The 72,089-nt window shown below is 40.6% G+C and overlaps 1 long non-coding RNA gene and 4 other non-coding genes across 5 annotated transcripts; all 5 read right to left on the reverse strand.

The window, feature by feature from the left end:
* Positions 1 to 45,894: 45,894 nt before the first annotated feature.
* Positions 45,895 to 50,575, reverse strand: LOC142166257 (uncharacterized). Its single transcript, XR_012696496.1, has 2 exons — positions 49,190 to 50,575; positions 45,895 to 49,110 (listed from the first exon to the last, which is right to left on the reverse strand). It is a non-coding gene; the product is annotated as an uncharacterized LOC142166257 (long non-coding RNA).
* On the reverse strand, positions 49,034 to 49,157 carry LOC142166754 (small nucleolar RNA SNORD14). The gene has a single exon (XR_012697131.1). It is a non-coding gene; the product is annotated as a small nucleolar RNA SNORD14 (small nucleolar RNA).
* On the reverse strand, positions 49,209 to 49,311 carry LOC142166703 (small nucleolar RNA snoR99). Its single transcript, XR_012697103.1, has one exon. It is a non-coding gene; the product is annotated as a small nucleolar RNA snoR99 (small nucleolar RNA).
* On the reverse strand, positions 49,957 to 50,076 carry LOC142166753 (small nucleolar RNA SNORD14). The gene has a single exon (XR_012697130.1). It is a non-coding gene; the product is annotated as a small nucleolar RNA SNORD14 (small nucleolar RNA).
* LOC142166752 (small nucleolar RNA SNORD14) lies at positions 50,245 to 50,368 on the reverse strand. The gene has a single exon (XR_012697129.1). It is a non-coding gene; the product is annotated as a small nucleolar RNA SNORD14 (small nucleolar RNA).
* Positions 50,576 to 72,089: the final 21,514 nt, after the last annotated feature.

The raw sequence follows: 72,089 nt of genomic DNA on the forward strand, positions 1-72,089 counted from the left end.
TGTACAAGTATTCCCTAATTGCTAACTTGTTGTGCTTGTTTGCAGTGTTTGGTCAAAAGGAGACAAGGATGTCATAACCAGCTCAAAAAGGAGTGAAACCTGCACAAGTTCAAAACCCAATCAAAGTAGTGCCACAACGAAAAATCCACCACGGTCGCAGAAGACTCACCGCGACCGCGAACCTATTAATGCAGTCCGTGGTGGCAAGGTTCAGAGAGATACCAGTTGAGGCATTTCAAGTTACCACAGTCCACGATTATTTTATGCGACCGCGGTATCCCTACCGCGACAGCGGTCCTTTTACTGCGATCCGCGGAGGGGGGATTCAGAGAGCCTTGAGTTTGAGCAAAAGCTGAAGACTGCGATCCGCGATTGATTTATCGCGACCACGGTAGCCTCACCGCTGCAGCGGTCCATTTTCCGCGGTCCGCGGTACCTCCTTCAAGGGCATTTTTGTCCAAAAAATTTAGCTATGCATAAATACTTTCTTTTTAGATTTTTAGGTCATCTTATGTTAGTTGAGCACGTGAACGACGACTTTTGTCCATTTTGAGTAATTTTGTAGCTTACTTAGCAATTAATCTTAGTCTTTTATCTTGTAATTACAATTTATGGATCATTCTTCATCTCAATTTATGATTTCTTCTTCATTTATGAGTAGCTAAACCCATTAGCTAGGGTTGTGGCTCAACCCTAGTGTGGGTACTTAATGGGTCTTTTATTTTAGGGCTTTGATGTTTATGGGTGATTGTTATTTGGCCTGATTTATGCTTTCTATGTTGAATTAGTGGTTGCAAACATTAATTTGTGCCTTTTTGACTTAGGCTCTTCTTGAGAAAGAGAGACTAAGTCTAGGAATTTCAGGCCAACAAGGAATTGGGGTGTATTCAAGAGATTGATAGCCCCAATTTAAGGGTTAAATCTAGAGATAGTAATACCCGACTTGAGCCAACATTGCTTGCACAAATTGAACACCCAATCGGGCTTGAGAAAGTCAATTAGGGCAAAGTTACTCTTACTACCGAGAGGTGTAGAGTGAGTAGCTTCATGCATTGGTTATAGCATGATCCCAACTACAACATTATTGCCCTAAGTTTTAGATCCTGTTAGATACTCACCTAGGAGTACTAGTGCCTCTTTACCCATTTAGAAAACCCTACAAACATATCTACTTAGCTTAATTTCGCACATCATTAGTATAAAATTAGAAGTAACAAACAAATAAAAATGATTGAAAGTGTAATCAAGAGCACTACACACTGCTAGATTAGATAGGAATCCAACTCCAAATATATCTAGCTCTATGTTGATTCGATCCCGACCTTCTCGGGTAAAAGCTGCATCGACCTGTCTTGCCACTCTATAGTGGTGTAGGGTTGGATCTGATCACCTTTTGGCATCGTTGCCGGGGAGCTAAACGGTTTTGGCTATCTATCTAACTAGTTTTGTGTTTTATTTTTCTTTCCTTCTGGGTTACTAATTTGTGTGTGTTATAAATTCAGGTACAAGATGACGAACAATGATAATCTTGGAAATGCTATTCCGGGGGAGGAGGTTGATGACAATATTGATGATGAGGTACCTATAGTGCCTCAAACTCAAAGGAGAGGCCGCCTGGCCAATGATTATAGTCCAGACCCTCCCCCGCCTCCTCCAAGAGTCGCTCCTCGGGTGCTTCCAAACAAAGGATATGCTAGTGCAATTGTCCCACCCCGGATCCGGGCGGGAATTTCCAAATTACAAATATGATGTTGACTTTGTTGGGGCAGCGAGGGTATTTCAGAGGTGCTCCGCATCAGAATGCATATAAACATCTCAAGGGCTTTAAGGATACGTATTGGAGAAGCATGCAAACAAATGTGTCAGAGGATGCATTGCGGTTGAGATTATTCCCTTTCTCACTAAGAGGGAAAGCTTTGGACTAGCTCAAGAGGCTTCCCAACCATTCTATCACTACATGGGATGAGTTGGCCGATAAGTTCATAGCCAAGTTTTTCTCACCGGGACATATGGAGGCATTGAGGGATGAAATCTTAGCATTCAAACATGAACCAAATGAGCCCCTTCATGAAATCTGGGATCGATATAGAATTATGGTCAAGGAATGCCCCAACAATGATATGACTGAGGCAATGATTCAACAGACATTTTATCGGGGTATAAACACGACCAATCAGTGTATGGTGAACCAGTTAGCAGGGGTAATTTCATGAAGCTGCCTTATGCTGAGGCTTGTGATATTCTTGATGAGATGGCTGATACTTCTTTAGCTTGGCAAAGTCAAGCTAATATGCCACAGGGTGACCCCACTGTCATTCACTTGCACAAAGAGCTCCATGACCATGGCCAAGCAATAGTAGAGTTGACTACAACAAGTTCAAGCCCTTAGACAAGTTAATGCCAAGGTGTCAACATGTTGGTTAACAAGAGACGACAAACAGGTCAACAAGGTCAAAGTAGTCCGGATCAATATGACCAAGGTAGTGGTGGTTTCAATCAAGATGAGGGCTATGATGAGCAGAATGAAGAAGTGCAGTATGTGAACAATTACCAAGGACAAAGGGGCAATGCTCCTAACCAACAACAACAATGGAGATCCCAAGGAAATAGGGGGAATCAAAACCAACAAGGCAATAGCAACTAGGGGAACAACAATCAAAATTGGGGCAACCAGAACAATCAGGGCAACTGGAATGGCAACAACAACAATTGGGGAGGAAACAACAACCAAGGGGATTGGAACAATGGAAATCAAGGGAATTAGGGGCAAGGCTTTCAAAGGCCTCCGATGTATAAACAACCAAACAACCCACCTCCATTTCCATCCCAAGGTCCTAGCTCGTTAAACAATGAGATGGGAAGGATCGAGATGATGTTTGAACAAATGATGAAAAAGAACGCCGACTCTGATGCCCAGTTGGCATCCCACAATACGTCAATCTGGAATTTGGAGGTTCAACTTGGCCAGATTTCACAATCTTTGAATACTCGCCCAAAGGGTGGGAACAATACCGGGCATGCAATGGCGGTGATTACTAGAAGTGGTCGAGATGGTGATGTGAATACTTACAAGCAAAAGGAAATTGTGAGTGATGAGATTCAAGTGCAAGATGATGATGTTCCTTTAGTTTATGAGCAAGTGAGAGAAGACAATGTGAATGCGGAAGTGAGGATTGATGTTCATGATGATGAGGTGGAGACTCAAGATGATGTGAACCCGTCTAGGGAACACGTAATAGACATACCGAAAACGATAGTGCCCAAGGCTAAGGCTCCCTTGCCAAGGCCTCCTCCACCTTACCCTCAAAGGCTTGCGAAGCAAAAGAATGAGAACCAATTTAAGAAGTTCATAGAGATGATGAAAAGCTTGTCAATCAATGTTCCATTAGTGGAAGCTCTTGAACAAATGTCGGGATATGCCAAGTTCATGAAAGACTTGGTGACTAAAAAGAGGTCCATGGATTGTGAGACCATCAAAATGACTCACCAAGTAAGTGCAATTGTGCACCGATGGCTCCAAAGCTTGAAGATCCCGACGCTTTCACTATTTCATGCACCATTGAGAGTGCAGATTTCGCAAAGGCATTGTGTGACTTGGGAGCGATCATCAATTTGATGCCTTACTCCATTTTAGAAACTTTGGGTATTGATCAACCAAGACCTACTTCAATGAGGTTACAAATGGCGGATAGAACAATGAAGAGGTCGCTAGTTATTATTGATGATGTTCTTGTTCGGGTGGACAAGTTCAGTTTGCCTGCTGACTTTGTGATTTTGGACTGCGAGGTTGATTATGAGGTTCCGATCACATTGGGAAGACTTTAGTTGATGTGGAAGCAGGGGAACTCACCTTCCGGGTGGGTGATGAAAAAGTGGTCTTTCATGTATGCAAGTCAATGAAGCAGCCCAACAGTACTGAAGTGTGCTCTTTCATGGATCTTGTCACGGAAGTGATAGTTGATGATACTAGTGCAATTATCAATGTGGAGGACCCTCTAGAAGCAGTATTGTTGAACCTTGATGTCAATGAGGATGAAGGCCGGGTGGAGTGTGTCAATGCTTTGCATGGAATGTGCTCTTACTCTTATGAGCCTCGAAAGTTCTCTTTGGATCTTGAGAATAGAAAGACTCCACCAACAAAGACCTCAATCGAGGAACCTCCCGTGTCGGAGTTGAAGCCGTTGCCTCCACACCTCAGGTATGAATTCTTAGGCCCTAGTTCAACTTTGCCAGTTATTTTTTCCTCTTGTCTTACTAACATGCAGGTAGATACCACATTGGCGTTGCTCCAAAAATGGAAGAAGGCAATTGAATGGACTCTAGCTGATCCTTTTGCATGCACATGATTATTCTTGAAGATGATGCCAAGCCCTCTGTGGAACATCAAAGGCGGTTGAATGAAGCTATGCAAGAGGCTGTCAAAAAGGAGGTGATCAAGTGGTTGGATGCAGGCAGGGGTTGTGTACCCCATCTCAAATAGTTCTTGGACTTCGTCGGTGCAATGTGTATCGAAGAAGAGTGGTACGACTGTGGTTACCAATGCAAAAATGAGTTGATTCCCACCAGGACTATCATCGGATGGAGGGTGTGCATGGACTAGCAAGCTGAATAAAGTGACCCGCAAGGATCACTTTCCATTGTCTTTTCTTGACCATCTAGACAGACTTGCTGGGCAGGCCTTCTACTATTTCTTGGATGGGTACTCCGGGTACAACCAGATTTCCATTGCTCCGGAAGATCAGGAGAAAACAACCTTCACTTGTCCGTATGGCACCTTTGCCTTTTCTAGGATGCCATTTGGTTTGTGTAATGCATCGGCTACATTCCAGCGGTGTATGATGGCCATATTTACCGACATAGTGGAGGACATTTTGGAGGTGTTCATGGAAGACTTCAGTGTTATGGGTGACTCGTTTGATGAATGTTTGAAAAATCTTGACAAGGTGTTGGCCCGGTGTGAAGAGACCAATCTTGTGCTTAACTGGGAAAAATGCAACTTTATGGTTGAGGAAGGCATTGTCCTCGGCCATAAGATTTCAAAGCATGGTATAGAGGTGGACAACGCTAAAATTGAAGTGATCTCAAAACTTCCTCCTCCTACTTCGGTCAAGGGGTTAGAAGTTTCTACCGAAGATTCATCAAAGATTTTTCTAAGGTAGTGAACCCTTTGTGCAAGTTATTGGAAAAGGATGCCAAGTTCGTGTTTAATGATGAATGCATGAAGTTTTTTGAACTTCTCAAGTTCAAATTGACAACCACTCCCATTATTACTGCACCCAATTGGAGCTTACCTTTTGAGCTCATGTGTGATGCAAGTGATGTTGCGGTTGGAGGGTCTTGGGTCAAAGAGTCAACAAGATGTTTCACTGGTGTATTATGCAAGCAAGACAATGAATGATGCTCAAGTGCATGACACGGTGACGGAAAAAGAGTTGTTGGCTATTGTGTTCGCAATGGAGAAGTTTAGGCCTTATCTCATGGGGGCCAAGGTGATAGTTCATACCGACCATCCCGCACTCCGCTACTTGATGACGAAGAAGGATTCCAAAGCTCGATTGATGAGATGGGTCTTATTGCTTCAAGAGCTTGATTTGGAGATTGTGGACCGAAAATGGTGTGAAAACCAAGTGGCAGACCACTTGTCCCGCTTGGAGGAGGAGGGGAGGCCTTGTGATGGCCTTGAAATTAATGATTCATTCATTGATGAGCAACTTCTCTCTGTATCTGTGAATAGCATGCCTTGGTTTGCGGATGTTGCCAACTTTCTTGTGACCGGTATTATTCCGTGTGAGCTCTCTTCTAACCAAAGGAAGAAGCTCAAATGGGATAGCTTGGACTACTATTGGGATGAGCCGTATTTGTTCAAAATTTGCAATGATGGTGTGATCTGAAGATGTGTTCCAAAAGAGGAGCAACTGAGTATTCTTGATGCTTGTCATTCCGCTCCGTATGGTGGTCATCGTGGTGGGGCAAGGACAACTTCAAAGGTGTTTAGCTGTGCATTCTATTGGCCTATATTGTACAAGGATGCGGGTGATCTTCTGAAGAGATGTGATGAGTGTCAGAGAGCTGGCGCAATTTCAAAGAAGGATGAAATGCCTCTCACCACTATTCTTGAGGTTGACATATTTGATGTGTGGGGCATCGACTTCATGGGACCTTTTGTAAGTTCATGTGGCAACACGTACATTCTTGTGGCCATTGATTATGTTTCAAAGTGGGTTGAGGCCGTGGATTTACCCAACAACGAGATCCGGAGTGTTGTGGCTTTTCACAAGAAGAGTATCTTTACTCGGTTTGGCACTCCTAAAGCAACCATTAGTGATGGAGGGTCTCATTTTTGCAATAAGACATTTGACACTTTGCTTGCAAAGTATGGTGTCAATCACAAAGTTTCGACTCCTTACCATCCTCAAGCTAGTGGACAAGTTGAAGTCTCCAACAGGGAGATTAAGAGCATATTGTCGAAGACAGTCAATGCAAATAGGACAGATTGGTCAAAGAAATTGGATGATGCTCTTTGGGCTTATAGGACTGCTTACAAGACTCTGATTGCTATGTCTCTGTACCGGTTGGTGTTTGGGAAAGCTTGCCATCTACCGGTCGAGTTAGAGCACAAGGGCATGTGGGCTTTGAGGAAGTTAAATCTTGAATGGGATGAGGCAGCAAATCTTCAGGTGGAGCAGCTTAATAAGCTTGATGAGTTCCGGTTTCATGTCTACTCTAGTTCATCCTTGTATAAGGACAAGATGAAGTACCTTCATGACAAGTATGCTCGTGGCAAGGAGTTCAAAGTGGTGATTTGGTTCTCTTCAATTCTCGGTTGCGACTATTTCCGGGAAAGCTTAAATCAAAATGGAGTAGACCTTTTGAGGTGGTGCTTGTGACTTCATTTGGTGCTCTTGATTTGAAAAACAAAAATTGTGAGATATTCAGCGTTAATGGGCACAGAGTCAAGCACTATCTTGGCAAATTTGATGACAGCCACGTGGTGGCGATGATCCATCTCAAGTGGTTAATGGTAACCTGCGTTGTGCCGCTACGTTAAATCAGGCGCTTCTTGGGAGGGAACCCATGTGTTTTTCTTCTTGTTTTTCTTTGATTTTTCTCTTAGTATGGGATTTGTTTTTGGACTAACTGGTTGTGAGAGGTGTATAGGGATGTTTGATGCAGTGTAGGATTACTCTAGAAAAAGTGGCACTCTCTGAAGTTTGGACCGCTGCCGCACTCCATTTTTCGCGGTCAACAGTGGCCTTTTCATGGGGACGAAAATTGTTCGCGGTCAGCGGTGCTAAATGGTCAAAAGTGGAGGCTCTCTGAAGTTTCAACCACTCCCGCGGTGCATTTTTCGTGGTCAGCGGTGGCTTACCGCTGTTGCAAAGGATTTTTCGCGGTCCGTGGTGGTCCCAAAGCAACAACCCTTCTCAGTTTCACAACTTCGGTCCACAGTGCATTTACCGCGACCGCGGTAGGTAAGAATGAATGGGTCCTAGGGCTTGTCTATAAATAGAGCCTCATGGCCCCCTTTTACACTTTTCGCTCTTTACTCTCTCAAACACCATAAACTACTGTTCACTCACATCCTAATTTGCACAACACAAGAACTGAACTTCATTTGTATTGCATCTCCCTTCTAGTAATTCAAATCTATCCTTAGACTTTAATTTTGTTTTTATTTTCTTTTAATTTGATAGTTATTACTTCTTCTTATTCCTTTTTCTTTCAATTTTAACTTAGGGTTCCATAGTATTAATTAGATTAGGTTTTAATTAATCAGAAATGGTGATTAACTACCTAGTGGGTTAATTATGTATTGATTAATGCTAAAATGAATGAAAAATTTGAAACCCTAGGTGCTGAGCCCAAAAATTTGACCTTCGCGGTCCGCGGTGGTTTTTCCGTGGTCTGCGATCATCTATCTTTTGAGAGATTTTTAAGTCTTGATTACCGCGGCCGCGCTCCATTTTCCACAGTTTGCGGTGCGATTTAATCAGAGAGTGGGTAGTTTGAATCCAACCTCTCCGCGGTCGCGGTTGATTTTTCGCGGTCCACGGTGACATTTAATCAGAGAGTGACCGTCTGAGTCCCACCTCTCCGCAGTCTGAAGTTGATATTTTGCGGTCCGCAATGCAGCCTTCGCAGTCGCAGTGCATTTTTCGCGGTCCGCGGTCTGCAGTTTTGTTTTGCACCGTTAACTATTTTTTCTGAACTGCTTTTTCTAGTCTTTGCACTAACAGGTTTCTACTAATTGTACTTGCAGACAATGGTTAAATCTAGAGGAGCTGGTGACAAACAAAAGGGTAGAGCAGAGTCCTCCCGGGGTAGGGGATGAGGCATGATCAAATTGACCCCAACAGTTCGGAAAGCAATTGGGGAAACCAGAAAACTCATCAAAGTTGCAGATATAGTTGCTTCCCATTTTGAGGGAAATGAGTACTTGCCCTCCTAGGAGGCATCCGAGTCTGATTCATTGCCGGAGTATGTACCTGATTTCCCGGAGAGGCATCGTTTGAGAGATTTACCCAGACCTCCAGTCTCTCCTACTACTCATGCTAGTTCATGTTTCTTCTGAGTCTGAGGGCTCAGCTGAAAGCAGTGAGAGTTCAACTTCAACCTCACCTACACCTTCGTCACTTGGGCAGGATGTAGATGATGGGGTACAGGATGAAGAGGGAGGGGGTGTGCCTCAAACTAGGGGTGTGGAGAGAACTAGAAACCCCGAGGTGTGGCAAAAGTAGTTCGTTAATGAGCTGGCTTATCACAAGTTCCGGGAGTGGTGGCCTCTAAGGTCGCTTATTCTTAAGCGCTAGTTCATAGAACGGGATCTCCTGCCGCAACCTCAACGTGAAACAGCAATTCAATGAACGAGTGGGGTGGGATTACTTCACTAGCGGGGTGTCAGAGGCAAACGAGCACTTAGTCAAAGAGATTTATGCCAATGCTTCCCACATCAAAAAGGATACCAAAGTGACTAAAGTGCTCGATGGGAAGACAATCAATGAGTACCTGGGCTTTCCTGAGGAAGAATCATTGTACTTGGAGAAATTGGCACTTGATGAGGCAGCCCGTCCATGGTTAGCATCATATTTGGCTCTCCGGGCACCACCCTAGCATGGTTGACATCAGGAGTTGCAATCTTGAGGAAAACTCTAAATTTTGAGGCGAAGGGGTGGGAGACTTTTGTATGCAGCAGGCTGGACCCCACTACCCATGAAAACTCTATACCGATCTCCCGGGCGATATTGGTGGCATCTATTATGGCGGGGTTCCCGATCAATGTCGGGAATGTCATGTCTAGGGTGATCACTAGGGTGGTCAATAAGGGTGACAGATCATACCCCTTTCCGTACTTCCTTACAATGTATTTGGAAGACCAGGAGGTGGAGAAAAGAAACTTTGACGTGAAGGTAAAACCAAAGATGCCCTTTTCACGGTACAGCCTCAAGGCTGATGACAACCCCAAAGGCAAAGATCCTAAAGGCAAAGCCACTTCTACTGGCCAGTCTGAAGAGCCAGTAGTAGTAGTCACTTCGTCTCAGCCTCCCACAGCCATACTAGAGATTGCCTCCGGACCATCTACTTCCACTCCAGATATTCCATCCTCGTCAGCATACCCATTGACTGCCCACAGATTAAACCAAACACTGTCCAGTATTAATAACTGGATATAGGCAGCAACTTTTAAGTTGTCTGTACTTTCTAGTTTAGTGGCAGCGCAGTCAGTGCCCTCACAGCCAGAGGTGCAAGCTCCGGTAGAAGAGACTCCCAAAGAGCTTCTGGACAACCAGAAGAAGCTCCTTGATAACCAAAAGCGAATAATGGATGCTCTTGCTGAACAAGGGAAAACACTGAAGGAGCTGAGAAAATATACAAAGAAGCTGAAGCATACACGGGCATCGAAGGAGTCGGTCAAAGAATTGAGGGGCGAAGTGGAGAAGATGAAGGCAGCTGATCATTTGGCTTTGGAGCTGCTATTGCATGATCAGCCTCCAGCAACTGAGATAGAGCAGGTCCCGGAGCAGGAGCTTGAGAGAGCTCCAAAGAGGAGAAGGATGATCCCCCAGGTGGACGATGTTGAGATTGAGTTGGCAGAGACGAAGGGTGCTGCTTCTGACCAGCCACAAGCTCCCGGGACAGCTGATCCAGGTGCCCAGCCATAGAATCCCGTGCGACCACATGACCCCATGCAGACAAAGGATCCATAGGGAGTTTTCTTCACTCTCTATCTTTCTTTTTGAGCTTATTTTTGGTTAGTTATCATTGAGAACAATGCTAGCTTTCAATTGAGGGGGTGGCCCTACCTTGATTTTTGATTTGGTAGTTTGATTTGATAGTTGAACTGTAATTATGACAATATTTTCTTTCTTTATGCGTATTTTTCACTTTTGGTATGTATATAACTTTACTTTTTATTTTACTTTCCGTTATTATTCTAGTTTGGTTTGTATATAGAGTTACTCTCATGTATATATTCATCCCTTCTTATGTATATTCATCTAAACCCTCCTTTTTGTACATATTCAGTTTACTTTCCCCATTTTACTTCATAGCTTCTTTTGCAATTTCCTTAATAGTATAGCTTCTTATTTCATTTAATAGCTTCTTTTTCAATGCGTAGCTTCTTATTTTTCAAGTTTCAATGATCAATAAGCCTTTGGTTTTCTTAATGTCACGGTTCTTTTCAAAGGTGTTTTTTGTGTGAACCGGGTGGCTCTTCCCGATGATGGATGGCATGACAACCTTCTTAAGGGTTTGAGTCTGTTTTTGTTTTTGTTTTTGTGTAAATAGTAGTTATTAAGCAATGGTGCCTCAAGCAAGGTTTCACTTGGGCCTAACACATTTACCTTTGACCTTATGGTTAAAAATAAATTGTTGTGTATAGGATGGTAATAGTTGTGACCTCGAGACACTTGTGTTGGCTAAACAATCATCGAGTGGTTTCTCGGAACCATTTGTGTTGCTCAAATCTTAGCTAAGGTTGTTGTGGGCCCCTGACTCAGTTTTTTCAGCAATCCAATAGCTTGTGTGGTGAGGTATTGATTTGCAAGTCCAAGTCCTTTGCCAATGAGTCTAGAACTTGCCCTGAATGTTTGTCTAGGCAAAATCCTAAGTGTAGCTCTGCTTGAAAAGTGATTATAGGCTCTCCTTGATCCCAATTGAAACTTGAAAACATCCATAGCCTACCAATAATGATATTCCTAGTCAACTCCGTTGAGCCTTAGCCCTTTTTCTTTCAATAACCATGATACAAACCTTTACCCGTTCTAAAATGACCCTCTCTTGGCACCCTATCTTTCCTTAGCACAAGGCAAAAACATAAGTTTGGGGGGAGAGATGAGGAATGCAAAAGTGATAAAAGGTACAAAATGAAAAAAAGGAAAGGCAAAGAAGAAGAAAAAGAAAGAAAAGCCAAAGATTCAAAAAGAAAATGAACAATGTAGAAGAAATGAAGGGATTCAACGAAAGCAAAAGATGAAAGGCATGGAAAGATTAGAAAGAAGAAAAAGAATTGAAATGAACAAGAAAGAGTGACAGTGTGTCTCCTTAACCCCTAAAGAAGAATTAAATGACTCAAAGAGTCGAGAAAAGGTGTGCCAAAATGAAGCAAATGAAGTGCTTAAGGAAAGATGACACCTTCTAAAACCAATATATCCTACCCTGAACCAAAAGCCTCCATTACATTCCCACAAAAGCCCTATATGATCTTGAATTGGGTGAGGTAACATTAGTGGTGACTCACATAAGAGGCAAGTTTATGGTACATAGAGCCGGAAGTTATGACCTTCCTTTGAGATAGATGAGTGTGTTTTCTACAATCCTCATTCTGAGTGATACAATCTAAAAGTGAGGTTTGCTTATGGAGAGTTGAGGAGTATGAGTTTGGGTTCCACAGCGACCAATATTACAGAAAGAGTTTCCTTGATGAGTTGAGTCAATTCTCGATGCTTTTGTGTCGCACTATAGCCATGGTGCTAAAAGGTTGTGTAGTGTTGATAATGCATTTGAGTTGAGGGTAATTGTTAGTCCCAATTGATTCTTGATGAGGTTACTTTAGAACAACTGAATTTTCCTTTCTGTTATATTGAGGAGGTGGGAATTACTTTGTTTGCTTGAGGACAAGCAAAAGCTTAAGTTTGGGGGAGTTGATAACTAAGGATTCTAGTCTAGTTTATGCTCCTTTTTGCTTGCGTTTTGGACTAAAATGTGTACAAGTATTCCCTAATTGCTAACTTATTGTGCTTGTTTGCAGTGTTTGGTCAAAAGGAGACAAGGATGTCATAACCAGCTCAAAAAGGAGTGAAACCTGCACAAGTTCAAAATCCAGTCAAAGCAGTGCTACAGCAAAAAATCCACTGCGGCCGCAGAAGACTCACCGCGACCGCGGTCCTTTTATTGCGGTCCGCGGGGGCAAGGTTCAGAGAGATACGAGTTGAGGCATTTCAAGTTACCACGGTCCGCGATGATTTTATGCGACCCCGACCCCTACCGCGACAGCGGTCCTTTTACTGTGATCCGCGTAGGAGAGATTCAGAGAGCCTTGAGTTTGAGCAAAAGCTAAAGACCGCGGTCCGCGGTTGATTTACCGTGACCGCGGTAGCCTCACCGCTGTAGCGGTCCATTTTTTCGCGATCCGCGGTACCTCCGTCAGGGGCATTTTTGTCCGAAAAGTTTAGCTATGTATAAATACTTTCTTTTCAGATTTTTAGGTCACCTTATGTTGGCTGAGCACGTGAACGACGACTTTTGTCCATTTTGAGTAATTTCTATAGCTTACTTAGCAATTAATCTTAGTCTTTTATCTTGTAATTACAATTTATGGATCATTCTTCATCTCAATTTATGATTTCTTCTTTAATTATGAGTAGCTAAACCCATTAAGCTAGGGTTGTGGCTCGACCCTAGTGTGGGTACTTAATGAGTCTTTTATTTTAGGGCTTAGATGTTTATGGGTGATTGTTATTTGGCCTGATTATGCTTCTATGTTGAATTAGTGGTTGCAAACACTAATTTGTGCCTTTTTGACTTAGGCTCTTCTTGAGAAAGAGAGACTAAGTCTAGGAATTTCAGGCCAACAAGGAATTGGGGTGTATTCAAGAGATTGATAGCCTCAATTAAAGGGTTAAACCTAGAGATAGTAATACCCGACTTGAGCCAACATTGCTTGCACAAATTGAACACCTAATTGGGCTTGAGAAAGTCAATTAGGGCAAAGTCACTCTTACTACTGAGAGGTGTAGAGTGAGTAGCTTCGTGCATTGGCTATAGCATGATCCCAACTATAACATTATTGCCCTAAGTTTTAGATCATGTTAGATTCTCACCTAGGAGTAAGTCACTTCCCTAGTGCCTCTTTACTCATTTAGAAAACCCTACAAACATATCTACTTAGCTTAATTTCGCACATCATTAGTATAAAATTAGAAGTACAAACAAACAAAAATGATTGGAAGTGTAATCAAGAGCACTACACACTGCTAGATTAGATAGGAATTCAACTCCAAATATATCTAGCTCCCTGTGGATTCGATCCCGACCTTCTCGGGTAAAAGCTGCATCGACCGCTCTTGCCCTCTGTAGTAGTGTAGGGTTGGATCCGATCATATTTCCACACTCAAGGCAACCTCTCCGCTGACGTGGCTGTGGAAGCTGTTCGGTATGAGTACCCTGAGACCCATGGAACCCTGAAACACCATGCGAAACCTGAAGTGCAAACTAAACTAGCTGGCCCAGAAAACCCCTACTATATCGTACTCTGCCTCTATAATAGGAACCAATAGGTCACCCCGATCTACGAGGCCTCTTAGCCTCCTTGTCCTCTCTCTCCTAACCCCGCATGACCTCTCCCTCGTGGTCCCGCATGCCCTCTAATCAGCGAGCGATCTCTACTGCCTACTGAAATAGAACATTCGACTCTAACTCCCGAGCCATGCTGAATCGAATATCATGACTGAGTCCCCTAATGAACCTGCGAACTCACTCTCTAACTATAGAAACCAAAGTAGGTGCATGTCTGGACAATTCATTGAATATAACGGCATACTATGACACTAACATAGTGCCCTGGCGCAGCTGCTCAAACTCCACGTGTCATGCATCCCAAGGGTCTAGGGAACAAACTCTCTCAAGAATACCTCTGAAAACTGAACCCATGAAAGTGAAGTTGCATCGGTCGGACTACTCAACTCATACGCTCGCCACTACTGATATGTTGCTCTCTTAAGCTGAACCATAGTAAAAGCATCCCCACTTGTCTCCACAATACCTATAGCGTAGATGGCAGCACTCCCCTAGGAACCCATGCGCACCCTTTGAAGCCAAACCGCTAAAAGTAGGAGAGTAATACTTCTTGAACCTCGCAAGTCTAAGCCGTTCTTCCTCATATGTTGCTGCCCTAACCATGGGCTGAACTGGGACAACAGGCTGTGTCGGCATGACACCTGGAACCTAACCAATGTGGACTCGCTGCTCCAGAGTATGGGCGACGGGAGTCTGAGCTCCTACCCCGATCTGTGAAGTAGCTGGTGCAACCGGAATCAACCTCGCCTGAGCCAATGTACCAAACATGCTCAGGAACTGTGCTAAAGTCTCCTAAAGTCCTAGGGTAACAATAGGCATCTCCGGTACCTATCCCCCAACAAGAGCTATTAGCGGCCCCTCAACTGTTGCTCTGACTGATGCTCTAACTATAGCACGTTCACCTCCTCGGCCTCTACTTCTGCCTTTGCCCCGGTCCCAAGCAACACCGGCTCAGGGGCAGCATCGTCGATAACTGCAGCTCGTGTCCTCACCATTTGTGAGACAATAAAATGACAAAAGTTCAAACTCCGAGATCAATAACTCGCACGATAGGAATGAAGGAAGTGAAACTGTCCTAATAGTTTTGTAGCCTCTTAAAGATAAGTACAGACGTCTACATACAGATCTGCAAGACTCTATTAAACTCACTTATGACTCGTAGCACCTGTGAACCTAGGGCTATAATACCAACTTGTCATGACCCCAGTTTCCCTATGTAGGATGTCGTGATGGCACCTAGTCTCTAAGATTAGGTGAGCCTAACATTTACTAAATAAATAGAAGAATTCAACCATCAAATGAAAAATATGAGATAAAAATATTATACAAATTATAATTTCCAAAATTGGTAGTACAAGTCATAAGCTCTACTGAGTTTGCTAGAAGATCTCCAAATACAACTGTTCGGAATCGAATTAAACAATACAAGTAAAATATCAGAAGGTGATTCTGAGGCCTGCGAACGTAACGAAAGGTTTACCTTGAGTCTCCACGGCAGTACTTGACCAGCCAACAAATAATAAACAACAACCGAGGCACCTGGATCTGCACAAAACGTGCAGAAGCGTAGTATGAGTACACCATAGCGGTACCTAGTAAGTATCAAGACTAACATCGGTGGAGTAGTGACGAGGGACAGTCAAGACACCTACCGGACTGAAGAACCTGAACAAGTGTGTAGATGAACTAACAGAGAAAATATAAAGCTAAGAAAGATAAGGAATATAAAACAATACTTGAAATGATACACTAGTAACAACAATATTCAACAAGAAGCAGTCAGGTAATAATGTTGTAGAGTAACAGATCACAGTCTAAGTTCGGTGAAACCAAATAAAGGAAAACCAACAACAACTCAATAAGAACAACTGCTTTCACACCAAATCTGTTCAAGCATTTCCACGAGGTACTGAACCTCATAATCACAGCTCATGGGTCCCAATTCTTGAACCCTAATCACTTGGCATCTTGTACCCACATTACAATTTGTAACCGCACGGACGACTCACATCCCAAGAGAACAACTCTCACACAGAAGGCAAGCAGACAAGAGTACATGTAATATTCAACAATGTCAGGAGTCATCTTCTTAAATATATAGGGTGATTTAACTACGTGTATACTTGTGCAAGTGTGCTACCACAGTTCAAGTCAACCGATAAGAGTAGAGACAATGAATGGCAAATAAGAACGATCACCACGAATGTACAGTGTAAAGAAGAAAGGCAACAATGAAGTTGAAACAACGACTAGCACAACAAGATTTGCTATATAAAACTAAGCAAATAGTGCAACACGTAGGAAGACAATTAATAGTATGCTAAGAAGACCACAATCAAATACAAGTACAAAGAATGGGGAAATGACATCAAGAGCTCTACCAAGGTATCGCCTCGTAGTCTCAAATCATTAAACGCCTCAAACACTTTCCTTATATCACCACATGACTCTTTACATTTAGTTTTGAAAATCATTTTTCTCGAAATAGCATCCCGCATTTTCGCCCATCTTATCACACCACATGGCTTCTAGTAGTTCCCCTGCTAGCCACGCGTTTCAAGCCCACTTTATCTCACCGCATGTGTTTCAACACCTAGACATTATACCACCGCATGCGTATCAATAATAACAGCGACACGGTAGAAACCTCGTGCAAACACAATAACCACGGTAGGCAGAAACCTCGTGCAACAACATAACAAGTATCTCAACAATAACATGTGTGCCAAAGCGTGACAACTCAAATAAATGACTTCCACAATATGTTCCCACATGCCACAACATTTCCTCAAAAACAGTTTCAATATCACAACCACACATAGCCCCTCGGCTCATCAACACTGAGTACAACAGCAACAACGACAATAATATGAGAATAGAGTTTACAAAGCCGATACGAAGAAAATATATCTTCTGTTTGAAAAGTACATAAACAGAGTTTTAAAAGCTAAGGCTCTCATGAACAAGAGGCAGCTTCAACAGGGACACAGGTACACCTTCGAATCCAGCAACCATCAAATGCAAAAACATCAGCATCCGGGATCTGCACGCAATGTGCATGAAGTGCAGTATGAATGCAACCGACTCCATGAGTAACAAACCTAACCTCAGGTTGAAAGTAGTGACGTGCTAGAATATATGTCGGGTCCAACACAAATAACCAATAGTAGTTCATACAACGTAGAGCATATAAATAAGGAAATAATCTTAGAGATAAAAATGTTCAGCTTTTGCACAATTTTTCGAAAATAGTTCCGCTTTTCAAGAATATCAGTGAAAATCAAAATCCTTTATCGAAATCATCGAAAAAATTTGAGATAGTTTGAAACCTGTAATTTTCCTGAAAAATCCTTTCCACAATAAATAAAATTGTTTCTTAATTAACAAGTGTGAAATACCACTCTATGCCCACATACCAACGTGTGAGAAAAAATCATGAATGATGCGAATACCATACAGCATGAGGAAAATGCGTCTCCATGCATGTATGCCATATATGCATGCCAATGCCATGTATCTCATAGATGAATCATGTACTCACACTCTCAGAGTCTCAACCTCACTGTAGCACACTTTTCACTCATCATACTCAACCACTCGGTACTATATATGGCCCATACGGCCCAGGGAAATCCATCCCATATCATATACAACACTGACTATATGTCACCCAGTATCGAGGAAAAAAGGCAATCCAACCCTGTGGAGAAATCCATCTCCAGGTATCAAGTACTTTGGACAAATCCATGTTCAGGGAAATCCATCCCTTAATAACATATAAATGCTCAACCACTCGATACTGTATATTGCCTATGCGGCCTAGGGAAATCCATCTCGGAACATATACATCACTGACTAGAAGTCACCCAATACCGAGGAAAAAGGCAATCCAACCCTGTGGAGAAATCCATCTCCAGTTATCAAATACTTCGGACATATCCATGTCCAGGGAAATCCATCCCTCAATATTATCATTCGCGCCCACTGTGGGTGTGCAGACTCCGGAGGGGCTCCTACGGCCCAAGCGCTATAACAAGCCAATCATGGCATAAATCAATATAACATGTCGCGTGCAGTCCAATCCCATAACTATCACTCATAATCAGGCTCTCGGCCTCACTCAGCCATCACTCTCCAGTCTCACCCACGGGCTCACAATGTCATGAAAACTGACCCAGAATAATGATATGATGTATCAATAAGTAACAACTGAGATTGAGATACGATATGAATGCATGAACGTGACTGAGTACGAAATATCAATGAAATCAATGAGATGACAACAAGAAACGACCTCTAGGGGTCCCAACAATGTCATCATAAAGCCTAAATATGATATCTAGCATGATGTATAACTCAATTACTTTATTACATGATGAAAACACAATTATCAACAAAGTGGGACACTAAACAGTTCCCTGGAAATAACAAAGTCGCAACTCACAGGGTACACACCCTAATAACAACACGATAGGGGATTCAAGAATTACTAAAGAAAAATAAGAAAATCAAGAAACGTGCGGAAGCTAAAAGAAAATAAAGAAACGAAAAAAGACGGAAAATTAAAGATAGATTGAATTCAAGAAATGGTTTCTTGAATTCAAGAAGTCTATTCTTGAAATTGAATCCTAACAACAACAATTAGCTAACAAAGAACTAATCGCTCTTGGTAGAGAATTAAAAAATAAGAGATAGATTGTGAAACCCAACCCTTTAGAATAATAAGAACAACAATAAGCCTAAACTTATCATCTTTCTTGAATACCTATAAGTGATCTAAGATTTCGAAAGAGTTTAATCTTACCACCTTAAGTTGAGTCTTGAAGGTTGAAGAATAAATTCAAGAATAGCCACACATAAGAGTGCAAGAAAAATCTCACAATTTTTATTGATAATAATCTGAATAATCTATCTAAAACAAAGAATACACCCCTTTATATAGAGAAAGGTCACGAAATTCTACCTAAAAAACAAGTAAATAAAGTCCAAACTGCTTTGGACAACAAGTCCAACTACCTTAGGAAAAGGAAAATACTAGGAAGCAAAAACCAAGTCATTCTTGGAAAGTAATCCCAAAAATCTAAAAGAAAAACATACCTTAACTAACTAGAAAAGCAATAAATATAGTCTCATAATATATGGAAATAAGTCCCAAACAAATCTTGGACCGAATCTTGAAAATCTTGGAAATTTTGAAGGAAATTTGCAAGAAACTTGGCACCAACTTGAAACTCAACATCTGACTATTGTATCATTATTGAACTAGTAAGTCCTTTTTATGCTAGAAAAACGTGGCTTTATGTAGGACTTCATCGGCTGCAAGTTTGGACACATTTTAGGTGCCAAATTGGCCCAATAGTGGCCTGATTTGGACCTTCTTCAGAAGATGTTTCTTGGGATTTAATCCACCTCTTTTTGGACATGAATTTGGGCCATAAAATAATTATAATACCTAGATAACTCATATCCTTTATCCTTAAGCTCTTCCTCCCAACTAACAACTTCTTTGATCGTTCTTGAAGTCCAATGACCTTGTTTTGCAACTTTTAAGCTTGAGATCTTGTTAAAGGCCCTCTTTGAGATTTCAAAGTTTCATCCTTGTCCTTGAATCGATTTGAGCTTCCTATGACGTTATCATTCCCCTCTTCTTGAAGAAAATTCATCCTCGAATTTCGACCTTGCAAGAAAACGAAGACAGGCACTAGTAAATGGCATCCACTAATCTGAAAAAATGTTAAAAATAAAACAAGATAGTGACCATGTGTCTACTTAACCCAATTAAGCCTAATAGGTGTAAATACTCCTTTATAAAGTATATGGACATCATCATCCCAATAGTGGCTTGATAACAACACGATAGGGGATTCAAGAATTACTAAAGAAAAACAAGAAACATGCGAAAGCTAAAAGAAAATAAAGAAACGAAAAAAAGACGGAAAATTAAAGATAGATTGAATTCAAGAAAGGGTTTCTTGAATTTAAGAAGTCTATTCTTGAAATTGAATCCTAACAACAATAATTATCTAACAAAGAACTAATCGCCTTTGGTAGAGAATTACAAAAACAAGAGATAGATTGTGAATCCTGACCCTTTAGAATAACAAAAATGACAATAAGCCTAAACTTATCACCTTTCTTGAATACCTAAAAGTGATCTAAGATTTCGAAAGAGTTTAATCTTACCACCTTAAGTTGAGTCTTGAAGGTTGAAGAATAAATCCAAGAGTAGCCACACACAAGAGTGCAAGAAAAATCTCACAATTTTTATTGATAATAATCTGAATAATCTATCTAAAAACAAAGGATACACCCCTTTATATAGAAAGGGGTCACGAAATTCTACCTAAAAACAAGTAAATAAAGTCCTAAGCTGTTTTGGACAACAAATCCAACTTAGGAAAAGGAAAATACTAGGAAGCAAAAACCAAGTCATTCTTGGAAAGTAATTCCAAAAATCTTAGTAAAATAAAAACATACCTTAACTAACTAGGAAAGAAATAAATATAGTCCCATAATATATGGAAATATGTCCCAAACCAATCTTGGATAGAATCTTGAAAATCTTGAAGGAAACTTGCAAGCAACTTGGCACCAACTTGCACTCAACATCAAGCACGACTATTGTACCATTCTTGGACATCAAGTAAGTCATTTTTATGCTATAGAAACGTGGGTTTGTATAGGACTTCATGGGCTGCAAGTTTGGACGCATTTTAGGTGATAAATTGGCCCAATAGTGGCCTGATTTGGACCTTCTTCAGAAGATGTTTCTTGGGATCTAATCCACCTCTTCTTGGACATGAATATGGGCTATAAAATAATTATAACACCTAGATAACTCATATCCTTTATCCTTAAGCTCTTCCTCCCAACTAATAACTTCTTTGATCTTTCCTGAAGTTCAATGACCTTGTTTTGCAACTTTTTAGCTTGAGATCTTGTTTAATGCTCTCTTCGAGATTCCAAAGCTTTATCCTTGTCCTTAAATATATTTGAGCTTCCTAGGATGCTATCATTCCCCTCTTCTTGAAGAAAATTCGTCCTTGAATTTCGACCTTGCAAGAAAACGAAGATAGGCACTAGTAAATGGCATCCACTAATCTGAAAAAATGGTAAAAATAAAACAATATAGTGACCATGTGTCCACTTAACCCAATTAAGCCTAATAGGTGTAAATACTCCTTTATAAAGTATATGGACATCATCATCCCAATAAAATTTATGCCTACTTAGATTTGTCCCATAAAAACCTCTCTTAAGGTAGTCAAAAAATGTGCATGACAATGAAATTATAAAAGATTTATCACGCATCCATTTAAAATAAGTATCTCTACCACATGTATCAAATAAGACACTTTTATGATATAGCCAAGTATCAATTACAAATTTCATGGATTCTTCTACATGTAAGCTATTCAACGAAGCACACAAATTCACAAGAAGGTTAGAAGAACCCATAATTCCCAAACTAAAAGTTTCAATACATTCAAGCTCATGAATATGACTCTGCCCAATAATATCCCCCACATCAATAGATTCTAAACAATTGCTTAAACTATCACAGAAAGAGTCATAGATAGGTTCATGGAAATGTATTTGATCACTAGTGTCACAACAATCATGCATATCCTTATTATTAGTAGAAAACACTTGTATAAACTCACAATCAACATGGCTTAAAGAATGACTCTCCATCACACAACAAACTTGAACTTAGATATTACAGCTAATGACTTGATATGCATCAAAATATCATCATCCACAAAAATTATAAAGTCACTAACATAAGAAATTAGGGTATAGTTCACTACCTCCAAAAATACCTTAGGTGTCCTAGAAAGGCCAAGAATTTGAATAAACCAATTATACATACCATACTTGGACTTATTTACCAATGGAACATCTTCACCTTGTATTCTTTTATGCAATTGCTCCAACTTAGCAATGCATTTAGGCAACTACATGTCATAAACATGTAAATAAGGATCAAAATAGTCAAAAGGTTCAACAACAAATAAATTAATCAAGCTTTTATCTTCCACCATCCAGCAAGAATTGATTTCACCTAATTCATGTTGGAATCCAATGGATCCTTTGCCACCATCTTTTGCGCCTCACCTATCCTTTTAGAAGGTCTTTCAACATGTGGTTGCACAAGAACACAAGAACTAAAACAAGAAAGAGTTAATGGGTTAGGAAGTAAAGAACATGTTTTTTTTACTTACACTCTCTTTGGCTTTTATCTCAAGACTAACTTTTTCCTCACCCTTAGCCTCTTTTCTCTCACTAAAGTTTTCTTCTTTTTCTTCACTCAAACCCTCATATTTTTCTCTCTCTACCTCACATACTTTTGTTATCTCATTGCCTTTCCTCTTTTCTTTTCCCTCAAGCTCACTCTTTTTCTCACCTGACATCCCATTCTCTTCACTCAACACAACCTCTCCTTTTTCCTCTCTTGGGATGTCGACATGCACTCCCTTACTCCTCTCATTCTTTTCTCTCTCATATTTTTCCATATTCTCTTTAACGGTCTTTTCATCTTCACAAATTTGTGAGGGAGTCAAAGGTCCAAGAATGAGTTTCTTCCTGTTAATCTCAAAAGAGTATATATTTTTTCCCATGTTATATGAAGCTCTTTTGTAACATACCATGGCTTTCCCAACAAGACATGATAATTATTCATGGGAATCACATCACGCCAGATTGCATCCTCATACGACAATAGAGAATAGTAATAACACTCTCTTATCTACCTTTGCTCCTCCAAATATGTAGGGTTCAATATGCTCAACATAAGGCAAGTTCAATTTCTCAACCATATAAGTGCTAATTGAGTTATAGCCAAACTCTTTGTCAATTCTAAGGGCACAAATTGCAGACATCACTTTAGCTATTGTTTGAAAAACAACTTTACCATTGTCTTCTTTCCATTCGGTATACTGTAAGTTCGACTTTTCAAGTTGCTGAGTTATAGCTCGCCTCCTTTCACAATAACTACCTGTTTGAAACATCTTGAACAAAGATTAGAAGAATTATGTCTCTCTCAAATATTGTTTTTTCCTTCTAATATTCTCACCTCTCTTGTATTTTTCCACTCAATGCAACTCTTGGTCGTTAATCTTTAGATTTATTAATAAACCTACCTAGTCACAACCCTTAGTAATAAGAATATGGAGTTAGAAAAAGAAAGAAAAGTGAATGACCAAACCTAGGAAGAATAGAGATTGGTTAGTAGAAAAAAGGAAAGAATTTTAGGAAACCCAAAACCCACAAGAATAAGGAAAGAAGTTTTCTTAATCTTCAAGAACAAGGATCCTCTCTTCTTGTTTCCTTTCTTGACTTGGAAACTAAATAATACTTGAATTCTAAAAATAATAATAAGCAATAACACCTTTTTGGGGGCTAATTTTCGTTTTTTTTGTTTTTTTTTTTTTGTTGCTCAAGAACCTCCCAAGATTATCAAGATTGAAATCTTGATTATCTATGCTCTGATACCACTTAATAACAACACGATAGGGGATTCAAGAATTACTAAAGAAAATCAAGAAACATGCGGAAGCTAAAAGAAAATAAAGAAACGAAAAAAGACGGAAAATTAAAGATAGATTGAATTCAAGAAAGGGTTTCTTGTATTCAAGAAGTCTATTCTTTAAATTGAATCCTAACAACAACAATTAGCTAATAAAGAACTAATCGCCTTTGGAAGAGAATTAAAAAAATAAGAGATAGATTGTGAAACCCGACCCTTTAGAATAACAAGAACAACAATAAGCCTAAACTTATCACTTTTCTTGAATACCTATAAGTGATCTAAGATTTCTCAAGAGTTTAATCTTACTACCTTAAGTTGATTCTTGAAGGTTGAAGAATAAATCCAAGAGTAGCCACACACAAGAGTGCAAGAAAATTCTCACAATTTTTATTGATAATAATCTGAATAATCTATCTAAAAACAAAGAATACACCTCTTTATATAGAGAGGGGTCACGAAATTCTACCTAAAAAATAAGTAAATAAAGTTCTAAACTACTTTGGACAACAAGTCCAACTACCTTAGGAAAAGAAAAATACTAGGAAGCAAAAACCAAGTCATTCTTGGAAAGTAATTCCAAAAATCTTAGTAAAAGAAAAACATACCTTAACTAACTAGGAAAGAAATAAATATAGTCCCATAATATATGGAAATAAGTCCCAAACCAATCTTTGATAGAATCTTCAAAATCTTGAAAATCTTGAAGGAAACTTGCAAGCAACTTGGCACCAACTTGCACTCAATATCTAGCACGACTATTGTACCATTCTTGGACATCAAGTAAGTCCTTTTTATGCTATAGAAACGTGGCTTCGTATAGGACTTCATAGGCTGCAAGTTTGGACACATTTTAGGTGTTAAATTGGCCCAATAGTGGCCTGATTTAGACCTTCTTCAGAAGATGTTTCTTGGGATCTAATCCACCTCTTCTTGGACATGAATAGGGGCCATAAAATAATTATAACACCTAGATAACTCATATCCTTTATCCTTAAGCTCTTCCTCCCAACTAACAACTTCTTTGATCGTTCCTGAAGTCCAATGACCTTGTTTTGCAACTTTTTAGCTTGGGATCTTGTTAAAGGCCCTCTTTGAGATTCCAAAGCTTCATCCTTGTCCTTGAATTGATTTGAGCTTCGTATGATGCTATCACACCCACACGCCCGTCACCTAGTATGTGCGTCACCTCAACACCAATCGGACAACACATAATTCGGGATTTCATACCCTCAGCACTAAGTTTAGAAGAGTTACTTATCTGAAACAAGCCGATTCCGACACCGAGCAAGCCAAGGGATGCTCCAAAATTCCATCACGGGCGTAGCGACCTCCGAACGGCTCAAAACTAGCCAAAAGCAACTCAAATACATCAGATAGAGAAAAAGGAAATAATTTCAAATGATAAAGATCGAATTCTACATCAAATCCCAAATCCGACCAAAAATCACACCCGGGCCCACACCTCAAAACTTGATAAAACTCACAAAATTCGACAACACATTCAATTATGAGTCCAACCATACTAGTTTCACTCAAATCCGACTCCAAATCAGTGTTCAAAACTCAAAAATTCATATTATGAAACTTTAGGCCAAAACCCCCAATTTCCTCTTTCAATTCATCAACCAATTGCTAACAATGAAGATAGATTCATGAAATATAATCAAAACTGAGTGTAGAACACTTACCTCAATCCTTGTGATGAAAATTGCTCCAAAAATCGCCTCAATCCAAGTCCCACATCTCAAAATATGAAGAAATAACCAAAACATCAGTTTTATAGCTTCTGCCCAGAAATTTCCGCATTTGCGGTAAAAATGTCGCATCTGCGACCTCCGCTTCTGCAGATAAAGAACTCGCATTTGCGAGAAAATCGCTTCTACGATGGTCGGAACCGCACCTGCAGTCAAGCTTCTACACAAATACCTCCGCTTCTGCGGACCTCCACCCCTCAGCGAAAACTTGCATCTATGGCCATCGCACCTACGGAATATCAGTCATAGGTGCGGAAACACCAGAACAAGCAGCTCCTCAGCAATGAAAACATGAAGAATAATGATCTAAACCTCGTCTGAAACTCGCCCGAGCCCTTCGAGACCACATCCAAACATACAAAAAATTTGATAACATCACACGCACCTATCGAGGCTTCAAAACACACATAACAACATCGAAACGAAGAATCACACCTCAATTCGAAATCATTGAACTTTGAAACTTCAACTTCCACAACCGATGCCGAAACCTATCAAATCACATTCGATTGACCTCAAATGTTGCACACAAGTCACATTTAACATTACGGACCTGCTCCAACTTCCGGAATTGGAATCTGACCCCAATATCAAAAAGTCCACTCCCGGTCAAACTTTCCAAAATTTCAACTTTCGCCATTTCAAGCCAAATTCCACTACGGACCTCCAAATCATGATCCGGACGAGCTCCAAAGTCCAAAATCACCCAACGGAGCTAACGGAACCATCAGAATCCAATCCGAGGTCAAATTCTAAAAAGTCAAAACTTGGTCAAACCTTTCAAATTTAAAGCTTCTAGTTGAAAATCATTCTTCTAAATCAATTCGGAATAACCTGAAAACCAAAATCGACAATCCACATAAGTCATAATACATCATACGGAGCTACTCATGCCCTCAAACAACCGAGCGAAGTGCAAATGCTCAAAATGACCGGTCAGTTCGTTACAGCTCCGAATATTATTAAGCACGATTTATGCAGAGGTCATACGGCCCGATCTAGAATAATGTGTTACCGAGGATCGAGCGGCATGAACCATAGATACATCTATTCTACTGCCGAGGCCTTCGGCCTACTCCACAAGAAGAGATGATACATTATGAACATCCGATTTAAAAGCTATTACAAGGCTAATACACAAAGAAGCACAATTTCTATTAACGGTCAAGTAACCTGCCAAAACTCAAGTAAGGGAAATTCGGTCTCTTACAAATCCTTTATGAAGTTCAACATAAATTAGGCATTTTAATTAACAAGTAGGGCACAAACATCACAAGTATTTCATGATTTGGGCCCTAAACTACCCGGATATGAGCATAATTAGTAACTACACACGGACTCTCATAACCTCGTGCGTACGTAGCCCCCACAATTAAAAGCAAATAGTAATTTAAATCACTAATGGGGTAATTTCCTCTTACAAGGTTAGGTGAGAGACTTGCCTCATCTCAAAGCTCACTTTCCGGCCCACAAATTTATTCTAAAGCCTCAACTCGGTGCCGAACAATCCGAAACTAGTCAAATGTTATATAAATTAATCAATACATGTTCAAAAGTTCATAATTTAACTATTAAAGTAATTACCCAACACAAATTGAAAGATTTCTAAAATTCACCCCCGGGCCCACGTGCCCGGATTCCGGAAATTTTTGAAGATAAATGTTACACATAACCTTACGAACTCAAATATATAATTTTCACCCAATTCCATAATTATTTTTGTGGTTAAATCCCATTTTTATCAAAACCTAAGTTTTTCAACTAAACCCATAATTTTCATAGTTTTACATGTTAAAATCTACTTATAATCTATGTATTAAACTAACATTTGGTAGGAATTACTCACCTTCAAAAGCTAGGTGAAACCCCCTCTCCAAGAAGCTCAAAAATCGGCCAAGGGAATGAAAAATGAGAGAAAGTGGCCTAGGTCCCGTTTTTAAAACAAGTCACTACCCAGGTATGCCTTCTTCGCGATTGCAGAAAAAGCCTCGAGATCGCGATGGTAAACGACAAGGCCCTAGAAAAATGGCTATCACGAATGCGACTGGAGCCTCGCGAACGTAGAGCCTTGCTTGGTCTACCGTAAGCGAACGTGAGGGCTTCTTCGAGAACGCGAAGAATAACAACAGGCCATCCAACTCAACTTCCTCTATGCGAATGCGGGCCTTCGCAAACGCGGGCTGGCCAACGCGAACGCGTAGTACAAATTTCAGTCCCCCATATTTTCCTTCTTCACGTACACGGCCCCTACCTCGCGAATGCGAAGAAGTAAACCAGAACCAGCATATGGCATATTTTGAACTCAACTCCGAGTGGTCCGAAACTTATCCGAGCCACCCGAGACCCCGTCAACTGCACCTGCTTGAACTCTCAAAACACAAAAAATAACAATGAAACTAAGAATCGCACCCCAAAACCAAATTGAATCAAATTATGAACTTCAAGTTTCCAATTTGCTCTGAACGCGCCGAATCATACTTAGACTACTCGGAATGACACCAAATATTGTGTGCAAGTCTTAAATCACCATACGAAACTATTCTCAAGTTCGGAATCCACATAGGACCTCGATAAAACCAAATCCTACTTCAAAACAAATTTAAAGAACTCTAAAACCTTCAATGTGCCAACTTTCAATATTAAGCGCAGAAACACTCCCGGGTCATCTAAAACCCGATCCGAACATACCTCCAAGTCCAAAATCATCATACAAACCTATTGGGACTATCAAATCCCGGTTCCGAGGTCATTTACTCAAAATGTTGAGTCAAGTCAAACTTAGACCTTTCTAGCCAATATTAAGGGACTAAGTGTTCCGATTTCAACCTGAACCCTTCCAAATCTGAACTAACCATCCCTGCAAGGCATAAAACAGTTAAAGCACATATGGGGAATATTATTTAGGAGAACGAGGATCTAAAAAGCAAAATGACCGGTCGGATCGTTACACCTATGGCCTTAGAGCGATAGTTAAAAGGATATTGGGTATGATTAAAAGCTTGTAGAATTAGTGATTGTCAAGATAGTGTAACGATCCAGCCGGACGAGGTGTTTGGTTTTGTTTTGGGTGAGTTTTGGAGTGAAATGGGACACATAGTTCCTAAGTTGGAAGTTCAAGTTGAAGGTGTTGATCGTAGTTTGCTTTTTGTGTAGACGACTCCGGAGTGGAGTTTTGTCAGTTCCAACAGCTCTATATGGTAATTTTAGACTTAGGAGCGTGGTCGGATATTGATTTGGAGGTCCGTAGGTTATTTCGGCTTGAATTGGCGAAAGTTAGGTAGTTGAAGGTTTGGAAGGTTGAGAAACTTGACCGTGAGTTGAATTTATTCGTATCGGGATCAGATACCGATTCCGAAAGTTGGAATATGTTTGTTATGTTATTTATGACTTGTGTACAAAATTTGAAATCAATCGGAATCGTTTTGGTATGATTCGGCATTAGTTTTGAAAGTTGGATGTTCATAGTTTCAATTGGCTTGAATTGGGTTGCAATTCATAGAATCGATGTTGTTTGATGTGATTTTAGTCCTCGAGTAGATCTATCATGTATTTTGAAACTTGTTCGTATATTTGCACGGGGTCCCGGGGGCCCCTAGTGTGAATCGGATTGAAATCGGAATAATTTTTGGACTTAGTGTTGCTGAAGCTTCAGCTGTTCTGGTGCCACCGCACCTACGGTAGGAATGGATCAGGTGTGGACTCACTGGTGCGAGTGAAGAACCATAGAAGCGGAAAGGGGCCAGCCCAGGCCTGGTTCGCAAGTGTGGAACCTGGGCGCAGATGCGCTTTCGCAGGCACGAACTTTTCTTCTGCAGAAGCGGAATTTGGTAAGGCCTTGTGTAGGCCCGCAGGTGTGGTCTAGTCTTCGTAGAAGCGGAATTTCATGGCATTAGTTAGAACAGCACCTGCGATGGATTTTTCCGCAGATGCGGCATCACACGTGCAACAGTGAACCCGCAGATGTGAGAATTGCTTGGCAGAAAAAGGGTCTTCGAGGGTTTATTCTCATTTTCATCTTTTGGACCTAGAGAGCTCAATTTGTGGCTATTTGTTTTTAGGATTTTCAAGAAAATCATCAGGGTAAGCGATTCTAACTCGTATTTGGCTATATTACATGAATCCATTGTTATTTTCATCATTTAATTAGTGTTTTGAGTTGAAAAATTTGGGGGAAAATTGTGAAACTCCTTAGACTAACTTTTGGGGATCTGAAAGGCAATTTGAAGTCAGGTTTGAGTAATTATTGTATGGTTGGACTTGTTATCGAATGGGTGATCGGATTTATAATTTTGGTCAAGTTTCGAAACGCGGGCCCAATGTTGACTTTTTGAGTTGCCTTTTGGTTTCCCTTTAAAGATCGCAACTTTATTGTTCGGGATAGTTTCCTATAGTTTATATTTATGGTATGAAGTTGTTTTGGCTAGATTCGAGCCATTCAGAGTTGGATAATCGCGGGAAAGGCTTACTAGTGGATTGAGTTAGCGTGTTTTGAGGTAAGTGTTTTGCCTAACTTTGTGTGGGGAAATTACCCCTTAGAATTGGTATTGTTTGTGTTAATTCTGATATGTGGAAGCCATGTACGCAAGGTTTCGAGTGTGTACACGGGCTAAATGTGGGAATTGACCGGTTTTAGCTATGTAGATTCCTTTCATGCATTTAATTGAGTTATCATAATGTGTTATATTCATCAATCATTAGTCTATCTTCACATGCTTTACTTGTCTTATTTCTTACTTGTTAATTGCCTTTGCATGTTTAGTTGAAGTTATTATTTTCTCTATTCCTTGTTCATTCCTTAACCGTTGAGTTCCTTGATTTGAAGTTGTTATTTCTCGGAATATCCTGTTGTGGGGTCCCGAGGGGCTCCGGTGCATTTCGGACCGCCCGGAGTTGAGTTGAAACACACCAGATTTCTGCTTCTGTTTCCTTCTTCATGAACGCGGACAGACCCTCGCATTTGCGATGAAGGATTTGGGGACTGGGGGTTTTGGCCCTTCGCGTTTGCACAAGCAAGGCCGCGTTCGCAGAAGCCTGGATCTTTTGGCCTTTGCGTCGCATTGGACACGCTGCGTTCACGTAGAAGCCTGGGCAACCTAGTTGCTTTACGCGTTCTCATGTTGCACCTCGCGTTCGCGAGGAGTAGGCAACCCAATGATTCGCGTTTGTGTGGGTCTTCTCGCGATCGCATAGAGCCTTTTCTAGGCTTCTCAAGTTTAGCCATCACGATCGCGAGAGCTTGGTCGCGATCGCGTATAAGGATCCCTGGGCAGAATCATCTTTTAAAAACGGGACTTAAGCTATTTTGGCTCATTTTCTTCCATTGTTGGGCGATTCTTGGAGCTATTAGAGAGGGAATTTCACTTAGCACTTCAAGATAAGTAATTCCTAACTAATGTGAGTTTAGATTATGGGTAGATTTTAACATGTAAATTTGTAAAATTTATGGTTTAGATGAAAAACCTAGGTTTTTGATAAAAATGAGACTTAACCATGAAATTTGTCATGGAATTTAGTGAAAATCATATATTTGAGTTCATGAGGTTATGGGTAACAACTTTCTTCAAATATTTCTAAAATCTGGGCATATGGGCCTGGGGTGAATTTTAGGAATCTTACATTTGGGTAATCACTACAATAGTTGGAATATGAACTTTTGAATATATATTGATTAATTTATATACCATTTGATTAGTTTTGGATTGTTCGACACCGAATTGAAGGTTTGAGCACAAGTTGGGACCGGAAAGTAGGCCTTAAGACGAAGTAAGTCTCTTTTCTAACCTTGTAAGAGGGAATTAACCCCATAGGTGAACTAAATTAATATGTGCTACTATTTGTGGGAGCTACGTACGCACGATGTGACGAGAGTCCGTACGTAGCTACTATCCATGCTTATGTTCGGGTAGTATTAGGTTTATTATGCTTTGTGGACACTGTTATTTGATTATATGTGTTAATTGTATTGAATGGGGCTAAGTTGAGGATCTTAAGATTTCAAAAATGTCAAGTTGAATTTCTTTATTTTGGAATGAATTGAGGGATATTATGTTAACTTGAGAAATTTATATTTAACTGCGTCGCGGGTATATTTCGCGAGCGGGCTGACTTTTGCACAACTCTCATGGGAGGGGGCCATTCGCCTCGGCAGGTTAATAGATGCATCTATGGTTCGTGTCGTTCGACCCTCGGTAGTGCACACAGTTATGTATATGTATATTTGGATCGGGCCGTACGTCCTCGGCGTTATTCGTGTGTGATACTAATATTTGGAAATCCCCTTCGTGTTTGATATTTATTATTGGCTTGAGAAATTACATGTTTAAAAGAGGGAAATGATTCGGTTCTTACTAGCGGTGAAAGGATTATTTATTTACTTCTTACTCTGAGTTCTATTGTCATTTATATCTATTATGTTTAATAGAACTTCATATTATTACATTGTTGGCCCATAGTAAGTGTCGAAGTCGACCCCTCGGCACTACTTATTCAAGGTTAGACTAGATATTTACTGGGTACATGTTGTTTATGTACTCACGCTATACTTCTGCACTTAAATGTGCAGAATCTGAGGCAGGTGCATCTGGATATCAGTCTGTCACGGACACTTGACTTCCACTTCGAGACTTCACGGTGAACTGCCTTTCGAGCCGTTATGCAGCAGCTGCAATCTTTCTTTTGTTATATTTTTCTGTCTATTTCACTCAGACAGTAGATTAGTATTCTTTTGTATATTCTACTAGAATGCTCACACACTTGTGACACTGGGTCCTGGCGCACACTAGTAGACTTATGATTTTAGGTTGTATTTAATATGATTATGATTGCACACAATTGCTTTTGTCTTATCATTTAAAATCTGTCATTTCGTAAAACATTTAAATTAAGGGAAGTTAGTTACTTAAAAAATCTATTAAAACGGAGAAATCATGTGGTTAGTTTATTGGCGGCTTGCCTAGCGACGGCGTTGGGCACCAATGGCCTATAATAGAATTGGGTCGTGACAACATGGTATCAGAGCATTAGGTTCACGTAGATCTCATAAGTTATGGGCATGCCAAATAGAGTCTTGCGGATCGGTGCGGAGACGTCTGTACTTATCCTCGAGAGGCTATTGGGCATTAGAAAACTACTCTTTATTCATCTCCTATCGTGCAGTTGATGTTATACTAAGTCCTTTCTCTTATTCTCTCACAGATGGTGAGAACACGCACGGCAAACGTTCAAGATCCGGGAGGAGCTGCTCCCCTTGTTGCTAGAGGTCAAGGCAGAGGTCGGGGGAGAACACCAGCATGAGGTAGGGGATGAGGACGTCCTAGGGTTGCCCCAGTTGCACCACCTGCGGAACCAGTAGAGGATCCCACTATTGAGGAGCAGGGCGAGGTGCCCGCAGCAGAGCCAACCCCGGTCGATTTCATGTTAGCACCGGGCTTTCAGGAGGTCATGGACCATATGCTGCAGTTCATAGATACTAGACCTAGGCTGGTTTATTTCTAGCAGACCCAACCACATCTCAAGCGGGAGGGGGAGCACAGACCCCTACTGCTCAGGCTTCTGGGCATGCAGCTATTTGTGTATCAGACCCCGGGCGCACTACCCGTGGGCGGGGCCCAGCCAGTGGCAGCAGCTGTACCTGGGCCTAGACCAATTGCGACCAGCGAGCCGCAGAAGCTATTGGATAGATGGACCAGCTTCACCCTCCTGTCTTCGGGGGTGAGCGACATGAGGATCCCTAGGACTTCATTGATAGGTGTAGGGATAGACTACACAACATGAGTATATTGGAGTCCCACGGAGTTAATTTCACTACCTTTCAGCTGGAGGGCAGGGCCCGTATTTAGTGGCAATCTTATCTTCTTGGCAGACCAATAGGTTCTCCTCCCATGACTTGGGACCATTTTACACAGCTTTTCTTGGATAGGTATATTCCACCCTCCCAGAGGGAAGAGTTATGGTGTCAGTTTAAGTAGCTCTAGGGTTAGATGTCAGTGACCAACTATGAGGCGAGATTCTCTGAGTTGTCTAGCCATGCACTTATGATACTTCCTACTAATGCTGAGAGAGTATGGAGGTTTGTTGCGGGATTGCACACCGATATTCAGTCTATTATGGCCTGAGAGGTTGAGATGGGTACTTCTTATCAGTTGGTCATGGAGATAGCCCGGAGGATTGAGGGTTATCGTCAGCGAGGTAGAGAGCAGGTGCAGCAGGACAGGCGGTTTCATTTTTTTGGAGAGTTTAGAGGTGCCCGGCTTGGGGCAGAGGTTAGTTTGGGAGGGGTCAGCCTAGCAGACCCACATATCCAGCACCACCACATCCACGGGTTGCTCTAGCGCCCACCAGCTGTCCAAGGTTCTTCCAATGGGTACTCAGGCCATCAGGGTTCTTCCAGCGGCTATTTCAGTGCCATGCCAAAGAGTTCATACCGACCACCAGTTAGTCAAGGTTCTTTCAGTGGGAATTCAGGCCATTAGGGTCAAACTTCATGGCAGCAGTTCACCACTCTGAGGGGTTGTTATGAGTGTGAGGATCCTAGCCACATGAAGAGATTTTGCCCCAAACTTTGGGGCAAGGCAGTGCAGGGTCATCATCCCATGATTACAGCACCAGCCGTCCGACCGCCCAGAGGTGGAGGGCATGCGGGTAGGGGTCGTCCTAGAGGTGGAGGCCAGACAGGGGGAGGTTAGCTAGCTTCTGTTCAGTCAGGCAAAGGCCAGCCAACCGGCGCTCCAGCCAGGCTCTATGTCTTTCTGGCCAGACCAGATGCAGTGGCCTCAGATGCCATGATCAGATGTATTTTTCTATTTGCGGTAGGGATGCTTCGGTTTTATTTGATCCAAGGTCTACCTATTCATATATGTCATCTCTTTTTGCTCATTTCCTAGATATTCCGCGTGAGTCCTTGGGTACTCCTATTTATGTGTCCACTCCTGTGGGCGATTCTGTTGTGGTGGATCGAATCTACCGGTCTTGTGTGGTCAAATTCTATGGTTACAAGACTACAACGGACCTTTTGTTGCTTGATATGACCGACTTTAAGGTTATCCTGGGCATGGACTGGTTATCTTCGTATCACACCATCCTTGATTGTCATGCCAAGACTATTACTTTAGCGATGCTAGAGATTGGAGTGGAAGGGTTCATCTGTCAGTACATCTAGTCTGGTCATCTCCTTTCTGAAGGCTCGACATATGGTCGAGAAGGGTTGTTTGGTTTATCTAGCCTATGTTCGGGATACTACCCATAGAGACTCCAGCGATTGATTTAGTGCTAGTAGTCCGGGAGTTCGCTACTGTGTTTCCTTCTGACCTTCCAAGCATGCCACCAGATCGTGATATCAACTTCTGTATTGATTTGGCTCCAGGTACCCAGCCTATATCTATCCCACCGTACCGCATGGCTCCGAAAGAGTTGAAGGAGTTGAAAGAGCAACTTGAAGAGTTGCTAGCAAAAGGTTTTGTCAGGCCAAGTGTATCACCTTGGGGTATACCAGTGTTATTTTTAAAGAAGAAAGATGGAACTATACATATATGCATTGATTACCGCCAGTTGAACATGGTTACCATTAAGAACAAGTACCCGTTGTCGCGTATTAATGACTTGTTTGACCAGTTGTACGGTGCTAAGGTGTTCTTTAAGCAATATTTGAGATTAGGGTACCACCAGTTGAAGATTAGGGACTGGATGTTCCGAAGACTGCCTTTTGTACTAGATATGGCCATTATGAGTTTCTAGTGATGTCCTTCGGCTTGACTAACGTCCCAGCGGCGTTTATGGATTTGATGAACAGGGTGTTCAAGCCTTATTTCGATTCATTTGTCATTGTCTTCATTGATAACATTTTGATCTACTCGCTTAGCATGGAGGAGCACGAGCAGCATTTGAGAGTGGTGCTTCAGACCTTGCGGGAACAGAAGTTATATGCTAAATTCTCCAAGTGTGAGTGTTAATTAGATTCTGTGGCATTCTTGGGGCATGTTGTATCAGGCAAGGGTATTAAGGTGGATCCCAAGAAGATTGAGGCAGTTCAGAGTTGGCCTCGTCCCACTTCGGCGACTAAGATCAGCTTCTTAGGATTGGCAGGTTATTATCATCGGTTCATGGAGGGCTTTTCATCTATTGCAGCACCTTTGACTAGATTGACCAGAAGGGTGCTCCGTTCCATTGGTCCGATAATTGTGAGACGAGCTTTCAGAAGCTCAAGACAGCTTTGACTACAGCACCGGTTCTAGTGTTGCCTTCTGGTTCGGGGATGTATATGGTGTATTACGACGCTTCACGCGTTGGCTTGGGTTGTGTACTGATGTAGGAGGGGCGAGTTATTCCATATGTTTCACTTCAGTTGAAGATTCATGAGAAGAATTACCCAGTGCTCGATCTAGAGTTAGTTGTTGTTGTTCATGCTCTTAAAATCTGGAGGCATTATCTTTATGGGGTGTTCTGTGAGATTTACACCCATCATTGCAGCTTGCAGCATTTGTTCAAGCAAAGGGACCTCAATTTGAGGCAGCGCAGATGGCTTGAGTTACTGAAGGATTATGATATCACCATTCTTTATCATCCGGTCAAGGCAATTGTATTCGCGGATACCTTAAGCAGAAAGGCAGAGAGCATGGGTAGCTACGCATTCATTTCAACAAAAGAGAGGCCACTAGCTTTGGACATTCGGTCCTTAGCTAATAGACTTTTGAGGCTGGATATTTAAGAGCCCAGCCAAGTTCTTGTATGTGTCATTGCCCAGTCTTCACTATTGGAGCAGATCAAGGTTCGATAGTTTGATGATCCGCATTGATAGTTCTCAGAGAGACAGTACTACATGGTGGTGCCAAGGAGGTTTCTATCAGCGAGGATAGTGTTCTGTGACTCTAGGGTCGTCTATGTGTTCCTAATGTCTATGGCTTGAGAGGGAGGATTCTAGATGAGGCACACAGTTCTCCATATTCCATTCATCCAGGTGCTACAAAGATGTATCGTGACCTGAGGTAGCATTATTGGTGGCGGCGGATGAAGAAAGACATAGTTGAGTATGTATCTAGGTGCTTAAATTGCCAATAGGTTAAGTATGAGCACTAGAGGCCAGGTGGCCTACTCCAACAGATGACTATACCGGAGTGAAAATGGGAGCGCATTACTATGGACTTCGTAGTTGGGTTGTCGCGGACTTTATGGAAGTTTGAAGCAGTTTGGGTCATTGTCGACAGGTGGACCAAGTCAGCACACTTCATTCCAGTTGTGACTACGTATACTTCAAAGAGGTTGGCCCATATTTATATTCAGGAGATAGTTTGGTTGCATGGTATGCATGTTTCCATCATATCAGATAGAGGCCCTCAGTTTACTTCGCATTTCTGGAGAGCCGTACAAAGTAAGTAGGGACCCATGTAGAGATTAGCACCGCATTTCATCCACAGACCGATGGGCAGTCAGAGTGGATAGTTCAGATCCTGGAGGACAAGCTCAGAGCATGTGTAATTGACTTTAGAGGGCAGTGGGATTGATTCATGCCTTTGGCCGAGTTTTCTTACAACAACAGTTATCGAGCATCGAGATGGCTCCATTTGGGGCTTTATATAGTCAGCGATGTCGTTCTTGCATTGGGTGGTTTGAGCCCGATGAGGCAAAGTTATATGGTACTGATTTGGTGAAGGATGCCTTGGAAAAGATAAACTTGATTCAGGAGCGACTTCGCACAGTACAGTCCAGACATAAGAGTTACGCGAATCAGAAGGCGCGTGATTTATCATTTATGGTGGGCGGTAAGGTTCTCTTGAAAGTCTCACCGATGAAGGGGATCATGAGATTCAGGAAGAAGGACAAGTTGAGCCCAAGGTTCATAGGCCCATTTGAGGTGTTGAGACGAGTTTGGGAGGTTGCTTATGAGCTTGCTTTACCTCCTAGCCTATCGGGAGTTCATCCAATTTTTCACGTGTCTATGCTCCGGAGATATCACGCCAACTTGTCACACGTGTTAGACTTCAGCACTATTCAGTTAGATGAGATCCTGGGTTATGAGGAGGAGCTAGTTGCCACTATTGCTAGACAGGTTCGCCAGTTGAGATCCAAGAGGATTTCCGCAGTAAAGTTTCAGTGGAGGGACCAACCAGCCGAGGAGGCGACCTGGGAGTCCAAGGAGGACATGCGGAGCAGATATCCACACTTATTCAGCACTCCATGTATGATCTATACCTGTTTGAGGACGACCGTTTGTTTAAGAGGTGGAGAATGTAATGACCCGACCGGTCGTTTTGCTTTCTAGAATTCCGTTCCCCTAAATAAGACTTTTCGTACGTGCTTTTACTGTTTTATGACTTGCGGGGATGGTCAGTTCTGGATTTGAAAGGATTCGGATTGAAATCGGAACACTTGGTTCCTTAAGTTGGCCTTAAAAGGCTAAGTTTGACTTTGGTCAACATTCTGAGTAACGACCTCAAAATTAGGACTTGACGGTTCCAATAGGTTTGTATGATGATTTCGGACTTGGGCGTATGTTTGGATTGGGGTTTGGATGACCCGGGAGCATTTTGGCGCCTATTAGTGAAAGTTGGTTCTTTGAAGGTTTTAGAAGTTCTTTAAATTTGGTTTGGAGCGGGTTTTGGTGATATCGAGGTCGAAATGGGATTTTGAGATCGGTAATAGTTCTGTAATGTCATTAAGGCTTGCACGCAAAATTTAGCATCATTCTGAATAGTCTAAGTATGATTCGGCGCGTTTGGAGTGATTTGGAAACTTGAAGTTCATGTTTTGATTAAATTTGGTTTTGGGGTGTGATTCTTGGTTTTGTTATTGTTTGACGCATTTTGAGAGTTCGAACAAGTCCGTATTATGTTTATAGACTTGTAGTAGTTGGACGGGGTCCCGAGGGGCTCGGGTGCGTTTCGGACCGCCCGGAGTTGAGTTGAAACACACCCCATTTCTGCTTCTTCACGAACGCGGACAAACCCTCGCGTTCGCGATGAAGGATTTGGGGACTGGGGGGGTTTTCCCTTCGCGTTCGCACAAGCAGGGCCGCGTTCGCGGAGGCCTGGATCCTTTTGCCTTTGCATTCGTGTTGGGCACGTCGCGTCCACGTAGAAGCCTAGGCTTGGGCCGGGCCAGCCCAGTTGTCTTACGCGTTCGCGTGCTGGGCCTCGCATTTGCGAGGAGTAGGCGACCTAGTGCTTCGCGTTCGCGTAGAGCCTTTTATGGGCTCTTCACGTTTAGCCATCGTGATCGCGAGAGCTTGGTCGTGACCGCGTATAAGGACCCCTGGGCAGAATCATCTTTTAAAAACGGGACTTAGGTTATTTTGGCTCATTTTCTTCCATTGTTGGGCGATTCTTGGAGCTCTTAGAGAGGGGATTTCACTTGGCTCTTCAAGGTAAGTAATTTCTACCTAATGTGAGTTTAATATTGTGGAATTTATGGGTTAGATGAAAACCTAGGTTTTTGATAAAAACGAGATTTAACCACAAAATTGGTTATGGAATTTAGTAAAAATCATATATCAACATCAACATTTGAGAAGTTGAGACAGAAGATCAGAATGCGGCGTCTTCGAGAAATAAAGTAATGTTTTCATAAAGGGGAGTAAGATACGCGTTGTTCACTTTTTTCCTTAGCATAGGTTTTATCTCACTGGGTTTTCCTGGTAAGGTTTTTAACGAGGCAACAAATAAAGCATATTACAGATATGTGTACTCTTTTTCCTTCACTAAGATTTTTTCCCACAGAGTTTTTTTTAGTAACTTTCTTCAAAAAAATTGAAATCCGGGCATGTGGGCCAGGGGGAGAATTTTAGGAATCTTACATATAGGCTAGGGTAATCACTACAATAATTGGAATATGAACTTTTGAGCATATATTGATTAATTTATACAATATTTGATTAGTTTTGGATTGTTCGGCACCGAATTGAGGGTTTGAGCACAACTTGAGACCGGAAAGTAGGCCTAGAGACGAGGTAAGTCTCTTTTCTAACCTTGTAAGAGGGAATTAACCCCATAGATGAACTAAATTAATATGAACTACTATTTGTGGGGGCTACGTACGCATGAGGTAACGAGAGTCCGTACGTAGTTAATTCATGCTTATGTCCGGATAGTATTAGGTTTATACCATGCTTTGTGGACATTGTTATTTGATTATATCTGTTAATTGTATTGAATGGGACTAAGTTGAGGAACTTAAGATTTCAAAAGTGTCAAGTTGAATTTCTCTATTTTGGAAAGAATTGAGGGATATTATGGCAACTTGAGAAATTTATATTTGATGGGTTTTCAATGTGTTAGCTTTATGTTTTGATGATCTAACAAACTTACTGTCAAGAACCAGATAGGGAACTTGACACCCTTGGTTTACATTGCAAATCAACGGACTCCAGCTAAATGTGAACTGCTATAACTTCAGGAGATAGAGAATCAAACAAGGACCCGATACCCTTGGGTACAGCTGGAAAGCGACGTGACTGCCTTCACTATTCTTTCTGCCTGCACTTCACTGTTTCCAGCGGTCACTTGTCCTTTGACCAACCAAGTGCTTACATCATTCAAGTGATATCATCAAGGTATATTAACAAGTGCATTATAACAAAACATCACTTGAACACTTGAGAATCACTTCAAGCATTCAAGCCTTCTGCAAATAGTGAACTTAATTCTCAAGAGCGTGAAGAACAAAGTTAAATGCTACTACGGACCAGTTCCTAAATCTAGTATTTTATTGTCCTTAGTTGAGTTGTAACTTTGTTATTGTTCTTATTGTAACTCCTAAATTACTTAGCGTTACTTAAAAACCTTTTTGTGAAATCATAAACCCTTTGAGTTTGTGTCGTGACTAGAGTTAGTCATGAGTTGAAGTCTTTGTAATAGGTGTATTGCAAAGTGGCTTGTAATAGGTGTATTACAAGTTAGTGAGGGATTAAGAGTTTAATTCCTAGATTGCATAGGTTGTAATCTAAAAGTTGCTCATAGTGAAGTTGAAATTCTACCAGTGTAGGTCGTGGTTTTTTATCCCCTCGAGCAGGGATTTTTCCACGTAAAACTCCCTGTCTTATTTACTTACTGTTTTATTAGTATTCTTAGTAGAAACTCATAGAGGACCTGGTACTCTATAGTTTGGTGGACTCATACAAACTATCAATATTTAATCGCGTCGCAAGTATATTCCGCGAGCTGGGTAACTTTTCCACTACTCTTATGGGAGCGGGTCGTTCGCCTCGGCAGGTTAATAGATGCATCTATGGTTCGTGTCGTTCGACCCTCGGCAGTGCACACAGTTATGTATATATATTTGGATCGGGTTGTACGTCCTCAGCATAATTCGTGCATGATACTAATATTTGGAAATCTCCTTCGTGTTTGATACTCCCTCCGTTCCAGTTTATGTGAGCCTATTTTCTATTTGGTTCATTCCAAAAAGAATGACCCCTTTCTAAATTTGGAAACAATTTAGCTTAAATTTTCAACTCTACCCTTAATTAGAAACTTCTACAACCACACAATACTCTGGACCTATTTTTGACTTATTTAGACAAATTTCAAAAGTCATCATTTTTTCGTAAACTTTATGCACAGTCAAACAGGTTCACATAAATTGGAACGGATGGAGTATTTATTATTGGCTTGAGAAATTACATGTTTAAAAGAGGGAAATGATTCGGTTCTTACTAGCGATGAAAGGATTATTTATTTACTTCTTACTCTGAGTTTTATTGTCATTTATATCTATCATGTTTAATTAGAACTTCATATTATTACATTGTTGGCCCATAGTAAGTGTCGCAGTTGACCCGTCGTTACTACTTCTTCGAGGTTAAACTAGATACTTACTGGGTACATGTTGTTTTTGTACTCACGCTACACTTCTGCACTTAAATGTGTAGGATCTGAGGCAGGTGCATCTGGATATCAGTCCGGCGCGCACACTTGACTTCCACTTCGAGACTTCAAGCTGTCTTCCGAGCCGTTCTGCAGCAGCTGGAGTCTTTCTTTTATTATATTTTTCTGTCTATTTCACTTCAGACAGTAGACTAGTATTCTTTTGTATATTCTACTAGAATGCCCACACACTTGTGACACTGGGTCCTGGCACACACTAGTAGACTTATAATTTTGGATTATATTTATTATGATTATGATTGCACACAGTTGCTTTCATCTTATCATTTAAAATCTGTCATATCGTAAAACTTTTAAATTAAGGGAAGTTAGTTACTTGAAAAATCTAGTAAAAAATGAAATCATGTGGTTAGTTCATTGTTGGCTTGCCTAGCGGCAACGTTGGATGCCATCACGGCCTATAATAGAATTGGGTCGTGACAGTCGCACACTTACAAGTATTCTGGTCATTGCTAAATGATTAATTATTTTATTGTTTGACAATTAAATTAAAGAATTTAATTAATCAAATAACTTTAATTATTAGTCCAAATGAAATACTATTAAATTCTTTGCTAGCATAGAGGATATAATTAATATTGTGAACAAATTGAAGTTTTATATTTGGAATAGAAATTAAATTATTTCTTTTGGTTGAAATATATGTGCTATATATAATATAAATTAATATTGATTTATATAAAAGTTATATACAATGTTAATTTATTCTCCAATTTGGAATTGGAATTATAAAGTTCATAAGGACGTGAAAGTCCAATTGGACCAAGTAGCGTGAGTTGTACTTCGGCAATTCAATCCCTTTGAGAATGGGTATTGAATTTTTATACGAAAATTCCATAAAGTCTATTTTTGGTATAAACTTTTTATCCTAAGTAAATTATTACCCCAACCAAATAGGAAAAAGGTTTATAGTTGATGCATAAAGGGCGATGGAGAAAAGGGTACAAGAAAAATCACTTTGTGAAAGTGAGAGTGCAATACAAAGCAAGAGAGAAAATACAATTACAGAAAAAGTGTTTTTTGTTCTTCTACCTTTGAAATGAGATTTTTGAGAAAAATTTCAACACAATATTTTTATTCAATTTGTTCGGGATTTCATTGATCAAAGAGTTGATATCAAGAATCAATCTCGGCGTGAATATGCATAGAGTCTTCGTACTAACGAAGAATTTTGAAACGAGACTCTCCTTGCCAAGTACGTCTTAGATCTGATCTTTGATATTTAAATAAATTTTAAACACGAAAAAATTTACCTATGATTGTTATTGTCTTCCGATACGTGCTATGAATATCTATTTACAATCCTTTAAGAAGAAAGTGAAAAAGAAAAGAAACATACAGAAGACAAAACGAGGGAGGCAAAGTACGATTTCTTTACTAATACAGAGGATGAAGAGACTGCTACCAAGGATGAAGAGATTGCTACCTACTAAATAGTGTTAGTTCAAAATAGTAGTAGCACAGTTGTTTCGTTAACAATAAAACGGCTTGATACTTTTAAAAGACAGAGGACATCTATACTTTTGAGTGTAATGTAGGGGCGGCTCAAGAACATATCCCCTAAAGCCAAAATTTAATATGGGGTTTAAATTTTTATAAGAAAGTTATAAAATTATTTTTATTTGAAGTCTATTCTTCTAACTTTTTGAGATACAAAATTTTTAATAATCTTTTTTATAATCGATTTTTTCGAATAGTTCCTTTTCATTGATAATATAGCTAATTTATTTTTTAATCTTTTTTTCAGAAATTGTTGATCTCAGATAAGAATTTATAGAGTAATAGAAGTACAAAACTATTGGAAGCTTAAACGTATTGTTGAACACTTGAACTAATGACATCTTGGAGAAAGAAGGTAAGTAAGAATATCAAAGAGACAAAAAATATGTAGGGGTTTCTAAAATATAAAGAGATTGGAAATAAGAAAGATTATTATAAGTTTCAATGATGAAAAATAATATATCACATTTAGTGCAGGATCACAAGGAATCAATTAAAGGATTCAAGAAGCAATACCAGTCAGGTATAGATTAAGGAAATAATCTATTAATGGGGGCTCTAGAATCAACGCAAGGAAAAGAGTCAATGATTAGCGATGAAAAAGGAAGAAGCGGCATAAATCCGGAAGAAGAATCAATTAGTGATTGACGGAAGTTATTAATGGAAGGTCCCAAATCAAAGGGAAACGAGATCGCAAAAGGATGCACTGAAAATCGATGAAGCCAGAAATCAAGGGATCCAACGGATATGCCTCAAGTAATAAAAAGATATGTCTAGCGGATGGAACACTAGTCAAGACCATAAATCAAGGAAGATCAATGGAAACTTGATTTTATTCTTAGAAAGAATCAATTTATGATTTCTTTCGAGAATCAACTCCCTTGGGTTTGCAATCTCTCAAAATTAACGTCATTCAAGAGTCAAAAAGGTGCCATGGAATGTATATATACATATGTTTCGAACTTGAAGAGAACATACTTTGAACGAACATTTTCACTCCTTTTGTTCTACTCCAAACAAGCATTGTAGTTCTTATAGATCTGCTGTGTAATTAGTGAGAGAAAAAAAAGAGATAAACACTGGTCTTGTATCAAGAAGAGAAAAGAGACAGAGAGAATAAATTATTGGTGTAAAGCTACATCAATCATTCTATACTCAAGAAACTTCGATCACTGAAAAAGTGTTCTCTTGCAACCCAAGGGGACTGGAGTAGGATTTACATTGAATCTGAACCAGTATAAAATTCTAGTGTCTTTATTTCCTGCATTTTATTTCTATATTTACGATTATCCTGCTCTTATTTCTAGTCGACTAATTGGTAAACTAGTCAACTACTTATAATCAGTTTTTAAATAGGCAATTCACAATTCACCCTCCCCCCCTTGTACTTTCAATTGGTATCAGAGCTAGTCTCATACTTTTTGCTTAACAGCTTGTGAGAAAAGATCATGACAAATCAAGTTATTATTGGAGCACTCTTTCAAGAAGGAACATCGCAAGTTAGACCACCATATTTCAATGGACAACACTTTTCTCACTGGAAAGTGTATATGGAAATATATGCTTATCAAAGTATAGCAAATTAACAAAAAAAAAAAAGGAACTATCCGCTACCATCAACTGCTCAACCACCTGGTGATCCAGAAGATATAAATGAGTACACAGACGAGCAAATGGCAGTTGTTCAAGTCAACGCCAAAGTACGAAACTTACTCTATAATGCTTAAGATGATGAATATGAGATAATCTCAAGTTGTGATACAGCAAAAGAAATGTGGGATAAACTGGAAATTACTTATGAAGGAACTAGCAAAGTGAAAGAAACTCACATCAACATGTCGCTTCATGACTATGAACTCTTCTAGATGAAAGAAGGAGAATCCATTGAAAAAATGTTTGCAAGGTTCAGCAAAATCATTAGCAATCTAAAAGCTTTTGTTAAACCATACTCAAGTGATGATAAAGTTCGAAAAAATCTAAGAAGCCTACCTACCACTTGGTAGACAAAAATAATTGCACTCGAATCACAAGATCTAAATAACTTTCATATGATGAGTTTCAAGGAGATCTTATAGCATTCGAGAAAACTCACCTCAAGAAAATAATCCAGGAAGAAAAGAAGATAACAATCACTTTCAAAGCTACAACTGAAAGGATAAAAAATGATATTGATGACGACCCTGAAGCTTTTGAAGAAGAGATTGCCATAGTATCAAGGAACATGGATGGTTTAATGAGAAAATACAAAAATATAAGAAGAGGCAAGATGCCACCCAAGCGAATCAGACAATATAATGAACAAGACAAGAATGATGGAAAGTGTTATAAGTGTAGAAGATGGCATGTTCAAGCTGAATGCCTAAATCTTATTAATAAAAACAAATCTTTTGGAAGCTAGAGTGATGAAGACAATTCGAAACACAAGGAGATAGCAAATCTATGCTTCATGACAATCCTGAAAAACGACATGAACAAACTCTCCGACTATGGGACTAATGAAGATGATTTAGATAACAAATGCAAAGATGATAATGAAAATTGTTTCATGAAATGAGGTGAAACATGTCTGATAAGATCTTATAACTATATGAATGAACTAAGGAGACTCAAAAACGACATATTTTTGGTTCAAATTATGTATCACCAATTTGTTTCATAATGTAGTTTCTCCTCCAAATTGATATTTTGGTTGCCATTCAAATTTACCAAATTCACTTCCAAGTTGAAATTTTGATTCATAATTTTTCAGAATTCTTCGGTTTGTTAGGCAATAAATTTTATCAATTGGTAGGCAAAATTGAATTTTGCATCTTCATCTACCAAGCCATGAAAAAAATGAGAAATTTCACTCTATCATCTTCGTAGTCATTGCCCTCTTAGTGCATTAAACATGACTAGATGGATAATTACTATTGCAAAATTACAATTTAGTTCAACCCATCACTTAAGTTCTGCCAATTCTATGATCTTATATACCTGCCAGCCTTTAAATGAAGCATCTAAATTCTATTTACCTTTTGATAAGAATTAAGGGCGAACGATGGGCAGAATAATCTATATGGAAAGCATTATTAAATTTTAAAATGTCTGCAAGCAATCGCAAAATGTCATAAACATAGAATGCAAGATCATTCTTTAAAACTACAAGAAAATTGACATCTTTCACTACATTGGATTAGTATTATACATCAAAATAATTTAGATCTTAAATATAAACAAAAGGAAAAAAATCTGGAAAATCAAAGAGAAACCTTTGAAGGTAGCAGTTAACATTGAAGTGACCACAAAATTTGATAATAGTAGTTTTTCAAGAAGAATCGCCAACCTTGATTGATAACCCGTCCGTTCTCAAGAATCATAACGAATAATACAGTCCCAAGTAAGGAGTTGGAGACCCAAGTTGGGCATTGAAATTGCTATGACTACAAATTCACCTAAGTCTCTTTTAACTCTCTGCATTTAACATTTAAATGGTTAGGCATAAAGTTTTTAACTACATCTTCAATACATGTTTTTTAACTCTCCGCATTTAACATTTACACATTAAGGCATAGAGTTTTCAACTAAGTTTATTGGACAAGCTAAAAGCAGATACATGTTCTGTTTGCCTTAAATCTTGATTGAAGAGTAGCAAGTGAGTAGGGGTCTATGCTTCATGCTTCCAATCACTAAAGAGTCAATTTTAACACAGTAAGCACATCATACATGCACAACTTCACATAGACCAGAGGAAATAATAGTTTGATGAAAGTCCACTTCCATCAAATTTTGAAGTTGGATATTGCCATGCATGTCCAGTTATGCAAAATAGTGATATCCAGTTTACTGGGAACCTTGAGAATTGCATCTGGCTCACCTGTATTCATTTAACAAACACTAAAGATACACAGATAGCATTATCTTGATTTTTGGTTCTCCGAGAAATAGTATAATATTTTTAAATAAGCAGCACTTCTAATTGTTACTTGATAAATAATCTAAACGCCAACAGACATTCAATTTTTTCACGATTTTAGTAACCATAGGTCACCATATTCAGCACGATAACTTCTAAGTCTTTGTCATCTCATCATAGAAGTAACTGGCAACTTGACGCATTCTAGTCGTGAGAAGTCCATCAATGATACATGTGTAGAAGACTCAGTCTGTAGGTAGATCTCTACCCAATGCTCTTCTCAACAGAAGAGTCACAACAACCAGTTTATCAAGACTACAGAAGTCAGCCAGGAAACTGGGGAGGTATGACTATCAGGGAGAACATTATCCCGAAAAAGAAAAGATCTTAGTAAGTTGCATATGAGAGTTTCAAGACTATGCCTTGTTTTGTGCATTGTATATACTCTCATTGTATTTGTCAATCGTTGTAGTTAGTATTTCATGATATATCAAAATATATACCACTTTCATATATAAATCTTTTTCACCACATTGCTGCAATAAACTAATTGAGCACCACGTTGTGAACTCCTACTTATTTCGGGTGTGAAACTCTTCCTGAATTTCAAAAATCTCCTTAAGTTACTTTATGAGCTAGTCATATCCAATCAGTATAGTTAAATCCACTGCATGACCCATAGCTACCCCTTGTATTTGAACCTTCTTAAGGGATGAAAAATGTTTTGATTTTTATTGATATCTTTGAAGGCAGCGATAAGCACATAAATAGGTATTTACTTTGTCATTTAATTTTAATACCTTAGTGTGACTTTTGGTAGAACAAATCTGCTTACTGAGAACCTCCTTTTGTGATGAATGCGACTACCCTCGAATTGTTAATTTCTTTGAAATCTATGAGTTATGCAAGTTCAGATTGTTTTTTCACCCGTAGATATTTGCATCCAAGTTCTTCGTGAAATATTTAAAAGAGATATAAACAGTTTCGTATGTTCAAAAGACTTGACGGAAATACAAAATTATATTGAATGGTCAATCCTCATGCCCAATATCAATTGTTTAATGTCTAAGTTAATATGAACTCAATCACTATCTACCATTTCAAAAATCCAATGTAATTGCTTCAACATATTGTGCCTTTGTAATTTTGTAAACATTTCTGATTAGTAATGTATATCAACAATTATACTACTTCATTGCACGTAAAAATAACATGCTCAAGCTATCACCAAATATTCAATTAACCAAAAAAGACGGGGGAAAAACAAACAACACGCTCAAGCAATCCAACATTAGCTTCATTTATTTGATCTAAGCACATCTCCGGGCGAAGAAAAATAGTAAAAGACAGAATACTTTAAGTAATGGATATAATTTACTCATTGCAATATACTTTTACTAACTGATTTTCTTCTATTCATGTACGAACATATTGAGTTAAGGCTCTATACAATATGAGCTTCTTCTACTAAAAGTAACCTACATTCCGTTGATCAACTGTCCCCTGCATAATAGGAATTTGTTCCATCTTTTTGTGAAGCTTGGTAGATTTAAAGTGTCTGACTAGGCTTAAAGTTCATTCCTTCAATTATTTTTCTTAATGTTTAAATGCTTTTTTGCACGTGAAGGTGTGCGATTGTGTTCTACTACTAAGATTTAAAGGTAACATTTACTACAAAACATGTGCACTATCACATTATGAGATGCTCACTGAATGCTAGCCACTTTAGTTTTTCTTGCACCGCAACTTTTTATCATTAATTTTCTCAATTATTGCTAAAATTACATTAGTATGTATATCCATTTAATGCTTTAGCTTATATTTCCATTAGGTTAGCTAAGATGTTGGTATTAAGCACTTGATTTTCCTTTGCAGACTTCTCCTGAAAGCAACATTACCGTACCTGATTCACAAAATTCCTAGGCCCGAAAGTAGTAGGTTTTGGGTGGCAATTCAGGTTATAGAAAGCTTCAATCTGTTGTCATCCATTGTGGCATTTACTCATACTCGAAGCTTATTTTGGTCAGCCACAGTCAACTGGGTGTAAGAGCTCCCTAATAGAGTCCACAAAGTTGGTAGTTTCTTTCGGGCAATTTCTCAAACACAGGTGCAAGTCCGGATGTAGTATCTAAAATACAAACTCAAATCCGATCTTATTGCACTTTTAAAAGAGTTAAAAACATATGAGTATTAAGATTAAACCATGGAAAGAGCAAAGCCACATGCAAAGCGGAGGCATAGCAATATATCGCCAATTAGCTTAAATTTTAAGACGGAAACTACCTAAATCTTATATGCCAGATTCAAAACAGCATAACTACATTCTTCAAATTAAAAACCAACACAATCTTAAATCTAAATAACACTTATAACAAGAAAAGGTGGGGGAAACAAAGATTTTTTTTTTGGAAAAAGTAGTTAAAATTGTACAGACAACTGACCTGGAGAGGGAAGAGCTAGAGAGACGAAGCAAAACGGTAGTAGAGCGAGTGCTCATCAGTTGCAAGTGTTAGCACATGGCTTAGGCCAAAATATTTACAGTTTTACCAAAATGCCCCTACGACCCTAAGCTCCTCAAACTGTATCTTATTAATAAGAGGAATAATAGACAGTATCTTTAACATAATTTATAAATAGTAGGCACAAAGAGAAAAAGGGAAAAAATGGAACATAGTACTGAAAAAGCCTCAGACATCCAAGGAAGGATAAAAGCAGCATGCACTCTCAAGCATGGCGTAGGCGAAAGCACTTAGGCGGCCACTGCGAATGTTTTGAGAAACAAGCCTTAAAAGGTATCATCATAGGCAAAAAGATAAAGTAATAAAACAAAGCAACTTACCAAATTAATCCAAATATAAAAGTGTACCATCTGATAATGATCAGCAAAGCATAAAATAAAACAATGCTGACAAAGTGAAGAATGGAGTTCAATTATCAGGGACTTGTTCATCCCTAAAGCAACTTTACATTTGCTCAAGGGGCAGACATTCTAGTCCCAAATCCCCTGATTTATAAAACAAAAATCATAATGTTTCCAAAAAGCTATAATCTTTAGCCACAGATAACACTAAAAATTTCAAATTTGACATCAAAATGGTAGATTAAAAATCAAAAGTTACAAAATGTAATACTTGTAAGACGAAAATATAGTGTCTCAGACATCCAAGGAAGGATAAAAGCAGCATAAACTCTCAAGCCAGGCGAAGGCAAAAGCACTTAGGCTTTTTAAAATTTGTCATCATAGACACCATAAGATTAAGATTCAACAAAATAAATCAAAGTACAATGAAACTACAAACTAGTTAGGCTAATTGTATAAATTCTCTGTACATTCTGCTCTATTTACATAAAAACAATTTCACAAAACTCGTATGGGCCACCGCATACATTATTGTTCCAAATCCCCTAATTTCATAAAACAAAGACCATAATGTTCAAAAAAACTATGACCTTTAGCCACATCAAACATAAATATTCCAAATTTGGCTTCAAAAATTATAGTTTCAAAAGAACAAGCACCAAAAAATATAACAAAAATATCCAAAAATCACTTGGTTGAAAAGGCAAAAGTTCAAATTTTTGAAAATGGTAAGTTGAAAAGGTGGGTGTCTCAGACATCCAAGGATAAAAGCAGCATAAACTCTCAAGCCTGGCGAAGGCGAAAGCTCTTAGTCGGCCACTGCGAATGTCTTGAGAAACAAGCCTTCAAATTTATCATCATAGACACCACCATAATTAAAGATTCAATCAATCAAAACACAATGCACTTAAAACTAATAAAGGTTTATTATATAAATCCTCTGTCTAATAATTCAATTTTAAAAACAGCAGCTAACATTCAAAATAAACACAAAGAACACAAAGGCAAGATTCAAGTATCGATTATGAAGGGGGGATCTCAGACATCCAAGGAAGGATAAAAGCAGCATTTACTCTCAAGCCTGGCGAAGGCGAAAGCACTTAGGCGGCCACTGCGAATGTTTTGAGAAACAAGCCTTCAAATTCATCATCACCGATCTCCCATGGAAAAATAAAACTGAAAATTTTGATTCCTCAATCAATAACCCTAAAAAGAAAAAATTCTGATTTTGAAAATAAAAAAGTTAGAGGTAGGCAAAAGAGATTCCGTCAAAAACTGCTGTTATGTGAAGGAGAGGAGGAAGCGAGGAATATATAGAGATTTAGGAGGTGGAGAATAGGGTTTTCGGGGGTTTTAGGGTTTTGCTGTTTCGACGGCGTGGATTGGAAAATCGAACAATCTAGATCTTGTATAGCCATTTGGGCCGTAACCCGCGTGGATCGGGTCCTGCTGAATCTTTTTTCCTTTCTTCTTTTTCTGAGAACTAGTATTATCACCTGCTCGAATGCGCGGGCACTAACTATGTAATATATTTGGATTATTTAGATTATATGTAAATAATCTTAAAACTTAAACTTTGTCTATTAAATGTAGATAATCATTGGATATTAATTAAGAAACACTACATAAAAAAGATTAACCATTTCTCAAATTTCCTAGATATAATTCAAGTTTTCTTTATTGATATCATTCTCGCCGGTGTCATTGGATCATAAAATTAGTCGGAAGCAAAAAATAATAACTCATATTTATGACAAAACAATCAAAGGTTGAGACTATGAAGGACTCTTTGGATACGACTTGACTCTTTTCCTACTACTTGAACTCTTATTTTGTGTGTTGATATTTTTCAAAAATTATTTTAAAAATTCAATTTCTAAAATAAATTATTATTTTTAAAAATAATAATTTATTTTATAATAATTTAAATGAAAATATTATCCTTAATTCAAAAGTCATTTTAATCGGCTATCTAAAAATTTAAAAAATTATTTAGCCAGTAATTTTTTTCCCAGTATGACTCCATTTTGATATTTGACATTAACCATATTAAATATTCGATTTATTTGAATGATATGTAAATAATCTTAAAATTTAAACCTTCTAGATAATCGTTAGATATCAATTACGAAACAGTACATGAAAAAAGATAATATTTTCTCAAATCTCGTAGTGATAATTTTATTTTTGCACCATTCTCATTGGTGTCATTGTAACCTAAAAATAGCCAAAAAGTAAAATAATAACTTGTATTTTTGTCAAAGCACACATGTTGACACAATATGAACGATTCTTTGATTACGACATGACTCTTTTACTACTACTTGAACTCTTATTTGGTATGTTGTTATCTTTCAAAAAATATTTCAATTTTGAAATTTCAATTTCTAAAACTATATATATATAATTATTATCTTTATAATGATGCAAGTGAAGATGTTATCCTTAATTTAAAATTCACTTTAGTCGGCTATCTAAGAATTTAAATGATTCTTTAGCCGGTAAAATTTTATTTCATTATGACGTCATTTTGAGTTTATCGATATCTCTAGTCATATATTTTGAATTTAGAATACCCTATATACAGAGGTGGATCTAGGATTTATACTTTATGGATTCAATTTTTAAGTTTTTAGCATTGAACTCATTATATTTTCAAAGTTATAAGTTCAATTGAACTTGTTTCAACACTCTACATACATACATACATACATACACATACATACATACATACATACATACATACATACATACAAACAATTTTTTTGTTCTTTGAATCATTAAATGTTAAATTAGTTGACTGTTATTATATAACATTGCATATATTGTCTTGAAATTGCCAAGTAGTTTTATCTCGACACCATACTTGGCTTAACCTCAATGCAAACTACTCAAATTGCATTTATATTCAAATTCAGATATCATATCAGTTTATTAGTAATAGTAATTTTTTAAAAACGACATACAATGTAAATTAAGAAAAAAACATTTTAAGATATCCTTATTTTATAATTTATGTATTTGAGTTGAAAAAAGTATTTAAAATCGACGATATCAACTTCCAAATTTTTTATACTTAACATAGATGAAACATAAGAAGAAATTCGTTGTCATCTCTTATTTCTGGTTTTTAGATTTTTCATACATTTTTTCTATATTTATTTTCTTTTATCTTATTTTTTATGTCTTTCTTCTTTCTTTTTATTTACAAAAAAATAATAATTTATTTCTCTATAAAAGGATGAGTTTAAATTGAAATTGTCTACATAAGAACTTTATTTATATTTTTAGTCTTTAGTTGAAATTCTTCCATATTTTTCTTTTTGCTTTATCTAATAAACTTAAATAAATGCTCGCCTTACCACTTAAATTAAAAAATTCAACAATGTGTAATTTATATATAATCCATATATAATATGTGTATAATCGTGTGTTGCCAATATATCATTTATGGATATTAGCTATAAAAAAAGTAAACAATAAATCTGGCCAGATATTTATGTAAATATTCAATAAGATTTCGGTTTCTTGATTTTATCCATGATATGACTTCTATTATAATAATTTAAAAAATCTACTAAAATTCAAAAATATCTTATCCTTTTATTTTTAAAATTACATTATATTTTAAAAAATAATCCCATTTTGAAATAATTTGTTTACATTTTAAAAAAAAAATCATGTCATACCAGTTTTTTTTTAAATATACTTTTTGTTACACTTGAAAATTGCTATAGATACTATTAATTAGAAATAAATGCACCTCTTGTTGCATTCGAGAAAAATAACTTTTCACATAATCTAGTGATTCAAAACTAATATTTTTCAATAAAAAAATATTAAACCCTTGCAATGCTGGTTTGACTGCAGCTAAATGAAGGGGTTTCAGCATACCTTTCAATTCCTAATAGGTGCTAAATTAAAATTAATGATAACAGATGTATAGCCAAAATTTGTTATTTGTTTGATGTCCATTTATACAAATTCTCTTCAAATAAATGTTTTTCAAAAACGAAAAAAATAATTGTTTTGTATATTGACTGATTTTTGTGATGTTTCTTTCTCCAACATGTAGGTTTACTTCATTATATATGTAAGTAAACTTTTATTCGATTTTTAAACTCTTTTTTGTTATCTGGATAACCATAGACATGTACCCTATATATTACATTTATTTTAAAAAAATCGATTTATTCAAATCTAGCTATATTATTTTAAAGAACTATAATTATAGGGTTTTAAATGTGAAAGAGTTTTATAGTTATATGAAATAGTTTTTTTTTCACAGGCACAGTAGTATTTAAATATTCAAAACAGATAACAAAAGTTCCTAGCATGATTGCATATGATCATTAATCGAATTAAGTATGATAACTTGGCCCCAAAAAAAAGATCAATTTCTTTTTTGACTAAAGAATAGACTGGGTTTTGAACAGGCTTATCGTCTTCAGTCTTGGTTGCGTTCATTATTTGAAAACGTTGGTCATGAGTGAGATAATTATCCCACCATCCTTTCAGCTAATCAGTAAATCCGGCAATAATTATTTCTGCAATTGTCCTATCTGTATTTTTATTAACTTTACAGATAGTATTGTACATAAGCATTCTATGTACTGTCGTATAGATCTATCTTGGAACAAAAGCAATAATTTTATTTTTCTTGCTAATGTCTGTATAAAAGTCATGCCTAAAAAATTGTACCAATTCGTGAGTCATATTTTCATGAAACCATTTTCTGAAAACAACCCATCTGGGTTTTAGAAATTCTTCTAAAATCATTTTTCTTGTCGGTGAACCCGGACTAAAATCTATTTGATCTTGACCCTTTACTTTATTAAAGTTGTCTTTATTACTCCAATAATTTATCTGATGGGGCCTTCAACAATTCAGACTTTGTTTTTTCCTTTGTCGTTTTTTCTCCGAAGATTCTTCAGCATTTTCCTTCAGCTTTGTAAGGAAATCTTTAATTTCTTCAATATTGATTTTTGTGTCTGAGGGGCTCTACGCTTCACCTGCTACACATACTTCTTCATTTGAAGTGCTCCCAATGGAGGCCACAGAGATATCATCTCTAATTGTTGTTTCAAAATTTCTTGCTAGATCCTTTTTTATTTCTTCGAAGTACGAAGCAAGGATTTCTTTCTTCGATATATCCTCTTTCTTCATTTGGAGCCTCTTTGTGATCATTTCAAAAGGACTTAATTTTTCCTCTGCAACCTGTGTTCTGTCTAATTTGACATAGGCCTCTATTTTAGCTTGTATTTGTTGGATTAACTCTTCACCATATAAATTCCCTTGCCGGTTGGACTGGAGTAATTTTGTCCAAAACTTATGATAAAAGATTCTATTTAAACAGGGAATTTCTTCACTGGTATAACCAACTTGTACATCCCATTTCATTATCCACGGGATAGAAAATTCTATGAAAAAGTACATGGCAACAATGCCCTCATAAAAGATATTATCCTTTTGTAGTGAAATAATTTTGGGAGATATATTTACTCATTGAGAATATAAGCTTTTAAATAGACTTGTGTCACGACCCTAACCCCAAACCCGGTCGTGATGGCGTCTCTCGTGAAGACAAGGCCAGCCAGTCTAACCCAATTCATCCTTTTAAGCAGTTAAATAGCATAAGAATAATTCAAACATGATTTAATAGCACAATTAGCGGAAATAGAGATAACAAAGCGGAAATCCAACCCGACACAACCCTAACCAGGGTATCACAAGTCACGAGCATCTATTAGAGTATAATTACAACTAGAGATCCGAAATATACAAAATAGGACTAATGAACAAAGAAGGAGGAAAGCGGTGTTGCGAACGTCGACAGCCACCTTGCTAAACTCCGGTAACTCTACCTCTGATCAGTCAAACCCGCTACCGGGAGCATAAATACCTACAACTAAGGTGCAGGGAGTAAAGTGAGTACTCCAACTCAGTGAGTAACAAATGTAAATAAAGACTGAAAGCAAGAAATCACGTAACGCCAATCAAGATGCTATATAGAAGCAACTCAAAAACTAGTAAGAAAGCGATGATGTTGTAAAATCTCTTAAAACATTTTAGCTCAGTTTAAACTTCTTTGAAAATGGCTTTTTCAACAGTTACGTACTGAGTGCAAAACAATTAGTACAGATAAGCACAGAAATCTGCCCCTCAGGCATAAATACCATAGTTTAACAGGTAGAATGACAAATAAATATGAAAGATGAACATATAAAGGTTCGCCCCTCGGGCAATATCTCGGAACAGTACCAGCCCCTCGGGCTCACTCTCAGAACAATATCAGCCCCTCGGGCTCACTCTCAAATCACAATGGGTACCCGCGCTCACTGTGGGTGTGCAGACTCCGGAGGGGCCCCTTACGGCCCAAGCGCTATATCAAGCCACCTCGTGGCATCATCTCTCGGCACTCGGCCTCACATTTCTCAGCACTCGGCCTCACATCACTCAAGCCACCTCGTGGCGTATAAAAGTATCTCAAGCCCTCGGCCTCATATCACTCAGCATATCCTCACATATGGCCCTCGGCCTCACTCAGTCCGAAAATCATCACAAGCCCCTCGGGCATTAGTAATACAGTAGTTCTCAGCCCAAAACATCATTTAGAAATATCATTTAAGCTTCAAATATGAGTAAAAGTGGCTGAATTATAAAACAATAGGAAACAACAAGACTGAGTTCAAGTAATAAATCAATACAGTGAGGAAATAGTGATAAAAATCCCCGGAGGGTTCAAGTAGTTGGCACGAAGCCCAAATATGGCAATCAGCCCAAACCATGATGATAACAAATAGGTTTCAGTCAAATACGCGATAAAATCATCAATCGGGATGGACCAAGTCACATCCCCAATGGTAAGAGACCCCAGGACATCATTTACAATCATTACTATGACGACACAAAGGGCCATCACCTGTTTTCTTACCCATTATGTGCTTTTGAGGCCTTGAAAACCTCATTTAGAGTCGCTTCGATTTACGTGTGCAGTCCGGGCGCGTAACCGGAAAGCATAAATATGAAATTCTGTGAAAAATGCTAAGTTTTGATATTAAAATGAATAAAATTTGACTTCGGTCAATATTTTGGGTAAACGGACCCGAACCCGCGATTTGACGGTCTCGGAGGGTCCGTAGGAAAATATGGGACTTGGGCATAAGCCCGAAATCGGATTCCGAGATCCCAAGCCCGAGAAATGAATTTTTGAGTAAAATTATTTTCTGAAATTGTTAAGGAAAATTGAAATGAAAATTGATTAGAACGTGTTGGTATCGGGCCCGTATTTTGGTTCCGGCTCTCGGTACAGGTCTTATATGTGATTTAAGAGGTTTCTGTAAAGTTTGGTTAAAATCGGACGTCGTTTGATGTGTTTCGGACTTGAATTCCTAAATTTGAACTTGATGGAGTTTTTGAAAATTTCATTGATCTTGAGGTTTAATTCGAAGTTCATGATGTTATTTTGGCAATTTGACTACACGAATATGTTCGTAGAATGTTTTTGAGGTTGTGTGTATAATGGGTTAGAGTTTCGAGGGCTCGGGTGAGTTTCGAGTAGGTTCCAGGATGCCTTAGGCTTAAAAAGATCAGATGTTGAAGGTTCAGGAAATATTGCAGGTCTTTGAACCCTCTTGCGCGGTTCGCGAGAAATCGCGTGCGGCTGCGGAGGGGCCGCGGTCGGCTTTGTGCGGTCCGCATGGGGCTATGATCTGCAGGTCTTCAGGGAGGCCTGTGCAGCCGCGGTCCTTTTTGTGCGGTCCGCACAGGGAGTTTCAGAGGGGTATAAATTCACGTGAATTTTAGTTATTTTTACACTTTTCAAAACCCCAAAACGTAAGAGGCGATTTTCTAAATAACTTTTCAACCAAAACGATTGGTAAGTGATTTCTAACTCATTTTCTTCACTTCTTAACATCTTTTAACATGATTTAAACTTCAAATCAAAGATTTTCATGGGGAAATTGAGTGTTTTGGGTAGAACCTAGGTTTTTTAAAATTGGGGATTTGGACCTCAATTTAAGGTCCGATTTCAAAACAAACCATATATTTGGATTTGTGGGGGAATGGGTAACCGGGTATTGGTACGAACCTCGAGTTTCGACCACGTGGGCCCGGGGGCATTTTTTACCTTTTTGGGTAAAACCTTGTAAAACGTATTTTCATGCATTGGGGTTGACTCATTTAGCATTTATTGATGTGATTAAGTAACTTATGACTAGATTCGAGCAGATTGGTGGTGGAATCAAGAGGTAGAGCTATAACTGAGACTTGAGTGGTGTTCAAGGCATTGAGGTAAGTGTTTGGTCTAACCTTAACTTGAGGGATTAAGAGTGGAGTCGTATTTGCTACTTGCTTCTTGTTGAGTACGACGTATAGGCATGGTGACGAGTATCTATACGTTGGTATCGAGCATGACCGTGAGTCTTAAATTGAAAGTGATTGTGTCCTTAAATGACATTTCAGATGCTTTAATTAATGATCTTCTATATTGCGCAAAGAATTGTTCTATCCTCGCAGATCTTATTTATGTTTGAGCATTGTCATTATTTGGGCTGAGTACAAGCTAAGTTAAGATTGGTTATAGTTGATTCTCCCTTGCCGGGATGATTGTTTCGATATTCCCTTGCCGGGAAACTATTATATTGCTTTTGTTCCCTTGCCAGGAGGTTATTATATCGCTTATGTTCCCTTGCCGGGATTTATTGTAAATGTGTGATGAAATGGGAGCGGGTGGTACGCCTACCACAAGATATTATAAAATGGGAGCGGGTGGTACGCCTACCACAAGATATTATGAAATGGGAGCAGGTGGTATGCCTACCACAAGATATTATGAAATGGGAGCGGGTGGTACGCCTACCACAAGAAATAATAAAATGGGAGCGGGTGGTACGCTTACCACAAGATATTATGAAATGGGAGCAGATGGTACGCCTACCACAAGATATAATGAAATGAGAGCGGGTGGTACGCCTACCACGAGAAATAATGAAATGGGAGCAGGTGGTACGCCTACCACGAGATATGAGAAATGGGATCGGGTTGCACGCTTGTAACAAGATGAAACTGGAAGTGAAAGTTGCCTTTATTTTCTTCATTTGTGATAGAAGTTATATTGCTAGCTTCCTTATTATTCCCATTTATTTTCTTTTAAGTGCTATCCCCAAAGCATGTTTCCCTTCCCCAGCTTTAACTGATTATTACTTGTTTACTTTTCCGCCATATATTGTATAACTGCACAGGTTTATCTGGAGTCTAGTCCTAGCCTCGTCACTACCTCGCCGGGGTTAGGCTAGACACTTACCAGCACATGGGGTCGGTTGTGCTGATGCTACACTCTGTGCTCTTTTGCACAGATCCAGGTCTTGGACAGCAGCAGTAGCGCGAGAGCCAGCCTTCAGTCCAATGAGACACCGAGGTAGCCTTGCAGGCGTCCGCAGGCCCAGCGTCTCCTCTATCTTTTATTTCAGTCTGTTATCTCATGTATTCGAGACAAACAGTTTATATTTTCTTTCAAACGGTTGTATTTAGTACTCTTAGAAGTTCGTGAGTAATATGACACCAGTTCTTGGGTAGATGCATGTGTTGATTCTCGCATTATTGTTTCGTCTTCTTTAATTTAAGTCTATTGCATAATTATTTAATTCCGTTGTTTTCATGTTATCACTGATAATTGTTAAAAGAAATAATTGTTAATAGAGTAAGCAGTTAAGGATTGGCTTTCCTAGCTCACATTAGTAGGCGCCATCACGACTCCCGAGGGTGGGAAATCCGGGTCGTGACAAGTTGGTATTAGAGCTCTAGGTTACATAGGTCTCACAACTTACAGACAAACTTAGTGGAGTCTGAGGGATAGATACGGAGACGTCTGTATTTATCCCCCAGAGGCTACAGAGTTAGGAAAATCTCACATTTGTTCTTTCTTGTCGTGCGGATTTGTTCCTCAAATGCTAATTGAACTTCTACTATGTTCTTCGTAGATGGCGAGAACACGTGCTTCCTCATCTACCGCTCAGCAGCCCGAGCCCCCTGCAACAGCTCCTACTAGGGGCAGAGGGTGAGGCCGAGGCTGTGTTAGAGGCCGTGGTAGGGGCAGAGCTCAACCCCGAGCAGCGGTAGCAATGGCGGAGCCTCAGGTTGATTTCGAGGAGGAGGTTCCGGGCCCATCAGTTCCAGTGGGCCCAGCTCAGGTCCCAGAGGGGTTCATTGCCACCCTAGTTCTTCAGGACGCTCTAGTCCGATTGGTGGGCCTTATGGAGAGTGTCACCCGAGCGGGTTTGCTTCCAGTAGCACTAACCACTTCTCAAGCTGGAGGAGGGGCTCAGACTCCCGCTACTTGCACTCCGGAGCAGGTAGCTCCCCAGATTCAGGTTCCAGCGGTTCAGCCAGCGGTGGCAGTTCAGCCGGGTGTAGTGGCTCAGACCGGCGATGGAGCGGCTATGTCTGCCGATGCTTTGTGGAGACTGGACAGATTCACCAGGCTCTTCACTACTACTTTCAGCGGAGCTCCTTCTGAGGATCCCCAAGATTTCCTATACAGCTGCCACGAGCTTCTCAGGAACATGGGCATTGTTGAGACCAATGGGGTCGATTTTGCTGCATTTCGCTTATCTGGATCCGCCAAGACTTGGTGGAGGGATTATTGCTTAGCCAGGCCAGCCGGGTCGCCATCTTTGACATGAGAGTAGTTTTCAGTGTTGTTTCTGGAGAAGTTTCTCCCCGTGACTCAGAGAGAGGCCTTCCGGAGGCAGTTTGAGCGCCTCCAGCAGGGTTCCATGACGGTCACCCAGTATGAGACCAGGTTCATTGATCTAGCTCGCCATGCACTTGTCATACTTCCCACCGAGAGAGAGAGAGAGAGAGAGGGTGAGGAGGTTTATTGATGGTCTTATTCAGCTGATTCATCTTCAGATGGCCAAGGAGGCCGGGAGTGAGATCACATTTCAGGAGGCAGCCAATGTGGCATGCCGAGTTGAGATGGTTCTGTCATAGGGAGGGGGTCATGGGTCGGATAAGAGGCCCTATCACTCGGGCAGATTTAGTGGTACCTCGTTTGGAGGTAGAGATTCATATGGTAGAGGCCATCCTCCTAGGCCCTTTCAGTTAGCTCTTCAGGTCTTCTATGGTACTCTAGGTGGTCGTGGTTCTCAGACGCACTATTTTGATTAGCGATCTTACAGTGCACCATCAGCACCTATCAGTGCATCGCCGCTTCAAAGTTTCCAAGGTCGTCAGCCCCAGCAGCCGAGGGCTTGTTTTACTTGTGGCGACACGAGGCACATTGCTAGGTATTGCCCTCGAGCTTCGAGCAGTTTTCCGCATCAGGGTTCTTGTGCTATGGTACATTCACCAAGTGTTCCACAACCTGCCCAGCCAGTTAGAGGTGGGGGTAGAGGTGCTAGAGGTGGAGGTAGAGGTCCTGGAGGTGGAGCTCAGGCCGCCAGAGGTGGAGGCCAACCAACAACAGGCCGTCCCAGAGAGGTAGTTCAGGGTGGTGGGGCCCAGCCCCGATGCTACGCCCTTCCAGCTAGGCCCGAGGCTGAGGCTTCAGATGCAGTTATTACAGGTACTATTCTGGTTTGTGATAGATATGCTTCAGTGTTATTTGATCTGAGGTCTACGTATTTGTATGTGTCAACTTATTTTGCACCATACCTGGTCATGCCTAGTGATTCGTTGAGTATGCCTGTTTATGTGTCTACACTGGTGGGTGATTCTATCGTGGTCTATCGAGTTTATCGTTCTTGTATTGTAGTGATTGGAGGTCTTGAGACTCGTGTTGATTTGTTGCTTTTAGATATGGTCGATTTCGATATTATATTGGGGATGGACTGGTTATCCCTGTACCACACTATCTTGGATTGCCATGCCAAGACTGTGACCCTAGCATTACCGGATTTGCCCTATTTAGAGTGGAGAGGGACTCCTGGTCATTCTATCCGTAGTGTTATCTCGTATGTGAAGGCTCGGTGTATGGTCGAGAAGGGGTGTTTGGCCTATTTGGCGCATGTTTGTGATTCTAGCGCGGATGTCCCTTCTATTGATTCTGTGCCCGTTGTTCGGGAGTTTCCTGAGGTTTTCCCTTCAGACCTGCCAGGTATGCCGCCCGATCGGGATATTGATTTTTGCATTGATTTGGCTCCGGTCACCCAGCCCATTTCTATTCCGACATATCGTATGGCCCCTCCTGAGTTGAAAGAATTGAAGGAGCAGTTACAGGACTTGCTTGAGAAGGGTTTCATTAGACCTAGCATTTCGCCTTGGGGTGCGCCGGTGTTGTTTGTTAAGAAAAAGGATGGTTCGATGAGGATATGCATTGATTACCGGCAATTGAACAAGGTTACAATCAAGAATAAGTATCCACTGTCGAGGATTGATGATTTGTTCGATCAGCTTCAGGGTGCCAAGGTATTTTCAAAGATTGACTTGAGATCTGGCTACCATCAGTTGAGGATTAGGGCATCCGATGTCCCTAAGACAGCATTCCGTACTCGGTACGGGCATTATGAGGTCTTGGTTATGTCATTTGGGTTGACTAATGCCCCAACGAGCCTTTATGGATTTGATGAACCGAGTGTTCGGGGCTTATTTGGACTCGTTCGTGATAGTCTTCATTGATGATATTTTGATATATTCCCGCAGCCGGGAGGAGCACGAGCAACATCTTAGAGTGGTTCTTCAGACCTTGAGGGATAGTCAGTTATATGCTAAGTTCTTGAAGTGTGAGTTCTGGTTGAGCTCAGTTGCATTTTTGGGTCATATCGTATCCGCAGAGGGTATTCAGGTTGATCCGAAGAAGATTGAGGCAGTCAAGAACTGGCCTAGAACAGCATCAGCTATAGAGATTCGGAGTTTCTTGGGATTGGCAGACTACTATCGTCGATTCGTGGAGGGGTTTTCATTTATTGCAGCCCCGATGACCGGTTGACTCAGAAGGGTGCCCCGTTCAGATGGTCAGACGAGTGTGAGGCGAGCTTTCAGAGGCTTAAGATAGCTCTGACTACGGCTCCGGTATTAGTTCTGCCCACAGGTTCAGGGCCTTACACCGTTTATTGTGATGCATCTCGCATTGGGCTTGGTGCAGTGTTGATGCAGGAGGGCAAGGTCATTGCCTATGCTTTGAGGCAGTTGAAGATTTATGAGAAGAACTATCCAGTGCATGATTTAGAGTTGACAACCATTGTTAACGCATTAAAGATTTGGAGGCACTATCTATATGACGTGGCATGTGAGGTGTTCACTGATGACAAGAGTCTTCAGTATTTGTTCAAGCAAAAGGAATTGAATTTGAGGCAGAGAAGGTGGTTGGAGTTTTTGAAGGATTATGATATTACTATCTTATATCACCCGGGAAAGGCCAACGTGGTGGCCGATGCTTTGAGTAGAAAGTCAGCCAGTATGGGCAATCTTGCTTATATTCCAGTCGGTGAGAGGCCGTTTGCCTTGGATGTTCAGGCTTTGGCCAATCGATTTGTGAGATTGGATATTTCTGAGCCTAGTCGAGTATTAGCTTGCACAGTAGCTCGTTCTTCTTTATTGGAGCGTATCTGTGATCGGCAGTATGATGATCCCCATTTGTGTGTCCTTAGAGACACAGTGCAACGCGGAGGTGCCAAGCAAGTTACCTTAGGTGATGATGGAGTTCTGAGATTGCAGGGTCGAGTTTGTATGCCTAATGTGGATGGGCTCCGAGAATTGATTTTAGAGGAGGCCCATAGCTCCCGATACTCTATTCATCCGGGCGTCGCGAAGATGTATCAGGATTTGCGGCAACATTATTGGTGGTGTAGAATGAAGAAGGATATTGTTGCATATGTGGCTCGGTGTTTAAATTGTCAGCAGGTTAAGTATGAGCATCAGAGGCCTGGTGGTTTATTTTAGAGGATTGAGCTTCCCGAGTGGAAATGGGAGCGGATCACTATGGATTTCGTTGTTGGGCTTCCGCTGACTCGGAGGAAGTTCGATGCAATTTGGGTCATTGTTGATAGGCTGACCAAGTCAGCGCATTTCATTCCTATGGCAGTCTCCTATTCGTCCGAGAGGTTAGCTGAGATCTATATCCGGGAGATTGTTCACCTTCATGGGGTGCCAGTATCCATCATTTCGGACCGAGGTACAGAGTTTACCTCGCGCTTCTGGAGAGCAGTTCATCGAGAATTAGGCACATAGATTGAGTTGAGTACAACATTTCATCCTCAGACGGACGGGCAGTCCGAGCGGACTATTTAGATTTTGGAGGATATGCTCCGAGCTTGTGTCATTGACTTCGGAGGATCGTGGGATCAGTTCTTACCTTTAGCAGATTTGCCTACAACAACAGCTACCAGTCGAGCATCCAGATGGCTCCCTATGAGGCTTTATATGGTAGGCGGTGTCGATCGCCGGTTGGATGGTTTGAGCCGGGAGAGGCTCGGTTGTTGGGTACAAATCTAGTTCAGTAGGCCTTGGGCAAGGTCAGGATTATTCAGGACAGGCTCCGTACAGCTCAGTCCAGGCAAAAGGCTATGCAGATTGTAAGGTTCGAGACGTGGCTTTTATGGTTGGTGAGTGGGTGTTGCTCTGAGTGTCGCCTACGAAGGGCGTGATGAGATTTGGGAAGAAGGGCAAGCTTATCCCTAGGTTCATTGGTCCATTTGAGATTCTTCATCGAGTGGGAGAGGTGGCCTATAGACTTGCATTGCCGCCGAGCTTATCAGTCGTGCATCCAGTTTTTCATGTGTCCATGCTTCGGAGGTATCACGGCGATCCATCCCACGTGTTAGATTTCAGCACTGTCCAGTTGGACAAGGACTTATCTTATGAGGAGGAGACGGTAGCTATTCTAGACCGGCAGGTTCGTCAGTTGATATCCAAGAGTTTCCCTTCTGTTCGTGTTCAGTGAAGAGGTCAGCCTCCTGAGGCATCGACCTGGGAGTCCAAGTCCGATATGCAGGACCGTTATCCTCACCTTTTCCCCGACTCAGGTACTTCTTTTTTCTGTCCGTTTGAGGACGAACGGTTGTTTTAGAGGTAGAGAATGTGACGACCCAAAGGGCCATCACCTGTTTTCTTACCCATTATGTGCTTCCGAGGCCTTGAAAACCTCATTTAGAGTCGCTTCGATTTGCGTGCGCAGTCCGGGCGCGTAGCCAGAAAGCTTAAATATGAAATTCTGTGAAAAATGCTAAGTTTTGATATTAAAATGAATAAAATTTGACTTCGGTCAACATTTTTGGTAAACGGACCCGGACCCGCGATTTGACGGTCTCGAAGGGTCCGTAGGAAAATATGGGACTTGGGAATATGCCCGGAATCGGATTCCGAGATCCCAAGCCCGAGAAATGAATTTTTGAGTAAAATTATTTTTTGAAATTGTTAAGGAAAATTGAAATGAAAATTAATTAGAATGTGTTGGTATCAGGCCCATATTTTGGTTCCGGCGCCCGGTATAGGTCTTATATGTGATTTAAGAGGTTTCTGTAAAGTTTGGTTAAAATCGGACGTCGTTTGACGTGTTTCTGACTTGAATTCCTAAATTTGAACTTGATGGAGTTTTTGAAAATTTCATTGATCTTGAGGTTTAATTCGATGTTCATGATGTTATTTTGGCGATTTGATTACACGAATATGTTCGTAGAATATTTTTGAGGTTGTGTGTATACTGGGTTAGAGTTTCGAGGGCTCGGGTGAGTTTCGAGTAGGTTCCGGGATGCCTTAGGCTTAAAAAGATCAGATGTTGCAGGTTCAGGAAATATTGCAGGTCTCCGAACTCTCTTGCGCGGTCCGCGAGAAATCGCGTGCGGCCGCGGTCCGCGGTGGATGCTGCGCGACCGCGGTCGGCTTTGTGCGGTCCGCTCGGGGCTATGATCTGCAGGTCTTCAGGGAGGCCTGTGCAGCCGCGGTCCTTTTTGTGCGGTCCGAACAGGGAGTTTCAGAGGGGTATAAATTCACGTGAATTTCAGTTATTTTTACACTTTTCAAAACCCCAAAACGTAAGAGGCGATTTTCTAAATAACTTTTCAACCAAAACGATTGGTAAGTGATTTCTAACTCATTTTCTTCACTTCTTAACATCTTTTAACATGATTTCAACTTCAAATCAAAGATTTTCATGGGGAAATTGGGTGTTTTGGGTAGAACCTAGGTTTTTTAAAATTGGGGATTTGGACCTCAATTTAAGGTCCGATTTCAAAACAAACCATATATTTGGATTTGTGGGGGAATGGGTATTGGTCCGAACCTCGAGTTTCGACCACGTGGGCCCGGGGGCATTTTTTACCTTTTTGGGTAAAACCTTGTAAAACATATTTTCATGCATTGGGGTTGACTCATTTAGCATTTATTGATGTGATTAAGTAACTTATGACTAGATTCGAGCAGATTGGTGGTGGAATCAAGAGGTAGAGCTATAACTGAGACTTGAGTGGTGTTAAAGGCATCGAGGTAAGTGTTTGGTCTAACCTTAACTTGAGGGATTAGGAGTGGAGTCATATTTGCTACTTGCTTCTTGTTGAGTACGACGTATAGGCATGGTGACGAGTATCTATACGTTGGTATCGAGCATGACCGTGAGTCTTAAATTGAAAGTGGTTGTGTCCTTAAATGACATCTCAGATGCTTTAATTAATGATCTTTTATATTGCGCAAAGAATTGCTCTATCCTCGCAGATCTTATTTATGTTTGAGCATTGTCATTATTTGGGCTGAGTACAAGCTAAGTTAAGATTGGTTATAGTTGATTCTCCCTTGCCGGGATGATTGTTTCGATATTCCCTTGCCGGGAAACTATTATATTGCTTTTGTTCCCTTGCCAGGAGGTTATTATATCGCTTATGTTCCCTTGCCGGGATTTATTGTAAATGTGTGATGAAATGGGAGCGGGTGGTACGCCTACCACAAGATATTATAAAATGGGAGCGGGTGGTACGCCTACCACAAGATATTATGAAATGGGAGCGGGTGGTATGCCTACCACAAGATATTATGAAATGGGAGCGGGTGGTACGCCTACCACAAGAAATAATAAAATGGGAGCGGGTGGTACGCTTACCACAAGATTTTATGAAATGGGAGCGGATGGTACGCCTACCACAAGATATAATGAAATGGGAGCGGGTGGTACGCCTACCACGAGAAATAATGAAATGGGAGCAGGTGGTACGCCTACCACGAGATATGAGAAATGGGATCGGGTTGCACGCTTGTAACAAGATGAAACTGGAAGTGAAAGTTGCCTTTATTTTCTTCATTTGTGATAGAAGTTATATTGCTAGCTTCCTTATTATTCCCATTTATTTTCTTTTAAGTGCTATCCCCAAAGCATGTTTCCCTTCCCCAGCTTTAACTGATTATTACTTGTTTACTTTTCCGCCATATATTGTATAACTGCACAGGTTTATCTAGAGTCTAGTCCTAGCCTCGTCACTACCTCGCCGGGGTTAGGCTAGACACTTACCAACACATGGGGTCGGTTGTGCTGATGCTACACTCTGTGCTCTTTTGCACAGATCCAGGTCTTGGACAGCAGCAGTAGCGCGAGAGCCAGCCTTCAGTCCAGTGAGACACCGAGGTAGCCTTGCAGGCGTCCGCAGGCCCAACGTCTCCTCTATCTTTTATTTCAGTCTGTTATCTCATGTATTCGAGACAAACAGTTTATATTTTCTTTCAAACGGTTGTATTTAGTACTCTTAGAAGTTCGAGAGTAATATGACACCAGTTCTTGGGTAGATGCATGTGTTGATTCTCGCATTATTGTTTCGTCTTCTTTAATTTAAGTCTATTGCATAATTATTTAATTCCGTTGTTTTCATGTTATCACTGATAATTGTTAAAAGAAATAATTGTTAATGGAGTAAGCAGTTAAGGATTGGCTTTCCTAGCTCACATTAGTAGGCGCCATCACGACTCCCGAGGGTGGGAAATCCGGGTCGTGACAAGTTGGTATTAGAGCTCTAGGTTACATAGGTCTCACAACTTACAGACAAGCTTAGTGGAGTCTGAGGGATCGATACGGAGACGTCTGTATTTATCCCCTCAGAGGCTACAGAGTTAGGAAAATCTCACATTTGTTCTTTCTTGTTGTGCGGATTTGTTCCTCAAATGCTAATTGAACTTCTACTATGTTCTTCGTAGATGGCGAGAACACGTGCTTCCTCATCTACCGCTCAGCAGCCCGAGCCCCCTGCAACAGCTCCTACTAGGGGCAGAGGGTGAGGCCGAGGCCATGTTAGAGGCCATGGTAGGGGCAGAGCTCAACCCCGAGCAGCGGTAGCAGTGGCGGAGCCTCAGGTTGATTTCGAGGAGGAGGTTCCGGGACCATCAGTTCCAGTGGGCCCAGCTCAGGTCCCAGAGGGGTTCATTGCCACCCTAGTTCTTCAGGACGCTCTAGTCCGATTGGTGGGCCTTATGGAGAGTGTCACCCGAGCGGGTTTGCTTCCAGTAGCACTAACCACTTCTCAAGCTGGAGGAGGGGCTCAGACTCCCGCTACTTGCACTCCGGAGCAGGTAGCTCCCCAGATTCAGGTTCCAGCGGTTCAGCCAGCGGTGGCAGTTCAGCCGGGTGTAGTGGCTCAGACCGGCGATGGAGCGGCTATGTCTGCCGATGCTTTGTGGAGACTGGACAGATTCACCAGGTTCTTCACTACTACTTTCAGCGGAGCTCCTTCTGAGGATCCCCAAGATTTCCTATACAGCTGCCACGAGCTTCTTAGGAACATGGGCATTGTTGAGACCAATGGGGTCGATTTTGCTGCATTTCGCTTATCTGGATCCGCCAAGACTTGGTGGAGGGATTATTGCTTAGCCAGGCCAGCCGGGTCGCCATCTTTGACATGAGAGTAGTTTTTAGTGTTGTTTCTGGAGAAGTTTCTCCCTGTGACTCAGAGAGAGGCCTTCAGGAGGCAGTTTGAGCGCCTCTAGCAGGGTTCCATGATGGTCACCCAGTATGAGACCAGGTTCATTGATCTAGCTCGCCATGCTCTTGTCATACTTCCCACCGAGAGAGAGAGAGAGAGAGAGGATGAGGAGGTTTATTGATGGTCTTATTCAGCTGATTCATCTTCAGATGGCCAAGGAGGCCGGGAGTGAGATCACATTTCAGGAGGCAGCCAATGTGGCCTGCCAAGTTGAGATGGTTCTGTCATAGGGAGGTGGTCATGGGTCGGATAAGAGGCCCTATCACTCGGGAAGATTTAGTGGTACCTCGTTTGGAGGTAGAGATTCATATGGTAGAGGCCATCCTCCTAGGCCCTTTCAGTTAGCTCTTCAGGTCTTCTATGGTACTCTAGGTGGTCGTGGTTCTCAGACGCACTATTTTGATTAGCGATCTTACAGTGCACCATCAGCACCTATCAGTGCATCGCCGCTTCAAAGTTTCCAAGGTCGTCAGCCCCAGCAGCCGAGGGCTTGTTTTACTTGTGGCGACACGAGGCACATTGCTAGGTATTGCCCTCGAGCTTCGAGCAGTTTTCCGCATCAGGGTTCTTGTGCTATGGTACAGGCACCAGGTGTTCCACAGCCTGCCCAGCCAGTTAGAGGTGGGGGTAGAGGTGGTGGAGGTAGAGGTCCTGGAGGTGGAGCTCAGGCCGCCAGAGGTGGAGGCCAGCCAACAACAGGCCGTCCCAGAGAGGTAGTTCAGGGTGGTGGGGCCCAGCCCCGATGCTACTCCCTTCCAGCTAGGCCCGAGGCTGAGGCTTCAGATGCAGTTATTACAGGTACTATTCTGGTTTGTGATAGATATGCTTCAGTGTTATTTGATCCGGGGTCTACGTATTTGTATGTGTCAACTTATTTTGCACCATACCTGGTCATGCCTAGTGATTCGTTGAGTATGCCTGTTTATGTGTCTACACTGGTGGGTGATTCTATCGTGGTCTATCGAGTTTATCGTTCTTGTATTGTAGTGATTGGAGGTCTTGAGACGCGTGTTGATTTGTTGCTTTTAGATATGGTCGATTTCGATATTATATTGGGGATGGAATGGTTATCCCTGTACCACACTATCTTGGATTGCCATGCCAAGACTGTGACCCTAGCATTACCGGATTTGCCCCATTTAGAGTGGAGAGGGACTCATGGTCATTCTACCCGCAGTGTTATCTCGTATGTGAAGGCTCGGTGTATGGTCGAGAAGGGGTGTTTGGCCTATTTGGCGCATGTTCGTGATTCTAGCGCGGAGGTCCCTTCTATTGATTCTGTGCCCGTTGTTCGGGAGTTTCCTGAGGTTTTCCCTTCAGACCTGCCGGGTATGCTGCCCGATAGGGATATTGATTTTTGCATTGATTTGGCTCCGAACACCCAGCCCATTTCTATTCCGACATATCGTATGGCCCCTCCCGAGTTGAAAGAATTGAAGGAGCAGTTACAGGTGCTTGAGAAGGGTTTCATTAGACCCAGCGTTTCGCCTTGGGGTGCGCCGGTGTTGTTTGTTAAGAAAAAGGATGGTTCGATGAGGATATGCATTGATTACCGGCAATTGAACAAGGTTACAATCAAGAATAAGTATCCACTGTCGAGGATTGATGATTTGTTCGATCAGCTTCAGGGTGCCAAGGTATTTTCAAAGATTGACTTGAGATCTGGCTACCATCAGTTGAGGATTAGGGCATCCGATGTCCCTAAGACAGCATTCCGTACTCGGTACGGGTATAATGAGGTCTTGGTTATGTCATTTAGGTTGACTAATGCCCCAACAACCTTTATGGATTTGATGAACCTTGTGTTCGGGGCTTATTTGGACTCGTTCGTGATAGTCTTCATTGATGATATTTTGATATATTCCCGCAGCCGGGAGGAGCACGAGCAACATCTTAGAGTGGTTCTTCAGACCTTGAGGGACAGTCAGTTATATGCTAAGTTCTTGAAGCGTGAGTTCTGGTTGAGCTCAGTTGCATTTTTGGGTCATATCGTATCCGCAGAGGGTATTCAGGTTGATCCGAAGAAGATTGAGGCAGTCAAGAACTGGCCTAGAACAGCATCAGCTATAGAGATTCGGAGTTTCTTGGGATTGGCAGACTACTATCGTCGATTCGTGGAGGGGTTTTCATTTATTGCAGCCCCGATGACCGGTTGACTCAGAAGGGTGCCCCGTTCAGATGGTCAGACGAGTGTGAGGCGAGCTTTCAGAGGCTTAAGATAGCTCTGACTACGGCTCCGGTATTAGTTCTGCCCACAGGTTCAGGGCCTTACACCGTTTATTGTGATGCATCTCGCATTGGGCTTGGTGCAGTGTTGATGCAGGAGGGCAAGGTCATTGCCTATGCTTTGAGGCAGTTGAAGATTTATGAGAAGAACTATCCAGTGCATGATTTAGAGTTGACAACCATTGTTAACGCATTAAAGATTTGGAGGCACTATCTATATGACGTGGCATGTGAGGTGTTCACTGATGACAAGAGTCTTCAGTATTTGTTCAAGCAAAAGGAATTGAATTTGAGGCAGAGAAGGTGGTTAGAGTTGTTGAAGGATTATGATATTACTATCTTATATCACCCGGGAAAGGCCAACGTGGTGGCCGATGCTTTGAGTAGAAAGTCAGCCAGTATGGGCAATCTTGCTTATATTCCAGTCGGTGAGAGGCCGTTTGCCTTGGATGTTCAGGCTTTGGCCAATCGATTTGTGAGATTGGATATTTCTGAGCCTAGTCGAGTATTAGCTTGCACAGTAGCTCGTTCTTCTTTATTGGAGCGTATCTGTGATCGGCAGTATGATGATCCCCATTTGTGTGTCCTTAGAGACACAGTGCAGCGCGGAGGTGCCAAGCAAGTTACCTTAGGTGATGATGGAGTTCTGAGATTGCAGGGTCGAGTTTGTATGCCTAATGTGGATGGGCTCCGAGAATTGATTTTAGAGGAGGCCCATAGCTCCCGATACTCTATTCATCCGGGCGTCGCGAAGATGTATCAGGATTTGCGGCAGCATTATTGGTGGTGTAGAATGAAGAAGGATATTGTTGCATATGTGGCTCGGTGTTTAAATTGTCAGCAGGTTAAGTATGAGCATCAGAGGCCTGGTGGTTTATTTCAGAGGATTGAGCTTCCCGAGTGGAAATGGGAGCGGATAACTATGGATTTTCATTGTTGGGCTTCCGCTGACTCGGAGGAAGTTCGATGCAATTTGGGTCATTGTTGATAGGCTGACCAAGTCAGCGCATTTCATTCCTATGGCAGTCTCTTATTCGTCCGAGAGGTTAGCTGAGATCTATATCCGGGAGATTGTTCGCCTTCATGGGGTGCCAGTATCCATCATTTCGGACCGAGGTACAGAGTTTACCTCGCGCTTCTGGAGAGCAGTTCAGCGAGAATTAGGCACACAGATTGAGTTGAGTACAACATTTCATCCTCAGACGGACGGGCAGTCCGAGTGGACTATTTAGATTTTGGAGGATATGCTCCGAGCTTGTGTCATTGACTTCGGAGGATCGTGGGATCAGTTCTTACCTTTAGCAAAGTTTGCCTACAACAACAGCTACCAGTCGAGCATCCAGATGGCTCCCTATGAGGCTTTATATGGTAGGCGGTGTCGATCGCCGGTTGGATGGTTTGAGCCGGGAGAGGCTCGGTTGTTGGGTACAAATCTAGTTCAGTAGGCCTTGGGCAAGGTCAGGATTATTCAAGACAGGCTCCGTACAGCTCAGTCCAGGCAAAAGGCTATGCAGATTGTAAGGTTCGAGACGTGGCTTTTATGGTTGGTGAGCGGGTGTTGCTCTGAGTGTCGCCTATGAAGGGCGTGATGAGATTTGGGAAGAAGGGCAAGCTTAGCCCTAGGTTCATTGGTCCATTTGAGATTCTTGATCGAGTGGGAGAGGTGGCCTATAGACTTGCATTGCCGCCGAGCTTATCAGCCGTGCATCCAGTTTTTCATGTGTCCATGCTTCGGAGGTATCACGGCGATCCATCCC

Source organism: Nicotiana tabacum, chromosome 11 (genome assembly GCF_000715075.1).
Source record: "Nicotiana tabacum cultivar K326 chromosome 11, ASM71507v2, whole genome shotgun sequence".
NCBI classification, from domain to species: Eukaryota; Viridiplantae; Streptophyta; class Magnoliopsida; order Solanales; family Solanaceae; genus Nicotiana; species Nicotiana tabacum.